The following is a 72,089-nucleotide window of genomic DNA, read 5'->3' as shown; positions in this document are numbered from 1 at the left end:
TCTTTTCTATTGTGGACTTGGCAATTATCAATAGACACAGATATTTTGTTGTATAGGAAGGAATATGAAAGAAGACTGGAAATCTGTAGGCTTTGGCCATGTACTATGTGGGAGTTTTATGGGAAACATATTAAATTAAAAAAAAAATGAATGAAATGACATCATGGATGTGAAATCACTTTTTAAGGTACCATACACATAAATATTATTATTAACAACAAAAAGAAAAATTAGTCCATCTGGGAAGAAAAGAATGAAAATTTTCAGCAAGATGGCATAGTCCAGGAATAAATACATATAGGAAATGAAAATATCAAGAAATAGAAAAACAAAGCTCAGAAAAGAGGAGTCTGGAGAGAAAAAGAAAGGAAATATAGGAAGCTAGGACATTATAGTTTCAGCAGAGGTATTTGTTCTTTTCATAGGAATACCTGATAGAAAACTGATTTGATGTATTTATCTACAGCTAATTTGCTCAAATCCATCATCTGAATAACGCTTCCCTTTACTTCACTTTCTCAGTCTTGCTTTGAGAACAGTAATTAAATCAATACTACCACTGCTTCTGGTAATGTTAAGGTAATTTGAAGATCTTCCCTGCCTCTTAATAGGCCCATGTGACTGCTTTGAGCTTTGGTGCAGCCCACACATTGAGTCACACAAAGCCCAGGGTGGGAGGAGCTTGTTGAACAGGTGGAGTAGTAAGGGAGAGTAAGGTGGAGCTGAGAGAGAGGCAGCAGGTAGAGCAGCTAGCCTGGATGAGAGAGGAGCATTTAGCCTGAGGGAGCTTGTTCGTGGGGAGGCTTGACAGAGAGAAGGCTTGGGGATGGCAGTCCTCCCTTATTGGTAATGTGTACAAACTTCCTTGTTACCATGGTAGAATTGGCTTTCTGGTACCTGAATAAATATTTTGGTTTTGTCTTTGAGGAAAACAGTTTATATTTTGCAAATTTACCCTGGAAATACGCCTGCATATGGTGGCTGCTGTGGGTATCGAATTGGCTCTACACTTCTGGAAAAAAAAAACAATGTTTAATTGACCAGCCCCGAGGGAGTGTCTAATCAACACCTTATGTTGGCTTCTTCTTTTGGCTTCTAGAATCAAATGAAGCTCCTTTAGGCCTGGACCGTTTTATTTTTTTTTATTTCCAGTACTTAGGATAGTACTTGATAAGCAGTATGCACTTAGTGCTTGGCACATAGTAATGTAAAATACTTTTAACTCATTCATTCATTCAGTTAATCATATCAAAGTAATTTTGTGTCTAAGTAAGATTTCTTATATAACTACAAGGCAAAAATCTGACCTGGGTTTAAAGATACAGAATAGCATAAAGATGAACTTCACAGACCATATCACAAACTATCTTTTTGCCTCAGAGACTTACCCAGTAGACTAAAGGTCCATGTACAGAATTTCTTATATTTTGATAAAGTAGTTACAGTCTGCCTTTTGCTGCCCTTTACAATTAAAAAAAAAAACTCACTAATTTTCTAAATTACTTTGTAGGCAACCCAGGAAGCATCTGAATTTCTCTGCCCCCAATTTTCCATGATTGTATCTTGGAGTGTTAATTAAAAATGTGATATCCTAGTTAAAAGGATTTTTCAGAATCTAAACCCAAGCCAAGCATTTTAGAAATGAGAAAACTGAGGTCCAAATAAGTTATGTTGTTACAAGTCACAGATAGCAAGTGGTGGGACCTAAATTTGAATCCAGGACCTCTAAAACATGAAATTTTAGATTCCAAGCAGTTTATGCTGTACCATGCTGCTCGTGTAAACCTATCTATAGAATGGAAATAACAATGGGGTTCAATCCTTTTTAGAGGGGGAATGTGATCAGCAAGATGGTGGAGTAATTGTTTTCTATGAATCTCTTTAACACATCAAGCAGAGAAAAAGGAATGATTATTTCTAATTTCTTCTGTATAGAGCTTGTTTGGACATAGATGTTTGCGTGTTGTCTCTCCCATTAGACTATGAACTCCTTGGGTTCGGGGACAGTCTTTTGACTTTTTTTGTATCCCCAGTGCTTAGCACAGTGTTTGGCACATAGTAGGTATTTATTAAATGCTTATTCACTGACTACATAAAAAGTGAATAAAGCTTGTGAACATATGAAAACAGAAACACCACACAAAAGGAAAGGGTTAAGGACAGATACTAGATCTAGAATTTATTTATGTGTCTGTGTTTGGGTATTTATTTGTGATTGCTTTTTAAAGTTTTTTTTTTTATTATAAAATGGACAATCTTTGAACTCAATAATCTAGTCATCAACAAACCCCAAAACATAAATTACTTAGGAAAAAAACCCCTTTTTGATAAAAAAAAATTTTGGGAAACTGGAAAGCAGTCTTGCAGAAATCAGGCTCAGATCATCTTATGCCTATATCCTACAACAGAGCCAAAATGGATACATGACCTTAATATTAAAAATCATACCATTTAAAATTAGAAAAGATGCAGATCACATACCTTTCCCAGCTATTGTTAGGAGTTGTCTGTCAATCTACACAATCATTTTGGAAAACAGTTATACAAATAAAGTGACTAATATGTCCATACTATTTGATCCACAGATTCTACTACTAGGCAACCCCAAGCAGGTAAGAAAGATAAGAAGAAAGGTTCCATACTCAGCAAAACATTTATGTCAACATTTTTGTTGTAGCAAAGAACTGGAAACAAAGTAGATGCCCATCAATTGGAGAATGGCTAAACAAATTGTGGTACATGAATGTAACGGAATGTTACTGTGCTTCAAGAAATTATGGAGGTGATTAATACAGAGAAGCATGGAAAGATTTACATAAACTGACATGCAGAATGAAGTAGAGCCAACATACCCCCCCCCCCCCCCCCCCCACAGACACAGTGCCTACTGCAAAGGAAATACAACTACTTCAAAATGATAAAAAAAAATGAACACTGCAAACTTACAAGGAACAGAACATGGTTCTGAAGTAGGAAGCTCAGCTATTTCAGGTTTTCCCCTGTATTGATTGGTTTTGCTAATTTTTCTTTTCTTCCTCTTTTTCTTAAAAAAGAGTATGTGTGCGTGCGTGCGTGCGTGCGTGCGTGCGTGTGTGTGTGTGTGTGATGGTCCTCTGATAGAAGGATAATGGGGGAAATGTGGATAGTACAAAATAAGAGATATCAATAAAAATTTTATATGACTACTTCTTTGTAAAGAAGAAGGAAAGGGTTTTATTTTTCTTTTCTGCAGGGGAATAAGGAAGAAGCATGGTTATATGAAAAACAAGGAAGAAAAATGAAATGCTTAGCCTATCCATAGACCTAACAGGTGATTTCTTCGATGTTCCACTAATTTGCTAATGATGTTACCCCTTACATCTAAATCATATGCCCATGTTGAGTTTATATTGAAATGCTGGTCTATGCATCATTTCTGCCAGACTACTTTCCTTCCAGTTTTCCCAGAAGTCTGTTGAATAGTGAGTTCTGGCCATAATAGCTGGAATCTTTGGGTTTATCAAACATCATGTTATTGTGCAGCAGTTCGGTAGTACAATGGCTAAAGTGCAGGAGCCTAGAGTCAGGAAGACTCATCTTCCTGAATTCAGATTTGGCCACAGACACTTACTAGCAGTGTGACCCTGGGCAAGTCACTTAATCTCTTTGCCTCGGTTTCCTCATCTGTAAAATGAGCTGAAGAAGGAAACAGTAAACCACAGCAATGTCTTTGCCAAAAAAACTCCAAATGGGGTCACAAAGAGTTGAACAGATTATTTAATAACAATAATAATAAAAGTAACAGATTATTTTGTTCACTTGCTTCTGTATATCATGTGCCTAATCTGTTCCATGATCAATTGCTCTATTTCTTCCCTATCAAATTGTTTTGGTGATTACAGTTTAGTAACATACTTTGATATTTGGTATTGCTAGTCACCCTTCCTTCTCACTTCTTTCCCCAGTGATATCTTTGATACTCTTGAACTTTTGTTTCTCCAGATGAATTTTATTTTTTTTCTAGCTCTATAAAATAATTCTTTGGTAGTGTGATTGGTATGGCCCTGAATAATCAAATTAATTTAGGTAATAATATCATTTTTATTATATTGACTCTGCCTACCTATAAGTAATTAATATTTCTCCAGTTATCTAGAGTTGTCTTTATTTGTGTGAGGAATGTTTTGCAATTGTGTTCGTATAGTTACTTTATGTGTCTTGGCATGTAGACTTTCAAATATTTTATGTTATCCATGATTTTAAATGTTATTTTAAAATTCTTGTTTATTTTTTTGTTCTGTTTATCTACCTTTGAGAGGGGTAAGTTGAGGTTCATCACTATTATAGTTTTACTGTCTAATTTTTCCTATAACACATTTAACTTTTCCTTTAAGAATTTAGATTATACGCCATTTGATGCATATGTTTATATTAATTGATTGTCTATGGCACCTTTTCACAAAATGAAGTTTACCTGCTTATCTCATTCAGTTAATTCTATTTTTGCTTTTGCTTTATCTAAGATAATGATTGTTACCACCGTCTTTTAAAATTTAGCAAAGTGTTTACTACAGCGTCTTATTTTAACTCTGTGTGTATCTGTTTCAAGTGTTATTTCTTGTTTTTTTTAAGCATATCATATTGTTGAGTTCTAGTTTTTAATCCATTCTGCTATCCTCTTTGTTTTATGGGTTAGTTCATCCCATTCACATTCACAGTTATTATAGCTAATTGTATATTTCCTTCCATCCTGTTCTCTTATGCTTATCCTTCTCATTTTTTCCCCTATCTCCTCTTAAATAGTCCATTTTCCTTCTGATTCATTCTTCCCTTATTCTACCATCCCTCTTAATCTTCTATTTTCTTATTACTCCTTTCTTTCCTACTTCTTCCTCGTTGGCTAAGATGTATTTCTGTACCCAGCTTTGTGTGTCCAGTTATCTCATCCACATTACAAAGGTTAAGGGTGCACCACCCTTATCCTGGAAAATGCACGTAAAATGTTTTGGCCCTCTCTTCATACCAGAGAAGAAATCTATATTATTATGGTATTAAAAGATAAAATGTTGATATTATACAATGCTGTACATATATATTTTTTGTATTTCTGAGTTTCTAAATCCTTTCTATGTCATCTACTAGCCTTTGCATGTTGTCTATCGCTTCCACAAAACTCCCCCCAAATTCCCATTTAATTTCTTATGCTAACCTGTGATATAGCAAAACTGTGATGGGAAAAGTTGCATTGTAGAAGGGATAATAATGTGCATTCTTCTCTTCTTTAACCATTACAAATGAGAGTGAGGTTCAAGTATCACCCCTCCCCTCACACATACGCTGTCCTCTCACTTGTTGTATAGACTCATTTTTTCACATCCCATTCATGAGAGATGATGTTCCCCATTTTCCCTCTTCTATCTTCTCTTTCCCAGTGCATTCTCTTTCTCCATCTATTCTTTTCATCTTTGGAGATCATCTAAACACAACAGAATTACACCTAGGCCCCCTATTTAATTAGATGTCCTCTGGTGATAACAAAGTTCTGAGGGGTTACATGTATCATCTCTCCATAATAAAATGCAAACAGTTTAATTGTGATTAGTCCCTTATGGTTTCTCATTCACGGTAACCTTTTTATGCTTCTCTTGAGTCCTATTTGTACGTCAAAATTTATACTCAAACTCTGTCTTTTCATCATGAATGCTTGGAAGTCTTCTATTTCATTAAAGATTCATTTTGTTCCTCTGTAGGATTATACTTGGTTTTACTGAGTAGATTATTCTTGGTGGTAGCCAAGATCCTTCTGGAATGCTTTCTGGAATGTCATATTACAAGTCCTTCACTCCTTTATAGTGCTACCTGCTCAATCTTACGTGAACTAGATCGCTGCTCCTTAGTATTTGAATTTTGTTTCTTTCCAGTTGCTTGCAGTATTTTTTTCCTTGACCTGGGAGCTCGGAATTTTGTCTGGGAGCTCAGGATTTTGGCTGGGAGTTTTTATCTTGGGTTTTCTTTCAGGAGATAATAGATGGATTCTTCCAATTTCTACTTTGCCCTCTGGTTTTAGGATATCTGGAGAGTTTTCTTTTATGGCTCTGAAATATCATATCTAGGTTCTTTTTTTATCCATGGTTTTCAGGTAGTCCAATGATTCTTTTTTAATGAGATGGATGTGCTTGTTTATTTTTACATAAAGAATTAAATCTTAGTGGAATATTTGACACTGAAAGATGCAGAACATCTTCAACATTTTTCAGACTTAATCAATATCTTGATTGTATAATTGTCAATGCTGAGAATGCTGCTTCACATAAATACATAGAACAAAATAGCAGGTGTGTTTAGGGCCATTTCAGAAGCTGTTGAAATTCTGTCCTAATCCCAAGACAAAATCCATTTAATGATTTTGTATGTACAGTAAAAACATTGCAATTCATAGTACACAGCAGTCTTGAATCTGAGCCAAGGTGTTTCTGGAAGCATTCATCGTCACTGCATGGCGTGACAGCATGAGCAGTGCAAAATATGCATGTTGTGTATTCAGAACCAAGGTTGCAGTGAAGTTGCACAATGCAACATGGGCAAATGCTTCCAGAAACACCTCGGATTCAATATGCATTTGTTTTTAAATTAATTTTAGATCATTTTGCATTCAGAAATCTTTTACTGTTGCCAAATTATTTGAGACTCCCACATTCAGTTATTTCACCCATTTGGGGTGGCAACCCACAGTTTAAGAAACACTGCTCTAAATGAGGTTTGACATGGGCAGAACCAAATACATAGGTCCTTACAATTCCCTAATTTTGACTGTCAACAGGTACGTATCAGTAATGCAATGGAAAGAGCACTGGATTTATAACCAAAGGACGTGAGTTCAAATATAACCTCTGTCACCTACTGGGTGACTTTGATTAACTCTCTGGACCTCAGCTTTCTCATTAGTAAAATGAAATGCTTACTATTAGATGGTCTCTAAAGTTTATTCTAGCTCTAAATCTACAATCCTTTGAATGTTTTTCACTACCACATCATAAGGCTAAATTAAAAGCAAATTTTCAATTCACTGAAGTCTAGAGGTTTTACAAATATGAAATGTCATTTAACTATGTTTATTGATTTTCTCCTTTGATTACTTTTACCTAAATATTTCACTGTATTTTACTGAATTCAGCCTGTCCTTTTGGCCTGATGGACTCCAGTTCTGCATCTGAACAGAATACAGAATAATAGTAATAATACAGAGTACAGCATAAAATGTGTCACATTTATAAGGAACAGATAATATATTTTATAATACATACCTTTCAGCATTATATACTAACAATTCTTGTCAAGATACAGAATATAGAGTAAAGTTGCTCGTAAAGTAAAAATTTGTACATAAAATGCTGTTTTTCCAGTGTACTTTCATTCTGTAATTGAAAATAAGGGCACTTTGTTTGATTTCCTAAGCATTCTTGGTACTGTGCCCCATTTCTTATCTTCAGTTGTATTTTTGCCCAAACCTTTGTGCTTTATTGATGATTACACTGTAGAAGGATCATAGTATCTGGAATCCAGAAGTCTGGGTTCTAATGCCAGGTCCTTGTCAAAGCAAGCACCCTGACATACACAGGACGGCCTGCTGTACAGGCTTTCAGATCTGTTTTTCTAAAAGGAAAGCAACTTTTGAGGGATCAACTGTCACTTTAATAAGCACATATATATCATTCACTTAATTCAGGGGAAAAAATCAGCACTCTGAACTTCAGAGAAAATACAGAGAAATAAAGATCAATAGACAAGGTTTCCAGCTGCCTGATCATACATCACAGATCAATAGACAGATCCAACTGCCTGACCATACATACATAGTTATAAATGAAGATATATAGAGAAGCACCAACATATGGGTTTTCAAAGCCAGGGGGCTTCTTAACAGCTTCCCAGAGTCTCTTCTGGTCAAACAACTTACAATGAGTTAGCCACCTCCAATGATTCTTTAACTGCCTCTCCTCAATCCATTTTGTAGGTCAGTTCCTATTTTCTTCTATTTTGGGGGGAAGAGGTGTTTTGGCTTTGGTTTTGTTTTTCTTGATATCTCATGAAGTCACTAGCTTCCAGAAGGCCAATTCTAATTTCCAAGGAGTTATTTTCTTTGGAAGGGCTTTTTATTGTTTTAAAAAGTGATTCTCTTCATATTTTTCTTCCCCAGTCCTTCTTCTACTGCTCTCAATTGATTTTTAAAGTAATTTTTAACCCTTCTTTAACTCTTCTAGTAATTATTGTTGAACTTGTGTCCTAGCTGGATTTTTCCTTGAGGCTTTGCTTGTAGATATTTTCAAGTCATGCTCTTCTATGTTTGTTTCTTGAACTTCCTTGCTGCCCTAATATCTCTTTATGGTTGAGTTCTATTTTTGTTTCCTCATTCTTCTAGCCTACTTCGTAACCTTAGATTTTATGTTAATATTGGGCTCTGCACACTTCAGGGTGAAGAGAATGTCTGGTCTGAATTTTTGTCCTCATGTCTTTCTGTTGTTTTCACAGATCTGATTGGATCCCTGTAAGCTTTCAAAGCTCCCAAAGTGGTGTGATCCATGGGGAAAGGTCTGTTCACTGCCCTCTTGGTCCAAGGTGTGTAAGTTCCTGATTCGGTTCAGATCTAATCATCTTGTTTCTGGTTGGAGTTTCAGCAGATTGCTGCTTAACTCAATCACTATAGGCCTGCTGAAATGCTCTTTGGATTCAGAGTGTCTGAACTGCCAACTCCCCTTTGTTCTAGGACTTGAACTGTGGGGATCAAAGCCACACAACTACAGTGTGCTTCTTGGAAACTGTTCCTAGGGCCAAAAGTTGAGACCCCTCCTTTACACCCTGGATATATGACCCAGCTCTAGGTGGTAAGCAATACAGCTGCAAGTAGCCCCAATTCCTATGCTTGGAGTTTGCTCAGGGATCTCTTGGAATCTCTTTCTGATACCCTATCTTAGCCCTCTCTCAGTCCCTGTGTACTGGAATACTCCCTGCAGCCACCACTGCTGCAAGACATTCTTGGCCAGATCCTTACCCCAGTATATGCAGACTTCTCTGTTCCTCTCCCTAAGCTGCCCTGGGCTGGAAAAAATAATTAACTGCGTCTTCTTCTTGGCTTTCTTCATCAGAATTCATCTGGTACATTCTCTGAATCTTTGTCAAAGAGCTGTGGGGGGACAGTTAGATTTTATCGCTTCCTTTCATTCTACCATCTTGGCTCTGCCCTTTGCAGTGACCATCTTTCTTTTGGTATTTGTATCCCCAGTGCTTAGAAGAGCACCTGGCATATAGTAGGTACTTAAGAACTGTTTATTTACTGTTTGTGTATTCTTTCCCATTCCTCTCTGAATTGTTCAAATTCTTCTTTTCTTATGAATCAGTGGTGCAGCACAGTTTCTTTAGCCTTTCTCCAATAGATGGGAATCTACTTTATTTCCAATTCCTTATTACCACAAACATTATTATTATTAATACTTTGGTGTATATTGGACCTTTCTGGTCTTTGAAAGATAGAGGATTGAGTCAGGCAGATCTGGTTTTAAATTTTGCTTTAGTTTACTAGTGCTATGACCATTTGCAAATCACTTAACCTCTTTTGGCCTCAGTTTCTTATTTGTAAAATAAGAATGTTGTACTAGATTTCTTCTAATGAAACTTCCAGCTACAAATCTATAATCTTATGGTCATTGGGGCTTTTCAAAATTGTTGGACCACTTCTATCAAGTGTGTGTTAGTGAGCTAACTATTTCTGAAAACCCTTTGACAATAACTAGTCCCATCTTTTGCCATATTTACCAGATTGCTGAGTAAAATCTCAGAGTTGTTTTCATTTGCATTTCTCTTTTCAACGATTAAGAGCAATCTTTAGTATTGTTGTTAATAGTTTGTAATTTCCCTTTTGAAAACTGTTCTTTTGGCCATTTATCCTTTTGGGGAAGGCTTTTGTTCTTCACTATTTATTACTTCCTTATATATCTTGGATCTCAGACCCTTATGAAAGGTATTTAGTACAAAGATTTTTTTTTTCATGTTCAACAGTTTATTTTTTTATTCTAGTGGAATTAGTTTCCTGGACTATTGCAATAACCTTCTAGTCAGTGTCCTGCCTCAAATCTCTTTCCACTTCTCACAAAGTGATTTTCCTAAAGTACAAGCCTGACTATGTCATTTCCATACTCAATAAATTCCAGTGGAGTCCTATTACTTTTAGAATCAGATATAAGCTCTTTTATTTGTCACTTGAAGCTTTTTGCAGCTTACCTTTCTAGTCTTTTTACTCATTTACTCCCATCTATCACATAGTTCAGCCAAACATGTTTCTCAAACATGACATTCCATTGCCTGCCTATTTACTGTTTGCTGCCATACCTAGAATACCTTTTATTTCAGCCTCTCAGAATTTCTAGTTTCCTGCAAAGATTCAGCTTGGGTGCTACCTTCTACATGAAGCCTTTCCTGGTTCCCCCAGCTGCTATTTCCTTCCCCTGTGACCTTATATTTATTTTGCACGTATTTAGATATATACAGGTTGATTCCCTCATCTAGTTGGTAAACTCCTCAAGGATAGAAACTCTTTCAATTTTGTCTTTGTATTTCTAGCACCAAGGACAGCGCCTGCCCCATAGTAGGTGCTTAATGGTTGTTGATTGATGGTATTGCCATCAACAGAAATAGGGATTTTAGAAGGAGGGACAGGTTTTTTTTAAAAGTACTTTATAAATGTAAGTCATCATTATTAATCTGAATTGTAGGTAAATAGTTCCAGACATAGGGTAAAGATTTCCAAAGATAACATTTTCACATATTTTTAAAGTATAATGTAAAAATAGCTGCCAGTTTGCCACTGTATTGTCTAAAGTATTCTGCCTGGCTTTCATTGTCCTCCATAATCATTCCCTACTTTCCCTAGACAAACCATATTTCTCACTACTCTTCAAAATGTATTCTCTCCCGGTTGGGCAGGGGGCTTCTTTGATTCACCCTTTTCCTTAGCTTTGTGCCAGAGCTATGCTTTACGCCCAGTGTGCCTTTAAGTGAGGTGGTTGGCTCTGCTTGTCTCACCCAGAGTCACCTGGTTTCCACTTCCTGATGTTAGCATCCTCCCCACTCCCCCAGCTCTAGATCTTAAGGGTCCTCTCTGGTATCTCAGAACAGAGTGCAAAGGGTCTTAGAGTTCCTGGATGCCCAAGATATCCTGTTCTATGTGTTACTGCTTTACTTGTTCATTGTTTGGATTTTGATGTCTGAGAGTGAGTGTAAATAGCAATTATTTCTGTTCTGACCAGAAACTCTGAGGGTCTTCCCCTCCCAGATTGATTCTTCTGTGAAGGCACACTAGGCCATCTTTTGCTTCAGTTTTGCTTCAGTTTGCTTCAGTTCAGCCTTTAACTACTGAATGTGAAAGACCTTAAAAAGGCCAAAGTCCCCCACTGCATCCAGGGCTGTCACCAGTCCTCTTGATCTACGTTTTGCCACTGGACTCCAGTGACGTCACCTTGCTAATGTCATAGGTCCTCTTTGAGAATGAAATATGAACCACAACAAGCTTCCCAGCACTTCCAAGTTTCCCACATTGGAGATTTCTGACTACCCTAAGGGCTTTCCTGGGGAGTTTTCCACTCTCCCTGCCTCAGGACAAAAAAGTCTTGGAGGTTCCACGTATCCTTGGAAGTCTCTGGTTGTGCTATGAGATTATCTTGCCCTGGTGTTGTCGAGTCCTCTTTCCTACTGACCTTGAGCAGAAATGACTGACTGCTTGCGCAGTTTTAGGGAGGAAAAAGTTATTTCCTCTAGTTTCTCGTTTGGTTTCTTGATCATTATTTAGTCTGTTGCAAACTATACTTTTGCTGGAGTGGTTGAGTGAGAACTTGTGGTTTATGTCTCATCTAGCCATCTTGGCTGGAAGTCCTTGAGAGGAATCTTGAAGGATCATACCAGAAGTATGCATTTTAAAAGAAACAATTTAATCAGGTTTTAAACAATTATCAAAGGAACAGAATAAACACTTTCTATGCCCAGGAAACTCAGGGGATTCAGGGCTTCTCCATGAGCAAATACTAAGGGAAACTCTAGAGACATAATTCCCCTCTACCCCCAAGTCTCATTTGGAGATGGAAAAATCTGTCTATTTTGCTAATGCACAGCGGGGAGAAAAATAAGTTATGCAATGCTTTTCATCTCTTTCTTAACCTGCTGGCAACTCAGTCAGCTTGGTAATAGGAAAAGGTCACCTCTGTCTCTGTTTATTCTCAGTAGCAGGGAAGCAGCCTCTGTGGCTGACTATTCCCTAGTTTCTGTTTGGACAATGTCATAAATGTTTCATCTGGGAGACTTTCTCCTTTTTTAATGTCCCTTGATCAAAAATCTACATCTTAAGATACACAGTTCCCTGGGGAAAATGAAGTTTTGGGTGCAGAGGGACGAGTTCTTAATAAACAATAGTGTTCTAGGCTTGAGCATTATGGGGAATACTTAGAAGGAACCTTAGAGGTCATCTAGTCCAACCCTGTAATTTCATAGATGAGGAAACTGAGGCTTAGGGGGATGCAATTACTTGTCCAAGGCCATATAGTTACAGTCAGGATCTGAACTCCGGAACTATAACTTCATCCAAAGCCAGCAATTTTCCCACTGAACCACACATTTGTAATTCTTTTCCTACTACAAAGTAATTATTTTTCCTAGTCACTGAGTCAACTGTCTTGTAATTTCTTATAAATACAACAAAATAGAATGGGGGTGGGGAGGGTTCTTGTTTTTCCTTCTTTTTTCTCCACAGAGCATTTTCCCTGCCTGCCTTGTTCATCAGCTGACTCTTCTGCACCGTTTTTGCTTAAGGATTTCTAGTGACTCCAAGTCTTTTCCCCTCAGATAATGATTCTTGGTTCTTCCTTTTTCCATTTTTTAATAAGTTCCTAAACACTTTCTTTGTAGACTAACTTCCCCTCCCCTTTACCACCCATAATCTTTTAACATCTCTAAAGATACATTTTTTAAAGGATGGTAAGTATATTGGTAAATATTTGACAACTAGCTCTTTAGTGGGGGGAGGGGAATGTGTATAAGACACATTTTAAAATTGAGTCTATATTATTAACATTTATTTTCTCCATCACTTTCTTAAGTCAGCCATCAACTTTTAAAACAATGACTCAAGCCCTAATTTGTGGCATTTGCTTATTTCCACAGTGTAAATTTAAGTCACCTGAGTGTGGGAAAAAAGGAAAAGAACATATATGTTCTAAAATGTTTCAGTTCTTTGTGGTGGCAAAGAACTGAAAATTTCAGGGATGCTCATCAATGGGGGATAAGTAAAGTAAATAAGGTCAAAAAGTTGTGGTATATAATTGTGATGGAACACTACTGTGCTATAAGAAGTGATGAGCTCGATGGTTACAAGCGATGGGAAGACTTGCATGAAATAATGAAAAAGAGAATGCTGTATGCAGTAACTGCAATATTACTTTAAGAACAACCTGGAGTGACCAGGTAGTTTGGACTATTGTAAATACCCAAACTGACTTCAAAGGACCTATGAAGGAAGACGCTATCTACATCCAGAGAAAAAACTGATAAATAGAAGTAGGTTCAGAATGGTTTTACATATATACATATATATATATATATACACATACACAGATATATGTATACATAGTATGTGCATATTTGTGTCTACTGCTAGCCATCTTTAAGGCAGGGGAGGGGGAAAGGAGAGAAATTATATAACTTTATTAAAATTTTAAAAGAAAGATGTACATAATAGATTTACAGTTTCATGTGCAATCCTCTTTTTTTTTCTATCCTACTTTGTTATGGAAATGCCTGTCTTATTTCTTAAGTTCAGAATCTAATTGATTATTTTTTTAAAAAAGACAAGATACCAGGTGATCCACACTGAAATTTGACAATTGACTCTCCAACAGGTATGAGCTGACTCCAATATATTCCTGTATTTATACCCTCATGAAATATTATGCATTAAGAAATAATTCCGTATTAAGAAATATGTAGTAAGAAGTTTATTAAACTCAGGAAAAGTGGATTCTAGTCCTATGCTCCACTAGATGATCTCCAAAATTCTTTAGTTAATCATTAACAAGTGACCAAGGTTCATATTTATTATTTTTGAAGTAGGTGTTGAGTTGTATCACAGAGTAAATATAAAGCTTGCGGAATATACACACAAGCCTGGAGGTTAAGTCAAGAGGAGAGAAAAAGGCAAACCTCCCTCAAGAATTAACTGGGTCAGTTGCCAGCAGTCACCTCTGGGCTTAGAAGAATCTAGGAACAAGCTTGATGCAGTGTTTCTTAAATAACAATGCGCCCAGAATGTTAAGTCTAACATGGTTATGTCTAACACTCATGCTATATACTTCTAATAAGAATGTATATATGTGCATGTGTGTGTGCGTGTGTTTTGTTGTTCAGTTGTTTTAGTCATGCCTGACTCTTCATGGCCCCATTTGGAGTTTTCTTAGCAAAGATACTGGAGTGGTTTGGCAATTCTTCTTCCATCTCATTTTACAGATAAGAACATAAGGCAAACAGGGTAAAGTGACTTGTCCAGGATCACAAAGCTAGTAAGTGTCTGAGGCTAGATTTGAATTCAGGAAGATGATTCTTTCTGACTCTAAGCCCAGCACTCTATCCATTGTGCCACCTAGTTCCCTTAATAATAATAATAATATATATACATACATTGATATGTGTGTATATTTGGCCTAGACCTGTGATTGATAGATATATGGAGCTCCCAGTGAGGAAACTCCTTCCACCAAGGTAACTGTAACAACTCTAACAGGATCATTAAAAAAAGCCCATTTTCTTTTAGATTTCTTAGAACATTCGAGTATGAAATGTATGGTGAATAGTCACAAGAAGGATGTAACATAATGTTAACCGTTGAGCAATAGCACTTTGCGGAGGAAGAAAAATGCCCGAGACATAACCTTAGAAGTTCTATCTCCTGTCATCCCTTGGATACCCATGCTTACACATTAGAAATATGCAGAAACTCCATTGGCAAAGCAATAAATATAATTCTAAACCTTACTTTCTGCAAATGATTTTTAAAGATTTCTAATAGTTTCTAAGAACATTCCTTGTAGAACCTGAAGTGTCTATTGAATTGAATATTGTATTCAATCAAGGTTTGGTACACATTTCCATAAAAAAGAATAAAATGAGAAGTTTTCACTTTTTCATTAAGTCAAGGTGAGCATATTGTATAGCTGAGAGACTTGTACTGTATCACCTGAAATTTACTAATCACAAATGGTCTTAGAAACCATTTCTATTTACTCAAGATAAAATCCAATCACAGGTGTACCAGTTAACTATTGAGAGCTAAGAAGTGTTGTTGTAGGATCCTAAATGGATTCAATTATCAAGCAAAAATCTGTGTATGTATATTTACATGTCCAGTGCTTTAAAGCTTTAGTTTCTAGATATTAGAATATGTGTGTAGAGGTATACACACACACACACACACACACACACACATACACACACACACTTATTTATTTGGGACTGGATTTCCCTATTTCACCCATGCTGGAAGAAGAGTAGCCATTTGTAGGTCCAGCCCCAGTAGTGAATAGCATAGAAGCTTTGACTTGCTGCATCTTTTGAACTTGGAGTAGTTAGCCCCTCCTTTGGCAGGTTGGTGGCCTTCCACTTCCATAAGCTTACCATATTTGTGCTAGATTTAGTACAGATGAATTACCTTCTTTAGCTTTACTGTAGCTCAGCTTTCCTTAGCTCAAGTAATCCACTATCTCAGCCTCTCTGAACAGCAGGGATCACAGGACTGATGCTACTACCCCCAGCCTTCTCTATATCTATTAGCAGTTAAGCCCTTGCTCTTTAGGGTTGTGGGACAATCATACTTAATTACAGCTTAAAACCCACTTTACATTTTCTAACATAGAAACTGAAATCTAAAATAAATATATGGCATAGTCAAAACAGGGCTGAACCTAGAGTAAAGAGAGAACTAAGTTCAAGTCAGGCCTTAGATCCTTACTAGCTGTGTGACTCTGGGCAAGTTACTTAACTGCTGTCTGCCTCAGTTTCCTTACCTATAAAATGGGAATACTAACAGCACCTGTCTCTCAGAGTTGTTGTGAAGATCAAATGAGATATTTGTAAATCATTTTACAAATCTTAGAGCATCATATAAATGCGAGTTAGTAATAATATTATCATGTTATTTTAAAGGACCAGTGATCTCATTGGTGTGTTCTTGTCCTTCTTATCTTGCACAGTTCTTGTCTGTGCCCTTTCATAAGTTCTCCTAAGTGATGGAGACTTCCTTCTTTTGGGTCTTTTATTGTTTGGAGAATATGAGAGTAATATTTAGGCTGTTTATTGTCCCTTGTTCTCCAATACATGACTAGGTCACTTCCTTTTCCAGTCATACCTATCTTCAATGATGTATTTTGCAATTTCCACATTCAAAATCACCTTGGTAATGTGTACTCAATACTTAGAAAAATGTGCTATCTCCTTAATAACTTACTAGTTTTAATGTAGATTTTTTAAAACTAGGTATCTGCAATGTACTAGGCACTATATAATGAGCCTCTTCAACTTGAGTAATTGCTTTTAAATTATAAATCATTTCTATGCTCATAAATCAATAATTTACCCTGTCTATAGAATAAAATAAAAAACTGTCCTGGTATTCTTCCGACAATAAAGTCCCAACCTATCTTTTCAGTCTTCTCTTTCACCACCTCTAACTAAACTACCATGTATACTAATCAGAGTGAAAGAAGTAGAGAGAGAGCTCCCAGAATTTCAGAGCCTGAATACTAGGTTAAATGTTTGAAGTTTACCATGTAAAAAAGTTCACAGTATTTCAGACTAGCTGGAAGCTTAGACACCATCTGGTGCAGGTCTTCATATTATAGATGAGGAAATTGAGGTCCAGATAAGGGAAATTATTTGTCCAAGGTCACACTGGTGGTAAATAGCAAAGCTGAGGTTTGAACTTCTGTCTTCTGACTCCAAATCCAGAGGGCTCCCTTTCTGCTCTATCAGAAGCCATGTGAGTGATTATGCATAATAAATATTAGTTGGCAGCAGCTTTATGGGGGATGTATCAGAGGTGGCATAGAGTGGAAGCAAGAAGACTTTTTAGAGGGCCACTGCAAGTCGTGGAGGTGGAAGAAGAAGAAAATAGGTGACAGATGCCAAGAGACACCACAGAAATAGAACAGATAGGATGTGGTAATTGATCATTTGTGAAGGAGAGAGGAGTCAAAGAATATGCCAAGGCTTCAAATATGAGTGTTTGAGAGAATATTGGTGCCACTGACAGTAAAAAGGAAGTCAGAAAGAAAAGCAGGTGTAATGGAAAAGATAGTAAGTTTGATTTTGGATATGTTTGAGTTTGAAGGATCAAAACAACATGCAAGCAGACAGGAATGAATAAATGAAAAAAGTACCTAGGAAGCATTTACTGTATTCTATGTGTTGTACAAGTCCTATAGGCAACTGGAGCTGCAGAACTTTCTCCTGGAACCCAGAAAAAAGAACATTAGATCAGTTTTAAATCTGTAAGTCACCTTAAAAATTATTTTATCTTTATTCTACAGATGAGAAAACCCTTTAACTCCATCCTCTTCTATAGGATGAAAGGGTTGAATTAGATGCCCTTTGAGGCCCCTTCCAACTCTGAAAAGGAATGGTTAAAGAGTACAACAAGGACTGTGGTGGGAAGGCAAGGAAAGAAAGATATTTGAAGGAATGAGTAGTCCATAATGTCAAATTGGTCAAAGGCTTAATAACATGGGAAGTTATTAGTGGCCTTTGAGAAAGCAATCTCAATTAAGTAGTGGATCTGGAAATCAGATTGCAAGGGGCAGAAGCAGTAGATGGCAAAGCAGAGAAAGGTTAGGCACAGACAATTTTTTCAAGTTTAAGAGTGAAAGAGAGATGGGACAGCAACTTAAAAAAGTTAGAAGGATGGAAGGCTTTTTTTTTTTTTTTTTTAGTATTGGGAGATCTGGACATTTTTTTGTAGTTAAATGGAAAGGAACCAGTAAGGAGGGATCCAATGGGACCTATTTTGAATTCTTAAGAAATTCAAGATTCTCAAGTTATGGAGGAAACTATCCATAATGTTAGAGCTTTCTTATACCCTCCTTATTTCACCCATCTCCACTGATAAAGAACAGAATAAGTATTAGTCTTAAGAAATTTTATTTTATGACTCATTAAAACATGCTGCCAAATATCAGATTTTAAAATCTGGAAAAATAGGAAACAAAAATGTTAACTGATAAACATTTCTAAAAGCACTGTGTCATCTCTTCTATAATTAAAGATATTTATCCATTAGTTTGTGTAGAAAAAATGAAATTATATAAAATGTTCACATATATGTATAACATATACAGTTTTTACATTAAATGTTTTTGAAACATTTTCCATTTTTGAATGATGGAATACTTGTATACAAAAAACTACATTTTGAAATGATCTATGTATTCTTTTTTAAATGTATATCTGAAAGAACACACTCTTCTTCATGGCTTGCATTTCTGGCAATAAATGGCAAGTCTAGGAAAAACATCCAAAACTCAAACAAGTATCCAGTTCAGTGAAACTCAAACAAGTATCCAGTTCAACAAGTCCTTTTGTCCAGATTCCAGATGAAGGAATTCCAGAAAGAATTACAGATGAAGGTATTTTTCATCCTGAGACTAATGTTTTCGTTTTGTTTTTATTATCATCAACAGATTCAGTAGTAACATCATTAAGCCCTGGGGGAAGAAATGCAATGTTATTTTTTTTTTTACTGGAATTTGTATTTATAGATATAACCTATTCAGAAATACACCAAGAAAATGGAACATTTACGATTTAAGAATAGCTCACATTTATGTAGAACTTTATGGCTCACAAAGTAGTTTTCTCACAATAACCTTATCAGGAAGAGAATGCAAATATTATTACTCTTATTTTACAGATGAAAAAACTGGGAGCAGACCATTATTCGGAAATGTAAAAACAATCTCTCTCTCTCTCTGTCTCTCAACACACACACACACACACACCCTTTTTCTAGAGCTATACAGGGGTTCCAAATGTCCTAGTGTAGTTTTAAAATGTAGTAGCTTAAACTTGGCAGCAATTACACTTTTGGAACACTGTGTATTTGCTATTATTATGAGGTCAGAAAGGCTGGAGGTCTGTCTGGCAGGGTAAGGATTAAAGAAAGGAGAGAAATAGGTCTGGTGTGTGTATGTGTGTCTGTGTGTCTGTGTGTGTGTGTGTGTGTGATCAACAAGTACTTTTAAAGCACCTACCATGTGCCAGGCACTGTGCTAATTATGCAAGGGGATAGAAAGAAGTAAAAACAGTTCCTATCCCCAAGGAGTAGATATTTTACATTTACATACATGGTGTCTCCAAAATCTTAGTGTCATTTTAAGCTGTTTTAAGCTATTTCAGCTTAAGGGAATTTAGAAACAGAATTACAGTTAGAATTAAGTGTAAAATTAAATAGTTTAAAACAACACTAAGACCTTTGGGAGACCCTTCTCTTTTCTCTCTCTTTTTTTCTTACTCTCTCTCTCTCCCTTTCACACACACACACACACACACACACACACACACACACACACAGAGAAACACAAAGTTTATGAGAAACGAGGACTTCTCATAAGGAAGAGGAATTAGATTTGTTCTGCCTGACCCCTGAGGACAGATCGAGGAACGTGGAAGGAGGCAGATTTGGAGCAAAGGCAAGGTCGAATGGGAGGAATTTTTGAATCCACCCTCCACCACTTAAAGGTTGTGCACTCAAGGGAGGGCACTTAATTTCTTTGAACTATATTTTCCTCCTTTCTAGAAGGGGATGATAAGAATTGTAGGACCTTCCTCATAGGGTTTCTATGAGAAAAATGAGATTGCATTATAAACATTTAAAGGGTTATATAAATGTCAGCTGTTACTAGTGCTGTTGTCGAGGGAGGAAAAGCTGCTTCCTAACAATCATGCCTGTCTAGGAATAGAATGGGTCACCACGGGAAGTGTTGGGTTCTCTCATCATGGAAGATGTTTGAGTGGAGAGCATATCAAGGATATCACTGAGGGGGTTTCTATTTAGACTCTGGGCTGATTAGATGATTATAGTTCCTTCCAACTCTGATATTCTGTGATCCTGCCTGAAGTTAATCCTTCCTCTGATCTCTCACAGCACTTTGCTTGTATCTCTCTTATGGTTTTTTCATCAGCATAGAGAGACCCCAGAAGGGAAATTCCTGTACGAAGGAGCATTAGCACCTTCTCTGTAATTTATAATCTCAAGAGAGTCACCTGGGGCATTGAGAGGTTGGGATTTGCACAGTTACACAGTGTGAGTAACACAGTATGTCTGCAGATGATCTCTGAGTCCATATATCTAGCTCCCTCTTTCCTGAGCTCTCGTCCTACATCTTTACATATGTGCGTATACACGTCTGTATGTACATTACTCTCCTTACTGTATACTACAGTTTAGCCAAATTAGCCATCTTCCTTTTCCTCACTCCCAGCTGTACCCACTCTGATGCTTTATACTGGCTGTCCCCCAAGTCTAGAATGCATTCCTCCTTACCTCTACCCCCTACAATTCCTGACTTCAAGACTCAGCTCACAAAAACACATTTTACATGAAGTCATGCTTGACCCACCTAGTTACCCATACCCTTGCTCCCTAAACTATCTTGCATTTGGTTTGTATTTATTCCGCATGTTTTATATTATATTCCCAGTCTTTAGCACAGTTCCTGGCACATTTATACTAAGTGCTTAATAAATTATCTGTCTATCTATATGCTTTTACATGTATATGTCTCCCCTAAAAGAATGTATCCTTAATGTTCCTTAAGTGCAGAGACTTTTTCATTTTTGTCTTTGGATTCCTGGCATCTAATATTCTGCTTGGTCCATAGAAGGAAGGAAGTTAATAAGTTCCTGTTAATGGATTGATTGATTTTTTCCTCTAAAGTCTCCCTTTCCTCCTAACTTCCCTATTTTTGTTGATAGCACAACCATTCTTTCAGTTACCCAGTCTCCAACATCAGTCATCCTTTACTTTTTTCATTTCCTTCATCCCAAATATTTTACACCTAAAGTAAAAGTCACTTTCCAACCTTATTTCTTGTCATCACCTATTACCTGATCTCATCCTTTCCTCATCTAACTATGACATTGTGTTTGCCATTCAGCATTCCTAGAATGGATTTTACCCCCCTTCTCCACCTATTAAAATACTTTTCTCCCTGGAAAGCCTGGATTAGTTACTACCTCCTCCCTGAGGTGTGAATGATTCCCCAAAGCTCAAATGGTTGCTATTATCCTCCCTAATTACTATGGCAGGCTGCCCTGGCCTCTCTTTTGCACCTGATCATTTTCTCTCTTGCATTCTAGTTATCCATGACCACGCTTCACTTTACTTCATTCTGCCAGAAAGATTCTAAGCTCCCTGAGGACAGAACACTGTTGTTTTGCAACTTTATGTCCCCATAACCTATCACAGTGCTTACACATAGGAGCTATGTGACACAAATTTGCTTTTAATTAATTTATTTTAAACTTAAATGCTAAAACCTAAATACAAAGTAAGAAAAGAAAAGAAAGCATTGCCATGTGCACAGCAGAACATGAGAGGATTCAAAATATGTATCAATAAATTTCCATTTCAAGAAAGCCTATATAATAAATAAATATATGCATTGTGTTCAGAGCTGGCCATCTTTTCTTTGTTTCCTTATAAGTTTTCTTTTGTTTTCTGCTGTGTCCTTTTTAACTTTGTTCTTTTTTTCCTCCTTCCTCCCCACCTTCCCCAAGAAGGCTATAATTAAGCAGGGATATATATATCTATATAGAGATATACAGTTATATACACCTGTATATACTTAGTCTATAATCATATTGATACATAGACATTTGTATGCATCTATTTAAGACTATGCTATATTTGTCCTGTGTTTTTCAGAGGGTGATAACATTTTCCTTCATAAGTCCAAGTCTTTCCATATTTTTCTAAATCTACCAACTTATTATTTCCTATACTACAACAATATTCCAACCTTATGTTATCTACTTACTTTAAACAGTCTAAAACAATATTAATATGGCTGACATATAGTGTAGTTTCCCTATTTTTCTCTTTTGATTCAATCTATTTTAGCTTTAAATTTGTCTGCAATCATGATTACTACCCATTTTTTCCTAATAAAATCTGCTGATCTTTATGTTTGCATGTATCTCTTATTTCCTGTCTTTCCTGAGTCCTCTATTTTATTTCCACCTGCTACCTTTCCCTCCTATTACTTAATCTACCCCCTCCAAAGATCCCTCCTTTATTCTCTCTCCCCTCCCCCTTTTCCCCTTACCTTCTTGTTTCTATCTGAATTTAGGAGACTTGTAGAGTCTTCCAAATATATATGTAATTCTCCCATTCCTGTTAATCCAGATACCCTTCTATACTCCTCTTATCCTATTCCCTTCCCCTATTTCTTTATAAATTTAGAAGACTTTTATTCCCTTCTAAGTATATATGTTGTTCTCTCTTTAATCTGATGTGAGTAGGGTTCCCTCTAAAAATCCCTCTCTTACCCTCCCCTCTTCCCTATCCCCTTAGTCTTTTATTTCTTTCTGAATTTAGACTATTATATCTTTCCAGATATACATGCGTTGTTATCTTTTACATATTCCTGATGAGAGTAGGGTTCCAGAACTACCAGCCCTCCTCCCCCATCTAATTCTTCTGCATCAGTTCTTGTATAAGACAATTACACTTTTCCTAAATGGTTTTACTTTTTAGAATCACGTCATACTTAGTTCTACCCCAATCTTTCTTTTGAACTACCCAAGTACTAATAATAACCTTAGACATAAGTTTTAGATTTCCTCATATAAAAAGTAAACAATCTGTCTTTATTGAGTCCCTTGTAATTAGTTTTTGATGTGTACCTTATATTTCTCTTGGATCTTGTATGTTAAATTTTCTATTAAGTTCAAGTTTTTGTGCAACAAAATCCTGAAAGTCTGACAATTCACTGAATATCCATTTTTTTTTCATTCAGGATTATTTTTATCTGTGCTAGGTATGATATTTTCAGCTGCAAATCCAGGTCTTTTGCTGTTCAATTAGTGTTTTGAGACCTGTAGCTGTTAGTGTCACTACAACTAGTTCTTATGTAATTCTAATTGTGGCTCTGCCATATTTGAATTTTTTTTCTTGTTGTTTGTAATCTTTTCTCCTTGAGCTAGGGATTTTAGAATTTGACTATGATATTCCTGTAGGTTTTCTTCATAGGATTTTTTTCAGGTGATGATCAGTGGATGTTTTCTGTTTTTATTTCCTCCTCTAGTTCTAACACTTCAGGAGAATTATCTTTACTTATTTCTTGGATTATTGTATCTAGATTATTTTTTTGATCACAGCTTTCTGGTAGTCCAATTATTTTTATGTTTTCTCTTCTTGACCTCTTCTCCAGATCAGTTGTTTTTCTTATGAGATGTTTCATATTCTCCTCTATTTTTTCATTTTTTATTTTGTTTTATTATTTCTTTATCTCATAACTTCACTGACTTCTCATTGCCCAATTCTAATTTTCAAGGAGTCATTTTCTTTCTTAAGATCCTGGATCTCCTTTTCCAGCTGGTTGACTTTCTTTTCATAATCTTGCTTTTCTTGAATTGCTCTTATTTTTTTAAAAACCAATTTTCCTCAATCACTTTCATTTGATTTTTAAAGTATTTTTTTTAAAGTTATTCTATGAATTCTTTCTGGGCAGGTTACTCTTGGGGGTAAGAGAAACTTTTTTTGCTTCACCACCCTCCTCTGAAGATGAACCCTGGTCTTCTCTATTCCCATAGTATGGCTGAGTTTTTTTCCTTTGCTCATTTACAAAAAAATTTGTAGCAGCTTATTATTGTAATCACCTCTAGTCCTGGGGCATGGGGGATGGTGCCTCTGGCCTCAGATTCTCCTTCAGTTCTCTGCTCTGGCCTCGAACTGAAACCAAGAACTCCACCCTCCTATAAGTGCCTACCACTAGCAGCATCCCTGCCCCATTACTTCTGCATTCACCAGGCATATGCTGGCTCCTTCTCACCTTGGCAGCGCAGCCAGGCCTGATATCTTTTATCAGCAGAGATTCCCTCAATCTTCCCCTGCTCAGATGCCCAGCTTTTCACTTTGTCTAAGATATGAAAATTCCTGTGGCTAGAGCCAAGACTACCTCTTTGGTAGCAAGCCTCAGCTGCTTGCTGTTCCAGTGGAACTAGTCTGGAATGGTTGTCACTTCACAGGGACCAAAACTCAGTCCTGGGATTCTTCTTTGGATCTTCTCTGGTTGTCCCAAGAGGACCACTCTTCTGCCCCAACTCTTGTTTATTTTTACTGCTTTACTTTTCACCCTGAGGCACTATTTTGTCTTGTTTACGGAGGAAATCTAGATAACTTGGAATTTCCTGACCTACTCTACCATCTTCCCTCTACAAATTTGCTTTTAAAAAATAATTTAAATAACATTTAATGGGCATGAAAAGGGGCTTGTTTGTTCTTACTTGGAAAAATATCAGTTAGTATATGTAATCATTAAAATATGATTATTTGTATAGTAGTTCTAATTTTAAAAAGCATACAATGTTATACTTTGTCTCCAGTGATGCTGCATGTATGTGATGGCACAGCTTTCAGTTCTTAATATATGTGGCACCTTCCTTTAGTTGGGAGCTATGGCTATCATTTTATACAACCTATTTTGGTTGTAATTAAAAATCTAGCAACCTATCCTTCATAGAATCAAATAATTTTAGAACTGGAAGTAACCTTAGAGTTGCATTTCTAATGGTTGTTCTATTACCATTATTGTCTATCTGGATTGACCGTACCAGTTCAATAGGAAGCCATCTAAAAGAAAGGACCCAAAAACCTTGATGTGTCCAAAAATATAATTTCCATTGACCTGCCATTGCAGTGCCTTTCTCTCTTTCATTATCTAAAATCCCTATCCCATTAGGAACATTCATTTTAATTTTTTATATAAATGCCAAACCATTTCATCCAGGGGAAGTGATGTCACTATTTCTTGCAGGAGGAAAGTAGAAGTTCAGTTCTTCCACTAGCATACCAAATGAAATTAGTTTATCAAATTTTCTGTTCCTTCAAAGCCATAGAACATGGAGGAGGTGGTAACCTTAAAGTCATTGAGTAGAGTTTATTTATTGTTCATCCTTCTTTTCAAAGAGCGGGGTGATGTCTTGACTTGTGTGTAGATTGTATTGAAGTGAGACAGAATTGCACAAGGTCAGGGAACACTAAGCACAAAAAGGATGCATTAAAATCCCTAGAACTGTTCAAAGACAAACTGTTCCAAAGCTGTGTAGGGTCAGTGGGGTGGCTTCTTAGCGACTGACCTACAGTAACATCTTAATTAGTACAAATCATGAGTCTTGTGAAGTGGTGTCATTCTCTAAATTCCCATCAGGCTGTATTCAGTGACCTGGTTTTGTACACTTACAAATTCAAAGAATGAAAATGTAAATACATGTGACTGCTTCAGAGAGCTCCTTATTCCCTCAAGTGAGGACCCAGCTGAAGGTGCTGCTCTTACGATCATGTTCGGCAAAACAAACTCACAACTTTAAAGTTCAAAGCCAAGGTATTGCTGTCATCAAAACTATCGCCATTTAAAAAGACATATAATCTTAGTAGTTCTTAAAACTTTAATTGTGACTCAAGCTTTTATTTTTCTTTTCTTCTTTTCCCTGGCTTTTCTTACAGGCTAAGTGGAAGTAGTTAGTGAAATTTCTTTATACACTAAATATTGCACAAATTTAAACTTCAACTCCTAAGTGTCCTATTAGTTGGCTTAATCTTTTATCTCTTTCATGAATTCCGTAAAGATTATTATGATAGAATAAAGAGCTCCTTAAAGAAAAGGTAAGAGCAGTTGAAAAATTAGCCACCAGGTTTGATCCCTTGCAGTCAGCATATCTGTGTTATAGCCCTTTACTCCTGGGATTTTTGTTTGTTTGTTGGCCTTCAATGGCCTTCCTTCCTCACTATCTTTTGTTTTCAAATCAGTATCCACATTGCAAAAATAACTACAATCCTTTATTGCCTATAGATCATTTCAGTGGGTAGGGGCAGATGATGTTTTCTTGAAGTAGATTGTGGTGAAAACAAGAAATGCTATGAGAGAAATCAAGTTTTTAGATTTTGTCCAATATTCAACTGCATTCCTTGCTTTAAAGTCGAATAACTCAAAGTGCAGAATGGGACATGATTTCAGACTGTAGGGATTTGTTCTGCACATTTGTTACATGAGATCTGGGTGTCCCTTCCTTCCCCTAGTGGACAAGGTAGAGTTGCTTCTACCCTAACAAAAAAAAAAAATGGAAAAAGAAAAGAAAGAAAAGAGGGTCATTAAGTTTTTTTTTTAATGCACAGAAATTTTTCTATCTTTTTTTAAACATTTATTTATTTATTTTTAGTTTTCAACATTAATTTCCACAAGATTTTGAGTTCCAAATTTTCTCCCCATCTCTCTCCTCCCCCCATCCCAAGATACCATGCATTCTGATTACCCCTTCCCTCAGTCTGACCTCCCTTCTATCAACACCCCTCCTTTCCCCATCCCCATCTTCACTCTTTTCTTGTAGGGCAAGATAGATTTCTATACCCCATTACCTGTATTTCTTACTTCCCAGTTGCATGCAAAAACAGTTCTCAACATTCGTTCCTAAAACCTTGAGTTCCAATTTCTCTCCCTCCCTCCCTCTCCACCCATCCTCATTGAGAAGGCAAGCAATTCAATATAGGCTATACATGTGTAGTTATGAAAAAGACTTCCATAATAGTCATGTTGTGAATGACTGACTGTATTTTCCTCCATCCTATCCTGCCCCCCATTTATTCTTTTCTCTCTTTTGACTTTGTCCCTCCCCAAAAGTGTTTCTAATTACTTCCTCCTCCCATTTGCCCTCCCTTCTATCATCCCCACCCTATACCCCTTATCCCCTTATCCCCTACTTTCCTGTAGTGTAAGATAGATTTTCATACCAAATTGAGTGAATGCACTCAATATAGTGCATATAGACCAGAAGAAAACAAACAGGGCAGCTTTGAACAATTACAATTGGAATTATTTACTTAAAAGGAAAAGCAAGCTGTATATAATAGAAATTTGCGCTTTCATGTAAAATCCTCTTTTCCTGTTCGACTATTCATATGGCAATGAGAATTTATACTGTTGTTGGTTAAGTTCAGAATTGTTTTAACCCCCAATCTTAAATCACTATAAGAGAAATTAATTAGGATTTTTTGATAAGGATATAGGATGAATTCAAAACAAGTGGAACTTCACAAAAGGTCATCTCACAATTACTTTTGCCCCTAAAGTAACCCGATTTGGGTCAGATGGGAAACAGAATCTCAGCTAACACAGATATTTAAATGACACACAAGGAAGCCCCACATGAAGGTGAGAAAATATTTTTGCTGTGAACAAATACTGGTTCCGACCTTCTTGTATTTCCTCTTACCTTTTCTAATAGCCATGACAAGAAGTAGGATTAAATGGGACACTAAATCCTTGCTAAAAGTCTCACTCATGTCATTGGTGTAGTGACTACCTCCCTCTGATGAAGACGGAAACCTTCAGTGATTTAGTGTTATATAGCTGCCATGGTCAAAAAAATTCATCAGTCCAAATTAATAGGTTTCTTCAAACTAGGTTCAGCTATATAACATTTATATAGCACTTACTATGCGCCAGGCATTACAGTAAGGACTTCACATTGATTATCTCACTAGCTCCCTCACAACAACCCTGGAACATAAGTGCAATTATCCCCATTTTACAGAAAAGAAAACTGAGATTAAGGGACACAGCTAGTAAGTATCTGAGGTCAGATTTGAACTGATGAAGGCCCACTCCTGGTCCAGCACTTTATCCACTGAACCGTCTAGCTGCTCTGATGAAACACAATATATTCTAATCACCTTAGAAGGTCAGCCAGTCAGGAAGACTGACACATACTGGCTGTGTGATGCTGGGTCACTTGACCAACAAGAAAAATTTCAGAAGAGTTGCCAATCTACTTTGACAGGAAATTCCCTGTTCCCTACACAGTAAAACCACAGGTTTGGAATCCCTTCGACGAAATCAATGGCACTAGGATTACACACAAACTCTCTGCTGGGTATTCAAAGTCCTTTACAATCTGGTTCCTACCAGGTTTATTATATATTACTGATTTTCACTTACTCCAAAGTAACCTGCTTGCTTTTTCCCTTACATGACCTCACATCTTCCATCTACAGATGCAGTTTGAGAATGGCTCCCTAATTTTCTTCAAAAATCAGCTTCTTCCTACAAAAGACCCTTTCCTCCCCTCTCTCCTGATCTGGTAGTTTTTCCACTCTTCAAATTCGTTTCAATTTATTTATATGTGAATGCTGTTTTCCTCACAGAAAGTAAGTTGCTGGAGGTCAAGGACTTTCGTTTTTGTCTTTTTATCTCCAAGGCCTAATGTTATGGATACTTAGTGATTAACATCTTGCTTTCTTAAGGGTATGGATTCAATCCCAAACTTGGGAAAAGTGCATGAACAGACTGGGAAATTCAGATTAGTACAGTTAATATTGTCTTTGTATGATAACTTAAAGAGATTAGTTTCATGATTTAGTGGACTGGGTGGAAAAACTTAAATAAATCTATCCGCTGGATTAAAAAAGAAAAACAGTGTCACGATGGGCTATATACCTGTTGAATTAACTCAGTCAGTATCAAAATCCTTTAGCCAAGAACAGTTTTCTGTTTCCTTAACAAAAGAACGGGTTTCATTAACAAAGCCTAACATTTCTGAGTTCTCAGATCACAATTTTTGAAATTAAGTTAAGAAATAATATACTTTAATATTCTTCGAAAAAAGTACTCACTTGGAGAAGACGGAGAAATAGTTCAGATGGAAGCAGCAGGGGGACTGTAGGAGGCACTTGTAGGTTTTTCCCCCCTTTTCTTATTGAGAGGATCCGTGGCTGCCATGGTAGTTGGTAGGGTGGTGGCATGGAGTGGAGAAGGGGCAACTCCTTGGCTTGGGTTAATATTAGAGCTCACACTGATAGGGTTTAATTAAATCATATGGTTGGTCTTGAGTGTCCTGCTAAAGGATAAAGAAAGTAGCAAGGGACCTTTGCAAAGAGTTCAGGCTTAGGGTTTGGGATAGGACTGCAAAGTTTCAGAATTTTGCAGCATTTCCGTGGGGAGCTCCTCCAAGTTGGGTAAGGAGGATTCCTTGGTAAAGAGCACAGACTCGTACTTCATACTCAGGCAACTTTCTGACTGGACGGTTTCTGGCTGGGAGCTTTCTGGCAGAAGGCTTTGTGGCTGGAGGTCTTCTGGCTGGAGGCTTTGTGGCTGGAGGTCTTCTCCCTTGGGGCTTTGTGGCTGGAGGTCTTCTCCCTGGGGGCTTTGTGGCTGGAGGTCTTCTCCCTGGGGGCTTTGTGGCTGGAGGTCTTCTCCCTGGGGGCTTTGTGGCTGGAGGTCTTCTCCCTGGGGGCTTTGTGGCTGGAGGTCTTCTCCCTGGGAGCTTTGTGGCTGGAGGTCTTCTCCCTGGGGGCTTTGTGGCTGGAGGTCTTCTGACTGGGGCCTTTCTGGCTGAGTGCTTTCTGACTGGACGTCTTCTAGCTTGAGGCTTCCAGTTTGGGAGATTGCTGTCTGGGGGGTTTCTTGCTGGGAAGTATCGGCTATGTTCGGGGTCAGCGGCAGGGGGTTTTTTCGTGTCCTTCTGGGGCGCCTCGGCATAGAAAAGGTTAAATGGCGGCTAAGGCTGTTCCGAAGGGACTGGAAGTAGAAGGAAGACCTCAACTGGAGCCGCTTACTGGGCAGGAGGATATGGTCGGGGGGCGCCTCGACATTGCCAGTGTACCACAAGACCCACCAGAAGAGGCTAAAGAAGAGGATGATGGAACCCGCGTACAGCAGCAAGTCGTAAAAAAAGACCTCGGAGAAGACTCCCGCCAGCAGCACCCCCAAGCCCACCACGTTAAAGCTCACAGCCAGCCAGAAAGCCAAGGTGCAGTGGCCCGGCCCCAGGTGCCAGGCGCTACAGTGCTTGGCTACGACGTTGGGTCTGGGGCGTATGCTGTCTCGGATCTCGTAATCCCGGCCGATCATGGGGCCCGTAGTCGCCAAGATATTTCAGCCTTCAAGGTCTCCGCAGCCTCCACGGCCTCCGAAGCTTCGGCAGCTGCCACAGCCTCGGAGCTGGAGCTCGCGGCCGAGACTCGCCTGCCCTAGGGCTGGTGGCTTCGCCTACCTGGGATCAGGTGAGGCCTCCGCGTTCCCATGGCAACGCCCTGAAGGCGTGCTTCGGCCAAGGGGGAGGGGAGAGCTAGACCGAGGGGCCGGAGGAGCGGCCAGTTTCTTGGGCTCCAACCCGCGCCAAGGTAAAGAGTCGAGCCCAGGTACTAGGTGATCGTCCCCGCCGTGTCTCTCTCGTATGCCCTCAGAGCAGGTCTGGAGCACAGGGTTCGGTGACCAAGGGCATTGGCAAGCAGATCAGAGTCCTGATCCAGGGGAGGGGGACAAAACGGGTGACTGTCGTGGGACGATTTTGAAAGGAATTAAAAAGAGAGTAGGACCAGGAGGAAGAGGAAGAAGGATCGATTGCTGTCTTCAAGTATTTTGAAGAGCTGTGCAATGGAAAAGCAATGAGAGCTGTTCGGTCGCGATCCTCAGAGGGAGGAACTCTTGGGAATAGGGGGGAGTTGGGTTTCAGACAGGCAAATTTTGGTTGTGAAAACTTGATAATGATTTACAAGACAACGGCCTGTAAAAGAATTCCTGCTGTGGTACATAGAACTGTTTTTCCAAGAGTCGGATAAGTAACTTTCCCCCCATAAACTCTGAAGAACGTCAGAAGTTTGGAGGTGGGAGGAGAGAAGAGGGGTAGGGGTAATCTTGGTGGAAGCCCTAGCAACTCAGGAGGGGGTTGAGGAAGGAGTCGCTTGTAGGAGGAAGCTGGAATTTGAGCAGTTTTCAGGGAAACCGAGGAGTCTTAAGAAGTAGCGCTTACCGTCTCACACCTATCAGATTGACTAAAGTGATAAAAGGGGAAAATGACAAATGTTGGAGGAGATGTGGAAAAATTGGGACACTAATACACTGCTGGTTGAATTGTGAACGGATCTAACCATTTTGGAATTATGCCCAAAGAGTTATAAAACTGTGTATATATACCCTTTGACCCAGCAATACCACTATTTGGTTTGTTTCTCAAGATTATCGGGGGAAAAGGAAAAGAACCTGTATGTTTTAAAATATTTATAGCAGCTCTCTGTGGTGACAAAGAACTGGAAAGTGGGAGGGGGGGAGGGGATGCCCATCAACTGGGGAATGGTTAAATAAATTGTGGTATATTGATTGTGATGGAATACTACTGTGCTTTAAGAAATGATTGAGTGGCTTAGTTTTAGAAAAACAAAGTCTTTGGTGAAATAATGCCGAATGAAACGAGCAGAGCCAAGAGAACTGAAATTGAGCAAGGGCAGTTCTGTTCCTAGTACAACTGTGAATGACTAAGCTATTCTGAGTGAGCAAAGCTGATCTTGTCCCCTGTCCTGAGCCTGGCCGGACTTTATCACTACCAGTCAGGGGTCATTCTATAAATATCCCAAATTCTCCCCTCCTCATTCCCCTATTTTCTATCAGGACTTTCACTTGTTAGGCAAAACAACTTCCTTTGCGAAACTACTTTCACTCTGCTGGAATACTTTATAGAACCCTGTGTCCATCCCCATCTTGGGGCTCTCCCTCCTGGGTTGCTGAGTCGAACCCCAGTTGCAACTTCTTTGCCTCTACTAGAGATCCTAAGTTTTGATATATTGGGTGACCTCTTAAATTCAGGTGGCACAATCAAGGATTTAGGAAGGAAAATCCTCTCTACCTCCAGAGGAAGAACTGATATATACCTGATGTATGGAAGTATAGTTATATACATACATATATATACATAAATACATACACATATGTATGTATGTATAAAATGCTGGCATTCTCTAGTGTTAGGTTGGGAGGGAAGGAGACAACTTGGAACTCAAAATGTAACCAAAAAATTTTAAATTAATTAATTAAATTAACATTTTGTTATTTATTTCATTTGTTAAGTACTAAATTCACTCATTGATTTATTAAAAATATATATATACACACATATGTATATATGTGTATATATAGTTATCCTTTTCACACTGTGACTTTCCCCACTTCAGATTCTCTATATTGTGAGTTGAAATAAAAAATGGGAATTTGGGAGGAGCTTTGTGGAAGCTGCAGACAATGCACAAAGGCCAGCAGACTGTGCAGAAAAATTTTAGAAACTCAGAAATGCATAAAAATAGATTATAGTATTGCATAATATCATATTTATCTTTTAATACCAAAATAATTCAGACTTTTTCTCCAGTACAAAGGGAGGCCAAAAAGTTTACTCAGATTTTTCCAGATTGGAGGAGAGTGCTCCACCCCAATCCCCTCAAGGTGGAAGGGATAACTGTAAATAGAAGTACAGTTGATAAAGGAATACTTTTCCCAACATCTATAGATGGAAAATGTGATATGCAATGGGAACAGCAAATAGGTGAGTTTGACTGGAATCATGAAGTGAAAGTTAATAATGTATAATAAACCTGGTAGGATCCAGATTGTAAAGGGCTTTAAATGCCAAGCAGAGAAGTTTGCACTTAATCCTAGGCAATAAGATTTAATCCAGTGGTGAAAGGGAGCCACCGATTAGAACAAGTTGAAATAAATGACTGTTTGTCCAGCCAAGCTTCTCCACACAGCTGTGCTAAACTTGAAGGGACTGTGTTTAGGGGAAGGAGTAGTAAATACTGTATGCCTTGGAGGTAAAAAGGTGGGAAAAGAATACCAAAATGTCTTCTCCAATTCAAGCCCACTCTGTGTAGCCAAACCCTCAACTAAAGGAGGGTGACCAATGTAGTTGTTTAAATTGGGTATAAGCTTCCTCCTCCTTGAGAGCAGCTCCTCAAACCCTTAGCACTCCCATCCCTATCCTCTCAACTTGGTCCAATTTTTTTACAGAAAAAACTGATGCCATTTGCCATGAGCTCCCTCTTTATCCCTCTTCCTCATCTTATATCATTCATATGCTTTCTGCCACTATCATCTCCTTTACCCCTGTCTCATGTGCCTTATTCCTCACCAAGTGGCCTTATTCCTTACCAAGGCTAATCCCTTACCTATTCAAGCAAACACATTTCATTCTGTCTCCTCCAACAGATTGATCCCTCCCTATCACTTATTTTCAGTCTCTCCTTGCTACTGTATGTGGATACAGAGGTGCCTTAAAGGTTGAGCTGCCCTTTCCCTGGTTCTTCCTCTAAAGGAACCCTAAAGTTTCTTGATACAAAGACACCCTAAGGGTTGAGTTGCTCTTTCCCCAGTGCCTTAAATTCTCCCCTTATTGTCAAATGCCATAAAACTTTACCTTTATCATAGACCAAAGAATTCCTTATCCCCACCCCATCCTGGGGAATGGGATTTTCTTATTTCCCTTATCTTGTGTCCTTCATCGTCCTCATCCTGTGTCTTTATCTTGCAAGACTTACCCTAGATCTCCAACCCACGTGTGTGTTCGTCCTTTGTTGCCAAAGAAGACCATGCCAATAATGACAATACTTGCACTTGACTTTGTTTTGAGTGAGGGAGGGCTGTGCAGGTCACCAGCCTCACTTCTCCTCTAAAGCCATCTGAATCCAGTGACCAGATATTCATCAGGATGACTGGAAATGACCCAGGATGAGGCAATTGGGGTTAAGTGACTTGCCCAAGGTCACACAGCTAGTGAGTGTCAAGTGTCTGAGGTGAGATTTGAACTCAGGTCCTCCTGACTCTTGCACTGGTTCTGCTCCACTCACTCAGCATCAGTTCATGTAAGTCCAGGCTTTTCTGAAATCTGCCTATTCGTTATTTCTTATGGAACAATAGTATTGAATTCCATTCACACACCACAACTTGTTCAACCATTACCCTATTGATGGGCATCCTCTCAATTTTCAATGCTTACCACCTCAAAAAGAGGTGCTATAAATATTTTTTGTACATGTGGGTCCTTTTCCTATTTTTGTGATCTCTTTGGGACACAGACCTAGAAGTGGTATTGCTGGATCAAAAGGTACACACATAGCCCTTTGGATAGTTACAAATTGCTCTCTAGAATGGTTGGATCAATTCACAGTTCCACCAACAATGCATTAGTGTTCCAATTTTCCCATATCTCCAGCATTTATAATTTTCCTGTTTCGTCATGTTAGCCAATCTGATAGGTATAATGTGGTACCTCAGAGTTGTTTTGATTTGCATCTCTCTAATCAATAGTGATTTACAGCATTTTTTCATATGACTATAAATATCTTTAATTTCTTCTTCTGAAAACTGCCTGTTCATATCCTTTGACCACTTATTAATTGGGGAATGACTTATATTTTTATAAATTTGACTCAGTTCTCTATATATTTTAGAAATGAGGGCTTTATCAGAGACACTGATTAGAACAGTTTTCTGCTTCCCTCCTAATTTTTGTTACATTGGGTTTGTTTGTACCAATCTTTCTTAATTCAATTTTAACATATATTCACAAGTACTCTGTGCATCCTAGTCTTGCATCAAAGATAATTTAGTAATAAATGATTTCTAAAATAATACTAGCACAACTTTTTAAAGCTTCACATAATGGTTGCACCCCACATTTTTGAAAAATCTTTGGCATGAAATCTGTGTTTATGTGCTGAAATGGGGTATGTTGACTCAGTTACCCATTGTTCCCAGCCATGCTTATCTGGTGGAGAAGGAGACACCAAGTTAGCAGCTTTTTGTATCACCTGCTTTTTGTCTTGTAACCCTACCTGCAAATTATCATATTCTTGCTGCCTTGGGGAAGAACTGAGATGCAATGGACCAGTCTCTTTTGCTGAGGTGGACCTATCTGGATTTGTCTAAAAGTTACCGATAAAAGCTGTCCCCACCTTGAAGCCATTGCTGATCTCCAGTGATCAACCCATCAAAATATTGTTACCTTCATGTTGTGATGTTTAATAAGTTCAAAAGACATAGTTTCTGGATAATTAATCATTTTATTCATAAAAGGAATGGCCATCTCTCTTGGACCAAAGCTGAGTCATGTGGTAGGCTCACTGTTTATATGTCCTTGGAAGAGTTGGGTATCCCTGACGTTGGCAATCAACTCTGATTGGTTAGCAACTAATGAAAAGAATGAATATTACAGTGAATTGTAATTGTATTGTATCTATTGTAAGGAGGGGCCAAGGGACTATGACTTTGATTATGTCTGTTACTTCTAAATTGCCCAGCCTTGGCCAATCTAATCAATTTATCCCAACCTAAACCTGCGTAGAGCACTATGGACTTCCACACTTGGATAAGGTCTAAACAAGATAGAGGAGAAATTAATTCAATCTCATTTTCAGCAATGACCCTCAGAGACTGAATAACCTACAGGCTTCTGAAAAAATCCTCATCGGAATTCAATAATTGATTTTTAATATGAGGGAGAAATAATATACTCTTTTAACATAACTTATAATAAGATCCTTTCATTTCTCTCTGTCCTGAGTTTTTCCTTATTAATCATGGTTAAAGCCCAAAGAAGAATTTTCCTTTCAACCCCCACATTTCTGGTATAAATCCTGCTTGGTCATAATGTATAATCTTTGTTATATATTGTTGTAATATTTTACTTAGCATTGTATTTAGAATTTTTGCATTCCTATTTATTAATGAAATTGGTCTATAAATTTCTTTCTCTGTTTTTACTCATCCTGTTTTAGGTATTAGTTTCATATTTGCTTCATAAAACAAAGTTGGATAGTATCTCTTCTTTGCCTAATATTCCAAATAATTTATTTAATATTGGAATCAGTTAGTCTTTAAATGTTTGATAGAATTCCCTCGTGAATCCATCAAATCCTGCTGCTTTTTTCATAGGAGACACATTTATAAGCTGCTCAATTTTCTTTTTAAAAATAGGTCTATTTAGATATTCAAGTTCCTCTTCTGCTAATTTCGCCAGTTTATATTTTTATAAATATTCTTCCATTTAGCTTAAATCGCTAAATTTATTAGCATATAATTGGACAAAATAACTCTTTACAATTATTTTAATATCATCTTTCTCAGTGTTATATTTACTCTTTTCATTTTTAACCCCGGTGATTTGGTTTTCTTAATTATATTAATTAATGGTGTATTATTTTATTGGTTTTGTTATATGATCTAAGTTCTTGAAAGGAAAGACTAGATAACAATTTAAAACTGTTCTTTTGGGAAGCTGAATAACTACCTGATTTCTGAGGTTCATCTCAATCTTATGTACAAAAATCCCCACATCTACACAATTTGAGCTCACTTCTATTCTACCTATTGCGTAACAATTGCAGAAATAACATGGCACCCAACTACAATGGGAGAAAGTTAGAAACCTTAGAGCTTAGACATGAAAGCCTTAAAAGTTCTAAAAATGTAGAATTTAGAGAAATCATGTTTAGGTAGAAGAACATGACACTTTCCAAGTAATGATACATGACAAAAAGCAGGTGATGCAAAAAGCTGCAAACCTGGTGTCTCCTTCACCAGAGTTTCCTCCAACACTATCTGATAAGCAGGGCTGGGAACAGACAAAAAATGATTCAGTTTTTCCTATTTGTGCTGCATTTAGCTTATTTGTATATATTTATTTGCTGGTTGTCTCTTCCATTATATTGTGAACTCCTAGAGGTCAGGGACTTTCTTTTGCCTCTTTTGGAAACTCCAGCACTTATCCCAGTGCCCAAAACATAGTAGGCACTTAAGAAATGTTTATTGACTTGTTAAAAGAAATACATTTTATAATTTATGATTAATCAAGGTGGAATATTTGTGAGTGCTGGCAATATTAAGAGTAGACTCATCTCTGCACAGATAAAAAGGAGTGGAAGAGGTGATCATGGGGAATGAATAGATTGAGAAATTAGGAAATGAGGACATTCAAGGGAACACTGGTATCTATGTGGAAGTCCTCTAGTATAAAGGAATTATAGTGGAAAGACCATGAGCTAGACATTGAACTCATTGAAGAAGGAGGGAGAAAGTCCTCAGGGTCAGTAGATAATGACTACCAGGACCTTGACTTGGTGATAAATTTGCATATTATGACCCTGAAAGAGAAGTAAAGGCAGAGTCTGGATTTGGCAATGGGGAGCAAGGAGTATTCTGACTCCCCCACCACTGATAGGGAGTGGAAGGTATAGAGAAAGTGGATGCAGTACTGGAAAGGGTACCTAGGGAAATAATATCTTCAGGAGGAATCCGTATCTCAGAGAGTATCAGAAAAAAATGAAAGGAGGAAAAAAAAGAAAGATTTCACATGCAATGAAAGATGTTCATTATGTTGCAGGCATCCCAGAGGACATTGTGAAAGGGGCAGGCAGGTCTGGAGTGGAACCTTGTGTGGTAGAGCTGAAGTGGACTGGAATAAGGGAGAGGACAACTATGATTGGGGAGCAGGATTTGCTCATTGATAGTCAGGGATTCAGTATCAAGGGGATGAGGAAAGTAAAAGGGCCACCAATATGTGATTCATTAAGAAATAAGTATAATATACATTGTTGTTGTGTTTGTCCTTCCTTCTTGAAGAGGACGATGACATCAAGATGATGACATGACTTGCAGTTGACTTTGATTTGAGGGAGGGAAGGCTGTGCAAAGTCACCAACCTCACCTTCTTCTCCTGAGCCATCTGGGTCCAGTGGCCTGATATTCATCAGGATGACTGGAGATGGTCCAGGATGCAATGTGAGGCGCTTACCCTTTCAGGCTAAGGTCTTATAGCTTTCTCACTTTGAGTGAGATACAGCCATTCAATGAATAGGCTTCTTTAAGTAGTTGCTCAAGGGATGGTCCCTTTAATAAAAAAAAAAAAAATCAAACTGGGAAGAGAAGATCCTCAGGGTTCCTGGATAAAAGAGAAACAATTACTATTTAATATTTAGGAGGCATAACAAAAGATAGAGAGAAGTCTTTTAAGGGAGGCAGGTGATTGCATGTTCAAGTGCCTCCTTTAAGTCTCATAGTTGAGGCAGGAGATGGTGTATCCTGGGAAGTCACAGAAACCAGACTCACATGGACAAGGGCAGGAAAGGGTATGGCACAGGGAGTTTGGGAGCCAAATCAGGAGGCAGGAGGATTGGCACAGGGGTTGGGAGTTAGTCAGAATGGGGGACACCTAGAAACTGTATCCTATAGGTGGGAAGTGGTGGCACTATGACAGCAAGCTACCAGATCCTTGAATGGCTTGGGTTACTGCCGGAAGAGTCTCTGAGGAGCAGGTGGGAGATGGTAGTGTCTGTGCTTCCTGTGGGAGTCACCACAAACATATCAGAGTTCTTTTTCTAGAAAACAATGGCTGGGCTGTTGGAGCCAACCCTGAAATTTTGACTGTATTTTTTTTCCTTAACAGAATTTTCTCCCATTCGTTATTTTACTCCCCTCCTGGAATAGGGATTCCTGGCTGTCTGACTTCAGAGCCATGCCTCTGAGTGGCACAGTTCTTCTCAAGTTCCCTTTCCCACTTTTTAGCTCCTCTGCGTTTTCATTCCCTATTAGGATATAACCTTCTTGAGGTCAGAGATTGTCTTTCTGCTTTCTCATATTTTTATCCCCATTATTTAGGTCAGTGCCTGGCACATAGTAGGCACTTAAAATTTATTAAATGGAAAATGAATAATGATATCAGAGAGTAATTGTGACACCACTTCCCATTCTCATTTTATGCTCACCATAATCCCAGGAAGTGCTTTTATTTCCAGTGAAGCACTAGGAAACTGATTCAGGCAGAGGTTTTGTGGCCTCCCAGGTGCTAGGAGTCTGAGGCTGCTTTTGAGCTTGTCTTCCTGACTCCAGGTCCAACATTTTCCACTGGGCCAACAGGTTACCTCCATTATTTTACTGACACCTCCTTTTGCCCAAGTGACATGACACTTTCCCTAAAATTATCACTACAAAAGAGGATTACATTTTTTCAGCTTGGTCCTAGAAAGCAGAGGAACAGTGGGTGAAAGTTTAACAGGGACAGGTCTAAGGTTCTTGTCAGGAAAGACTAGGTAAGGATGTGAAATAGTTGCTGAGGAAGTCTCAATTAGTATCTGACTTCTAAAATTTTCCCTAATCCTATATACAAAGGACCCCACCCACACAACCTGAGTTCACCTCTGTTTTGCCCTTTGTGTAACAATTGCAGAAATGCTCTGGGGTCTGACTACCAGGGAAGAGGAGCAGAAATCTTAGAGCTTAGAAAGACATTCAAGTCCTAAAAGCTCTTCCTGGCCCCCAAAAATGTAGAATTTAGGGAAATCATGTTTAGGTAGAAGGAAAACACCACAGATGCTAAAGATTATAATATTTATTATAAATAGACAACTTTAATGGTCAAACTTCATGTAAAAGTTCTCTTTAAAAATTAGATGAAAAGCTCGAATGTGATATCACCAGGTCATGCCAAACAGGAAATGCCCACCTCTCCTGCACTCAGTGCTGCTTCTCCTCAGTCTATGGGCAGGCACCTGCTGGGGTGGGGCTGTGTGTGTCTTAATTCAAAGGAATGATGAAAAGGGTTCTTGCAAAGTGAAAACTTTAGATGAAATGCTCCAGGAAAGGAAGGGAAAGAATAAACAAGAAGAGAAGGCAGAGGTGAAACACATTAAAAATTTTGATGAGAAATCCAAGTGGGGATTTCCTTGAAGAGGGGAAGCTGAGAGGTCACCCCATGGAGATAACAATCAGGAACTCACCTTATAGGAAGGCACATTCTATGGGAGAGAGAGGTGAAGAATGTGACTCCTTGACCATCAGACCACCCCAGAAAATGCCACAGAAGGGAAAAAGCTCATCAAGAGACTGATGAGAAAAGGAAAGAGAAAGGCAGGCATCACAGCCATTCAGCACAATGAACCATGCCAGGGTGAAAGGAGTGAGAACCTGATCTGTGAAAAAGGCATTGGGAGGAGCAAGAAAAAGCTTGGTGGGAATGGGAAAGGCAGAAGAGGAGGAGATGGCTTGAGAACATTCCAGGAGGAACAGGGATCATCTTGAGCAGCTGGTGCTAAGGAGAGAATGAGAAAGAAAGATGAGGGAGGAGGAGGAAGGGAACAGAAGGAATGGGAGAAACTCTAAGGAGAGGCACAGAGAGTGAAGGCCAGAAGAGAAGTTTGTGCTCATCACAGAAATGTGTGAGAAGATCATGGAGACAACACAGACATTAAAGCCCCTCATGCCAGCAGCCATGGATTTGAGCAGGGGCATGGCAGGAAACTAATCAAAGAGGAGAAACCAGAACTCCTGAACCTTTCTGACTTACAAGACAGCCACAGCAAGAGGAAGCCGAGCCCAGCTGAGTCCTCATCAGCAGAGTCAGCATTGAGCTCAGGAGGAAGAAGAAAGCAGCAGAGAGGAAGCAGAGAGGAACCAGAAGAGGAGGATAAAGGCAGTAATTGTGAGGAAGGATCTAATCCATCTGCTGAAGAAGAATGAAGAGGAAGAGCAAGATAATGGAAATATCTTAGTTGTTACAGAGTCAAATTCAGTTGAGATTTGGGAGAGAGGGAAGAAATGGGAGAGGGGATGGTGCAACCCAGCACCATGGGGGAAGGAGATTGCATCCCAGCTCTCCAGCCTTATCTCCCATTGAGCTGAAGCAGGAGAGTCTGAACAGGGATGAGGAAGGCACAGAGGCTGTGGTATACAGTTGCATCAGTCTTTATATTCTTTGGTTTGTATCTCTTAAATGGTTGAAAATGAAAAAGGAGAAAGAAGCCTTCCTGATTTTCTCCATCACAGAAATCAGTATCATCCTGAAAGCTCAGCAACCAAACATTGTCACTGTGTGAGAGATCCTGTTGGTCACCAACATGACCAAGATCTCCATCATGATGAATTATGTGGAGCATGACCTCAGGAGCCTCATGGAGACAATGAAGCAGCCCTTTCTGCTAGGGAAAGTGAAGATACTGATGATTCAGCTTCTGTGAAAGGTAAAGTATTTTCATGACAACTGGATCCTTTTCCAGGACCTGAAGACCTCTAACCTCCTCCTCAGCTGGCATTTTCAAAGTTGGTGATTTGGGCTTGGCTAGAGAATATAGCTCCCTATTAAAAGCTTTTAGGCTGGTATTGGTGACACTGTGGTACCAGGCCTCAGAGTTGTTATAAGGGTCCAAGGAACATTCCACTGCAATAGATGTGTGATTAGTAGGCTGTATGTTTGCAGATCTGTTAATTTAGAGGCCCATTGTCAAGGAAATCAGATCAACAAAGTTTGTGAGGACCAGGGAACTCCAAGTGAGAAGATTTGGCCTGGTTACATTGACATTCTAGTAATGACAAATATGAGTTTTATATGTTTTACAGTTTTACTGACAAATATGAGTTTTACAGACCATTCCCATGATAATTGGAGGCCCATCACTGACCAAGGCTTCATTCTGAAAAACAAGTTCTTGATATACTTCCTGGCTGGAGGAACCATGCAGAAGGTGGTCTGAAATATGAGTCCTTCTGAGAAACCCCTCTTCCTTTTGTCCCTTCCATGTTTCCCATGTGTCCAGCCAAGAGTGAATAGCAGAGGGTTAAGAAAATACCAATACTAGCTCCTCCTGTAGCCTCCCAACATGACCCCCAGCAAGAAGACTTGGTTACAAAAATCTGGGTGATAATGACATCAGAGACACCTGCTTCCATCTCACCAGCACCAACAGGGGGCCCAGAGTTTACCCTCAGATTCTAAAGTCCATACCAGGGCACAGAACAAAGCAAATCCTGAGTGAGCTGCAGCCCAGCCATGGCTGTGAACACATATGGAGGGGCTGGAGGACCTAAAATGTACATAATACCTATTGGGGTTCCCACCCTCTCATCAACTCTTTGGTTCCCCACCTCCCCCATCTCAGGGCAGCACCTTCTGTAGTGTGGTTCCTATCTCCTGCCCCAGCTTAGGCATCAGCAGGAATCTTCTTCATGTTTTATAGCCTCTCTAGCCTTGGTTTTCTAAGGGAACAACTAGACCCCCTCCCTGGGAGCAGGGCAAAGAGTTTGGGTTCAATTCAGATTCTGTATGAAGCTGGAGATTCCTACAAACAACCATAGTGAAATTTCTGTATGTTTAGATTGTCCTGAATGTCAAAAGGTAAAAATGTTTACAACTCAGTAGTGGTTTCAGTTGTATCGTCTGTTGTGGGAGGGGTTGGGGTTGTACTGGACGTCATGATAGGGTCTCGGGTTGTGTTCTGTCTTCTGGTAGAGCTTCGTCTTCTACTTTGTCTCATGGTAGGGGATTGGGTTGTATTTAGCTCCACAATTCTTATAGATCTCAATGACTCAAGCTGATCTATGAAAATCAGCAGCAGAAATCCAACAGCAATAGGCGAGAGGCCAATGCAAAAAAAAGTTGATCCCAAAGAAATGTATTGAGGAATGGAGCGAGTGCCAGCAACTATTGAAATAATGATTCCAGTTAAACCTATTATTCCTCCAACTGAGATCATGATGAGAGGTTTTTTGCATTTGGTCCAGCAAGTGCTTTGTTGTGACTGCTGTTGAAAAGTGACCATTGGAGAACCTGTGGCTTCCATGTCTTTCTTTGGACCTTGTCTTCCTAAGAAGAGGATGAACTTTATGCCTGGGGAAAGAAAGTTCAAGAAGTTGTGACTTGGGAGAGCTAAGTGGACAGAGCTCCAGTTCTGGAGTCAGGAGAACCTGTGTTCAAATCTGGTCTCAGATACTTCACACTTAACTTGCTGTGTGACCCTGGTCAAATCACTTAATCCCAGTTGCCTAGAGAAAAACAGTCAAGACTTTTTTGTCTTGGACGGGATTACCAATTACTAGACTATAATTGGTAATCATTATGCTTTCCACTGGGACATTTAATTTTACTATCATCCAACTTGAATGTAATTAGTCAGATTGTTACATCCTATCTGGGACTTTTCTGAACTGGGTCACTGAGAGGTTGTTTTCATGTTGGCAGTAAGAATAGGCAGGAAGTTGCACACTCATCAATACCTACCTCACTCATTTTGCTTTTCACTGTACTTTCTTTTAAACTACTTTTAAAAAAATACTCTCAATGAAGTCATAATCAGAAAGTCAAGAGCTTTTTGTACATGGTGACCATTAAATTATTGTATAATAATAAAGTTGTAAGAGAAAGGAGGATTTGATCCCTCTATGCTACTTAATGTAATTATAAAATATAATCCACTGATTAAGTAGGTTTTAACACCTAGTCATCATTTATATATGCCCCTCTCTGGCGGAGAGAGAGAAGGAAAGCAACATCATGGAACAGAAAAATGACTGACTATATTCCAAGAATTACCCTTAAAAGACACAGTCCAGTCAGTCTCCTGAGGAGCTGGGTTCTACTTCAAGTGAGGTCCATTCTTGATTGTTTAAACTGCTCTTTCTAATTTTCAGAAGGGATTTCGTCTTATATCCTAAAAGGTTCACTATACATGGCTATATTTTTTTTTTTTTTGCAGCTTAACATATCCTCATCCATCCCATCAATGTTTTATTCTAGGGTTTTCAAATCACTTTAAGATGAATAAATGTCATTTCTTGACTTTTGGGACAAGATGGTTGGTACATATGGAATGTAGATAAATTTGTGGACAGTGTATAACCTAGCTAATAGTTTCTTCTAATACAGTTCTTTTCTGAAGTTTGTCAGTTTAGTTACTTAACATCTTGGGAATTAGACATCTAACCATAAAAAATGGGTACAGAGTGGAGGGGGAAGGACATAGAAGTCTTGTAATATCTTCCCAAGGGATGATCTCCATAGTGTCAGATTCTGTTAAAAAACTAGTGGTGATCCAATTCCAGGACCATGGCTAAGGCTCCCTACTCCTGAAGAATTCCTAAATTCATAAATCTCAAATATTGTTGGAAAGGCATTTAAAGGAAAGTGTAGTAAAGTATTTCATTTGAGTAGAATGAAGATTATCAATGCATTAAAGGTAAAACAATTGGTGGTAAAACTTAAAAACAAAAAATGAGATCTAGGAAATTAATTAGAAGATGGAAGCAACCTGGGCAAGAAAGCAAGTCAAATATTTCTCCCTCGGTTTGAGCTTTGTTAGGGGAAAAGATTGCTTTTAATGCCTTGAAGTTTGTTTTCTATTCACTTGGGACAGAGCTGGCCTCAGCTTATTATAGAAGTACAAAAATAAGCTTACAAAAATATTCTTGGCTACTGACAAGGGAAAAAGCTTTAGATTTTCCCCTGCCTTTATATATCTTGAAATCCACTTAAAGTCAGGACTTTAAGCTTCTCCACCAAAAAGCAAGGCTGGGGAGTAGAACCTTGGCTGGAGCAGAGATGATCAAATGGTTTCCTTTAGTGATGATAAAGCAATCTGTTCTCCAAACTGAAACAGTTCACAAGTTAATCTGTCCTAAAGATCTATTAGACGTGTGTCCTTGGAGTGAGCAAAAAAAAAGATATTTAGAACCCTAGAATTCTAACAGACTCTCCAAGGTCAAAGTTTACCAGTCCTGGAGGCATGTTTCCAGTTTTGTCTATATGAGAAGGAAGGATTGGGTCAGAAAAGTCACAGAACAAAATCTTAGGAATTACTCAGAAGCAGCTGTATTTTCTGTAGCCAACAGTTCTAAATAAGAGAACAAACCTAGTTCTTTCTAATTTCTAGCATCTAGCATCTTACTGTGAAGACACAGTGAAGAAGTAGGAAAGGCACTAGCATTTTATCCATTGTTTTTTTCCCTTAGAAGTTTTAGGTTCTTCTGAGAATTCATTTAGATTTGAATTTGACACATTAGCTTTTTCCAGTACCTCATCCCAGAGCACCTCCCAATCCACAGTTGTCCTATAACAGAGAGCCTTAAGTCAGACTTACTACTTAGGCCCCTAGGGGACTCAGTACCAAGTGCTGGTCCTGGAATCACCAGACTCAAGTTCCAAGGTGGCCTAAGGCTTGTCACTTAACCTTAAGAAACTGAAACCTCAGTTTCTTCATCTACAAAATGGCCCTCATAATAGCACCTACCTCCAGTGGTTGATGTGAACATACATATTGTTGAATCATTTTTCAGGCATGTCTGACACTGTGAACCCATATAGTGTTTTGCTTGGCAAAGTTACTGGAGTGGTTTACTGTTTTTTTTTCTCCTGCTCCTTTTACACATGAAAAAACTGAGGCAAACAGGACTAAGTGACTTGTCCAGGATCAAAGAGATTGGAAATGTCTGAAGCCAGATTTGAATTCAGGAAAAGAGTCTTCCTGACTCCAGTCTGGGCACTCTATCCTCTTTGTCACCTGTATGTACATGAGAATGTGTAAAGTGTCTTGCAAATTTTCAGTTATAACATGTACCAAGTATTATTTTTAGGATTTTCATAGACTACTGAGGTTGTTTGGTTTAAGGACTTTGTTTTTTTAAGTATCAGTTAGAGTTCTTTCTTGATACCAACTGCATCTGTAATGTAATTACATTATTTCCAGATATCATGACAAATAAAAAGTGTATGTATATGTGTGTATATGTGTGTGTGTGTTCATCCTTCATTACCAAAGAAGACCATGCCATCAGAGAAATAATGACATGACTTGCACTTGACTTTGTTTTGAGTGAAGGAGGGCTGTGCAGGTCACCAGCCTTACTTCTCCTCCAGAGCCATTAGTCATTAGGATGACTAGAGAAGACCCAAGATGAGGCAATTGGGGTTAAGTAACTTGCCCAGGGCCACACAGCTGGTGAATGTCAAGTGTCTGAGGTGAGATCTGAACTCAGGTCCATCCTGACTCCTGTATTGGTGCTCTATCCACTGCACCACCTAGCTGCCCCATGTTCTCTCTCTTAGTAACTGATTGAAGTACTGCTATAGAGTCTCTTAACCATTGCCTGTTCCCTCCTTCTACAGTACCCCACCCCATTTCTCTTCTCTTCTAGAGAAGTGATGTTGATCTGAAACTGAAACAGGGCATTAAAGCACATACAAGGATCCCTGGGATGGGGGACACACATTGACTTCATTACATTTCAATGTAATTCACATCACACTGGAGACCTCTGTTCTAAAAATAATTGTAATGCTGCCTAAATGGCCATCTCACCGTCACTCTCTCTGTCCTCCCAACCTTTCTTCAAACCACTGCCCATTGCACTGCTTTAATCATGGCATTCCTCCACTCAGAAAGCACAAGAAACTTCCTCTTCTACTTTCTTATACTGGCTGGCTAATTTGTGATCCTGGCACTCAAGGCCTTCCACAATCTGCTTCCTCATATTCTTCCACAATTAACTTTTCTCATCGTTTTTGGGCATTCTACATTTTAGTTAATGCATCTACCTGTCTGTGCCTTGGCTCATTGTCCCCAAGCCGAGAATGAATTCTTCTCTCTCATTCTCAATATAATGAAGTTTCTTTCCTTCTTCAAAGTGGAAACTTAGTTATTTTTTTCCTTGAAGCTTTCCATGAGTCAAAGTACTTATACCCCAAGTATATCATGCTATTTTGCCTGACCCCTGTCTTTTGCATTTTTCCTGCCCATCCTTCTGTCTGGGGGAATTGTGTTTACTGTGCAGGCTACCAAAGACCAGGGTTGTTTTATTTATCACTTCCTTCTCACAGACTTGTATATAGTAGGTGCCTAATGTTTGTTGAATTGATTCAGCACCGCTCAGAGAAGCCAAACTGAAAGCCAAGTCAGCTACAAGAAAAAAATTCACTTTGTCTTTAAGTACCATTTCTAGGTAATGGCTGCAATGACAGAAATAAATTAAGCATCTGAATCTTAAACCACCCAAGTACTTGAATGAATACACTGTCATACAGTGAAAAGACTGTGATCCCTCATCTGGTGCCCAGCTCCTAGAAGGAAACAGAAAGCTTCCTTTGGAAAGCATTCATGCTAAAAGAACTCTGGATTCTGTTAGAAGCTGTGAAATAGTTTCTCACGTCATAGTATCCTGAAGATTTTGCTAGTTACTCTAAAGCTTTTGAACATCATAGTGCCTGGAAGATAACTAAAGCAGCTATTCCCAGCAAATTTAAAGTGAGTTAGGGAGCAATTAATTTTTGTCTGAATCATTGACAAAAATGGAGAAATTCCCATTCAGGCGGAAAACAAAACATTGTTGCCATAACCCATTTTGTGCCAGATAGATTTAGTGAAGGGTGAGAAAGAACATGAGGACTCAGGGAGGAAGAAGAGAAGAAAACAGGTTGGAAACTGACTTCTTTTTAAATATCAGCAGGGAACTGCTGGCCTGTAGAAGTGTGATTTCAGAGAAAGAGCAAACGTCATCATTCAGGATATGCAAGAAGTTGCAAATAAGTTCAAATTAAAAGCAGCAACATTTTAAGAGTTCTATTGAGGCAGAGGAGAGACGATAGGAAAAAACAGGTGATCATTTATGAAAGAATGTCAAATTTCACTTACCTGTTTTATTTTCTGGACGTGATTGGTGACAAAAAATCCCAGGACCTGAGAGAACAACCAGGAGTCTTGTGAAACAACCAGACTTTCCAACCCAAGGGAAGATCCTGTCTTTAGCAGATCTTGCATTTTCCATCTTCATTTATAGGAGGCAGAATCCTGATTAGATAATTAGAATATCATGAATTCTCAGGTGTAACTATGTATTTCTGGAAAGAAGAAGGGAATATTTTCCTGAATTAAGCCAATGGTTTAATTCTTCAACTGGCAACTCATGAAAGAACTCTTCTCAAGGACATTTGTAAGCAAAAAATCTGTGAATTTTCTAGCTGGCAACTAATTGTGAAAGAATTTGTACATAAAATGACCAAATGATAAACTCCTTTTTGTAGTTGCATTGGCTTTCAGTTAAGAACTAAAGCTGTTTTTTCCATTCAAAGATAGGGGTAGGGCTGAGAGAAAGAAGCTGGCAAATGAAATTGCTAGGATGGTCTCCTAACTCCTTATGGTACCTTTCTTTTTCACTTATCATGCATCACTTTCTACTGTGGTTATTTTTTTCATTCAATTATATTTTATTCTCTATCTGAATTCTCTCCCCCACCCATTGGTGGAGTGAGGAGGAAGAAAATAAACTTGTTGGGAAACCTGTCCTATATTTATGCAAAATCAAATTTTTGCATTAGCCCTGTCAAGAAAGAGGAAATAAATAAAAGGAGGAAGGAACAAAGGAAGGCAGGAAGAAAGAAAAGAAAGGAATATAGGAAGGAAGAAGGGAAGGATTGAAAGAATTAAGGGAGGGAAGAGGAAGGAAAGAAGGAAGAAAGCTTCAGTGTGTACTCTGAGTTCATCATTTCTCTATCTGCATGTGGATAGCATGCTTCATAATGAATCTTTTGTAACTGTGGTTGATCACCGTGTTGGTCAAAGTTCTTCAGTCTTCCAAAGTTCATTATCTTTACAGTATTGTGTTTACTGTATAAATTGTTCTCCTGGTTCTGCTCATTTCACTTTACATTGGTTTATAGAAATCTTCCCCAGTTGTTCTGAAATCATTCTTTTCATCATTTCTTAAAGCACAATACTGTTATATCACTTTCATATACCTTAACTTGTTCAGCCTTTCTTCCAGTCTATAGCCACATCAGTTTCCAATTCTTTGCCACCAAAAAAAAAGAGCTACTATATTTTTGTACATTTGGGTCCTTTTCTCTTTCTTTGATCTCTTTGGAGTACAGATCTCATAGCAGTATCACTGGGTCGAAGGATATCCACAGCTTAAATGCTTTGGGGTCATATACCTAAATTCTTTTCAGAGTGGCTAAATGAATTCACAACTCTGCCAACTGTATATATTAGTGTACCTCTCTTCCCATAGCATCTCTAACAGCTGTATTTTCCCTTTTGTCAGCTTAGCTAATCTCATGGGTTTGAGGCACTACCTCAAAGTTGTTTCGATTTAAGCTTATGTAGTTATTAGATTTGAGCATTTTTTTCATAGGGCTATTGAAAGCTTGAATTTCTTCCACTGAAAATTGCCTAGTCATATACTTTGACCACTTATCATAGGGGAAATGGCTCTCATTCCTATGAATTTTATTTAGTTCTCATATATCTTAGAAATGAGACTTTTATTTTTTTTTTAAAAAAAAACTTGTTGCAAAGACTTCCCTGCAATTTTATGCTTCATTTCTAATTTTAGCTGTATTACTTTTGTTTCTGCAAGAACCTTTTAATTTTATATCATCAAAATTGTCTATTTTATCACCTATGAACCTCTATTTCTCATGTAGTCATAGTTTTTTCCACTGTCCATGTTATGCTTCTCTATGTGTGTGTTCTATTTGCTTCATGTATTCTTAGCTCTCTGAGGTCAAGGACATAGTTGTGTTGACATGTTCAGTCTTTCCCAGTGCCTAGGACCATACCAATCTGGAAGATGAAACTACATACATTAAGCTTCCTTCACATGCATGAAGAACTTAATTGTATAGTAAGAATATATATGGTTTCTGTAGGTCTTCAGCCTCAGTTCACAACATTTAAGATATCTATTGAAATTTTTTCCCCATTTCAAACATTGAGGATCTAATTGACAAGTGTTTCTGATAGATTTGTGAAATGATAAGTTTTAGGGCAGACCTGGGAGAACAATTTATATAATGATAGTCATCGGTCAATCTAGTGATTCCTTGACGTTCCACTAAGAAGACACTCCATTTCTGAGCTCTGGGCTTTTTCTCTGGCTGCCTCCAATGCCTGAGATGTCCTCCCTCCTCATCTACACTTCCTGGTTTCCTTGATTTTCTTAACTTCCAACTAAAATCCCATCTTTTACAAGAAGCCTTTCCCAACCCTTTTTAATGCTAGTACTTACCAATCAATTATTTCCTGTTTATCATGAAAATAACTTTATACATATATATATAATATGTATGTATGTATTTGTCTTGCCCATCATATTGTGAACTTCCTGAGGTCAAGGACTTTCTTTTGCCTCTTTTGGAAACTCCAGCACTGATTTCCCATAGAGCCTGGAACATAGTAGGCACTTCATAAATGTTGATTGCTAAAGAGAAATAAATTTTAGAATTTGTGAACATTGAAGTGGAATATGTGTAAGTGTTGGCAAAATTAAGAGTAGGCTTATCTCTGTGTGTAGATAAAAAGGAGTGGAAGAGGTGGTCGTGGGGATGAATTGATTGAAGAATTAGGAAATTAGGATATTCAAGGGAACATGAGTATTGATGTGGAAATCCCATAGTATAAAGGAATTAGGGTGGAAAGAACGTGAACCAGACACTGAATTCATTGAAGAACAGAGAAAGCCCTTGGGGTCAGTAGATAACATAAGGAGTTTGACTTGGTGATAAAATTTGGATATCATGAACCTGAAGAAAAAGTAAAGGCAGAGTCTAAATTTGACAATAGGGAACAAGGAATATTCTGACTTTCCTACCTCTACCTCTGAAAGGGGAGTGGGAGGTATAGAGAAAATGGATGCAGTACTGGAAAGGGTACCTGGGGAAACTGTGTCTTCAAGAGGAATCCATGTCTCTGTGAGTATCAGAAAAAATGAAAAGAGCGAAAAAAAAAAAAAGATTTCACATGCAATAAAAGGTGTTCATTATGTTGCAAGCATTCCAGAGGGCACTGTGAAAGGGGCAGGCAGGTCTGGAGTGGACCCTTGTATGGTAGAGCTAAAGTGGATTGGAATAAAGGAGAGGGCAGCTAAGGTTGGGGAGTGGGGTTTGTTCATTAGTAGCCAAGGATTCAGTGTCAGAGGGTGAGGAAAGTAAAAAGGCCAGCAATATGTGACTCATTGAGAAATGAGTATAGGAGGCATAACAAAAGAGAAAAGTCTGTTAAGGGAGGCAGATGATTGCACTGTTCAAGTTCCTCCTTTAAGTCTCAACATTGTGGCAGGAGTTGGTGTTGTGTCCTGGTTGGTCAGAGAAACCAAACTCACAAGGGACCAGGACGGGAAGAGGTATAACACAGGGAGTTTGGGAACCAGATCAGGGGGCAGGCAGATCTGGCACAGGAGGTGGGGGTTAGTCAGAATGGAGGGCACCTAGAAATTCTGTTCTGTAGGTGGGCAGTGGTGGGACTATGGCAGCAGACTACCAGGTGCTTGATTGGCCTGGGTTACTGCCAGAAGAGGTCTTTGAGGAGCATGTGGGAGATGGTAGTGTCTGTTCTTCCTGTTGGAATCACCACAAACACATTAGAGTTCTTTTTCTAGAACATTGTAGTGTGACTGTTGGAGCCAAACCTGAAATTTTGGCTAATCTTTTTTTTCTCTTAATAGAAATTTCTCATTCATTATTTTATTTCATTGCCCTCCTGGAATAGGGATTCCTGGCTGTCTGACTTCAAAAGTATGCCTCTGATTGAGTGGCCCCTTTTACACTCCTTAGTTCCAGTTTTGTGCTGTTTTTCCCTACTAGAATGCAACCATTTTGATTTCAGGGATTATCTTTCTCATTGCTTTTGTTTTTATCCCCATTACTTAGTTCAGTGCCTGGCCTATAGAAGGCACTTAAAAATGTTTATTAAATTGAAAAGGAATAATCATATCAGCTAGCAATTATAGGACCACTTTACATTCTCATTTTATCATTGGGGCCAATTTGCTTCCACTTGGCAGGGTCAACAATATATTTTTACACATCTGCCACAAGAATATCTGCATAGCCCCACTATTTGTCATAGAATTGTGGTTGAATTAGAGTTACCTGATGTACAGTTTACCCATTAACATAATATAACAGATAATAATACCCATTAACAGATGCAGAGGGAAAAATGTAAAAGAAGTGGAGAAGAGTTTGTTGCTTTTAATTGAGCTTATGAAAAGCAAAGGATGGGAAATTAACCCTGCAAAGATTCAAAGGCCAGCTCAAATCGTACAATTTTGGAGTATACAATGGAATAAGGAGCTGCGAAAGATTCTTCCACAAGCCCAACAAAAGACTTAGGATTTTCCTATCCCTGTTAATAAGAAAGAGACCCAAAAGTTTATAGGCTTATTTGGATATTAGTGACATCACATACCACATCTAGGACAAATTTTGAAACTCATATAAAATTGCTATGAAAAAAATATGAATTTGATTGGGGACTTGAGCAGAGTAAAGCTATTGGAGAACCAAAGACCATTATACAATTGACCCTAGATTTATGGCCTATGCAAAGTGACCTGATGGAATTACAAGTGACTGTACAGGATGAATATGCAAACTGGAGTTTATAGCAAAAACAACAAAGATGAAATGTACCTTTAGGATTGGACTAGGAAACTCCCTTCATCTGGAGTTCAATATGCTCCTTTTGAAAAGCAGTTGTTAGCTGCATATTGAGCTTTGGTAGAGACTGAACAACTGACTTTGGGCCATGAGGTAATATTAAAGTCTGGAATCCCGATTACGACCTGGGTAATGAGAACCCCAGCTTCTCATGGAATTGGATATGCTTAAGAAGTTAGCATAATTAAATGGAAATGGTGTATTCAAAATAGATCTAAAGCAGGCAAAAGCAGAGTTTCTGCTTTACGTGAATCTACAGCAAACATAGATATTAAGGAAATGATATGCCCCGTGAACCAAAGCAAACAGCTAGTACAGTCCTTGATAAAATGGAATGAGGGATATGATGGATTAAATGAAGAACAAAAGAGACATACATAGTTTACTGATGGGACAGCAAAATATTTGGACTACAGAAGACATTGGAAAGCGGTAGCCTATGACCCATGTACTAGGTTGATTTTGGAAAGTAGTGGGATAGGTGGAAGTAATCAATATGCTGAACTTATGGCAGTACATCAAGCTCTCCAAACAGAACATGGAGGATAGTGTCATATATTCTGATTCATGGGTGGTAGCTAATGGCTTAGCAACATGGATGCCCATGTGGAAAAATCAAAATTGGGAAATTCATGGAAAACAGGTCTGGGGCAAAGAATTATGGGAAGACATGGAACAGGATTTTGGTTACTAATTTATCAGTTTTTCATGTAGATGTTCCCTTGACCCTCATCATGCCAGAATGTGAGTACAATGCACATGCTGATCGACTAGCAAAGATTGCTACTCAACATATTGTCCCTACTCTGACACCAACTGATGATCTGTTCTAACAAAATGGGTCCATTGAACGGCCAGCCATTTAGGGAGTCCAGGCCAAACAGCAGTGGGCACAAGACTGAGGTATTAGTATCTCTCATTCATTGATAAAAGAAGTAGCAGAGGAATGTTATATATGTCAGTTGGAAAAGGAATGAATGAACTGTTCCTCAGGTAGCAATGGGAGAGGTAGCAGGAGGAAAAGAACCAGTTCAAATTTGGCAAATAGGTTATATTGGACCTCTACCCCAAGATAAAGGATTCAAATTTATATGTACTTGTATTAACACTTATTCAGGTGTACTAGTGACTTGTCCCTATAAGAATGAAACCCAGAAAAACACCTGTAAAACTCTAGATATCATAAGTCTATATTATAGATCCCAATGCAGATCCAAAGTGATAATGGGTCACGTTTCAAAGGTAATGATGTGAAAAGATATTGTGTATTAAATAACATAAAATGTATATATCATATTCCATATTATCCACAAGCTTCTGGGATAATTGAAAGAATGAATGGATTATTGAAAGAACAGTTAAGGAAGTTAAATTCTAATAATTCTTATCAACATTGGAAAGATAATTTGTTCGCTGCTTTGCGTAATTTGAATAATAGACCATTAGGAGGAAGTATACCTCTAGCCAGAATGAGGACCCCAAATCTGCAAATTAGAAAACAACAGACACATAAATATTGTGTATTGGACTGTCAAGCCAGATGTGCTAGCACTGTATCCAGGAACACCTGGTTCAGCAGAATATGATTTACATTGTTGGATAGGAAAAAAATAAGGAAAATCTCTACTGGAATATGTGTGAGAGTCCCCCAAAATCATTTTGGATATATGTTACCTAAATCAAGATTAGCAGCACAAGGAATACATGTATTGGCTGGAGTGATAGATTCTAATTATCAAGGAGAAATTATTGTGACATTCCAAAATTTAGGTGAAGAACACATACAGTTTTGTAAAAATGAAAAAATAGTTCAAGTGATTATTATTCCTTGTGAAACAATACCCCTTGTGAAAACTGATCCTCCTTCCAAAATAACTAGGAGAGGAACTAAAGGGATTAGGTTCTACTGATAGAATAAAATTGGGAGCTACAATATGGATAAAATGGAAAACAGATGATGTTCTAAAGGCTGCAGATACAATAACTGTTGTTTATTCAGGAGATGATTACCAAATTATACCCTTAACTCATATATTCTATCATGAATGAGACTATGATAGTAGGTTCATGGAATCTAGAAGCATGGCTGACCCTGTATCTACCCTGCTTCTGGTTATTATCTCCTTGTTTCTTTTTGGTTTTTTTGTCTGTTAAACTTGTTTGCTACATTTGTTTTCTGCAGGCTTAGTACCCTCCACCTGCAGGTCCCTGATTGCTTAAGCCAGATGTCACCCCTTGTCCACAACTGTTATGTGGATCTGGACCTGGCATCAACCAAGTTTTGGATACCAGCTAAAAAAGAGACCTCTTGAATGGGGCCTCTTGAAGTAGGGACTGCTCTACATCAGATTTCAGTTGCAAGTAGCTACAAAAGAGATCTTCACCCCTTACCCCAAGATTTTAGGCCCCATTCATTTGAGGGGGGAATGATAGGTTGCTTGTACTCAAGCCCTACCTTAAGATATTGTTTTACGTACTTATTTTGCGTGATTGTTGTTATATTGTTGTAAAGTTCTGTTGACACCAGTTGCCTAAGATATATTTTATATGCTTATTTTCTGTTATACCTGTTACAATTTTGTTGATACCAGTTGTCCCACTGACCTATTTAATGAATACCAAAGATCTTGGGGCCAATTGTTATCATAATATTAGTGGAAAGACCTTTCCCATTCATTAATAGGCCCATGTGACCTGTTTAAATCACATGGAAGCCTAAGGTACATGTGGTGAGAAGAGGTTGCTGAATGGGTGGAACAGAAAGGGTGGAGCAGAATTGAGAGGAAGCTATTGAGAACAGTTAGGGCAGAGAGAGAGAGGACACAGGCAAGCAGGCACAGCTAGGCTCATGAGTTTGTGGGAATACCCCAGCAGCAGGGGAGGCTTGGGAATGGCTTTATCCCCTACAGTGATAATGTATATTGACTTCTTGGCTACTGTGATGAATTTGGCTTTCTGATTTGGGGATTTGGCTTTCTGGTGTCTCAATAAAAGTTTTTCTTCTGCCTTCCTTATGAAGAGTCTGTTATCCTTTGCAATTGAGAACTACAGTGGCATATTCATAGTTGCCCTTGGTGCTATGAATATTGCCTGGGCAATACACCAAGTAGTCTGGGAGGAGGGGTCTAAGGAGGATCTTGATGGGACTGGGGTAACTAGTGATGTAATCAAGGGTGGGAAGCAGTTAGAGGCAATGGAGGAGGGAAGTATCAGACAATGGAGAGCTTGGGTGGGAAAGAATCAAGTATGGGAATCAGCCAGAGGCAATTAGAAGATGGTTATTGGTTGATTGTTGTCCTCAGTCTTCAAAGAGAACCTAAATGACAACACCATGATAAAGTGAAATTTCAGTGTGTCCAGCTGTGGCTCATCTGACCAATATGAGCTCAGAATGCTATACCACAGGTTGGGCACAGATAGTCTGTGTGAATATTGAGGTGGATATCACAGATTTGCACCTCCTGCATTTGCTTTGGGCTGTCTCAATTCTGCTTTGCTCAAAGAGCACAGCACCCTTTCTGATGCAGGTATGCCATCCTGAGCGGTCCTGTGCCCGTGTCTCCCATGTCACACAGTCAAATCCAAAGTTCTTGAGAGAGACCTTGAGAGTATCCTTGTATCTTTTCTTCTGGCCACCATGTGATTACCTGCCCCATGTGAGTTCTCCATAAAATAGTCTTTTCGGCAAGCGTACATTTTGCATTCAAACAACGTGGCCAGCCCATCGAAGTTATGCTCTTTGAGGCATAGTTTAAATACTTGGCAGCTCAGCTGCCATGATCTAGTACCTTATTCTGCCAGGTAATCCTCAGAATTTTCCTAAGACACTTCAAATGGAAATGATTCAGTTTCCTGGCATGGCTCTGGTAGACTATCGATGTTTCACAAGCATATAACAGTGAGGTCAGTACAATGGCTCTGGAGACCTTCAGTTTGGTAGTCAGTCCAATACCTCTTCTCTCCCAAACCTTTCTCAGAGCCTCCCAAACACTCAGTTAGCTCTGGCAATGTGTGCATCAACCTCATTGTCAATGTGTACATCTCTGGAAAGTATACCACCAAGGTAAGTGAACTTATCCACAGCATTCAAAACTTCTCCATTTCTTGTAACCAATGGTTCCACATATGGATGGTGTGGTGGTGGCTAATGGAGCACCCATTTTTTTTAGTGTTAATTATTAAACAAAAATTAGCATAGGCAGCAGAGAATTGATTCATACTTTGTTGCCTCTCAGCTTCAGAGGCTGCATTGAGTGCATAGTCATCTGCAAACAGAAAATCATGCGCCAACACTCTCTCCACTTTGATCTTAGCTTGTTGCCTTTTCAAATTGAAGAACTGACCATCAGCATGGTAGTTGACCTTGATGCCATATTCATACTCATAGAAAGCATTTGTCAACATGGCTGAAAACATCATGGTAAAAAGCATGGGAGCAAATACACAGCCCTGTTTCACTCCATTGATGACTGGGAAGGCAAGAGAGCATTGTCCATTATCCAGAACCTGGCAAATATGCCATCATGAAATTGATGTACAATATTGATAAACTTCTCTGGGCAACCAAATTTTGACATAATTTTCCATAAGCCTTCACGACTAACAGTGTCAAAGGCCTTGATTATATCTACAAACGTTGTGTGCAGACCTCTGTTCTGTTCCTGGCATTTCTCCTGGAATTCTCAGGCAACAAACACCATATCAACTGTTCCTCAACCCCTTCTGAAGTCACACTGGCTCTCAGGTATATGACCATCTTCCAGGTGAAGGATCAGCCTATTAAGGAGGACTCTAGTAAGAATTTTGCCAGCAATGACTAAGAGAGAGATCCCCCTGTGATTGTCATAGGACAATCTGTTCCCTTTACCTTTATAGAGATGGACAATGGAGGCATCCTTGAACTCCTGGGGGATAACCTCCTCTTGCCATATAACCTGGAAAATTTCAGTCAGCTTTGGTATGAGCAATGGTCCCCCTACCTTGTGTATATGTGTGTGTGTGTGTGTGTGTGTGTGTGTGTGTGTGTGTGTGTTCATTCATCCTTCATTGCCAAAGAAGACCATGCCATCAGAGAAATGATGACATGACTTGCACTTGACTTTGTTTTGAGTGAGGGAGGGCTGTGGAGGTCACCAGCCTCACCTCTCCTCCAGAGCCATCTGAATCCAATGACCAGATATTCATCAAGATAACTAGTGATGACCCAGGATGAGGCAATTGGGGTTAAGTGACTTGCCCAAGGTCACACAGCTAGTGAGTGTCAAGTATCTGAGGTGAGATTTGAATTCAGGTCCTCCTGACTCCTGCACTGATGCTCTATCCATCACCTAGCTGCCCCTCCCCTACCTTGTAAATCTCAGCTAGAATAAAATCAGTACCAGGTGCTTTGCCACATGAAAGGAGCCTAATGGCCCTCAAAACCTCTTCTTCAGTTGGAAGTTCAGTAAGGAGGGATTGACTTCAACCTGAGGCAAATGGTCAGTGGCCTCAGCATTGATTGATGATGGTCTGTTGAGAACACTATGGAAGTGTTCAGCCCATCTCTCTAGGATCATGTCCTTATTACTAATCAATGTGACTCCATCAGCACTGAGTAGTTGTGATGCACCATAGGTTTTTGGTCCATAAATGGCTTTCAGGGAATCATAAAAGTGCTTTGGATTGTTACTATCAGCATAAAACTGAATTTCATCTGCCTTTTTACTGAGCCAAGAATCCTGCATCTCTCTAAGCTTTACTTGTACTTTGCTTTTGATGGAATTAAATGCTGCCTTCTTAAAGGTGGATGAACTATGCTGCTGGTAGATCCTGTGGAGTTCTCATTTTTCATTTAGCAGCTTCTAAATTGAGGTGAATCTAAGGTGAGTAGTGTGATCTTTAAAAGGCTGCTCAGACACCTAGGAATCTGCCAAGTCCCACTGCTGCTTCTGGTGAAAAATGACCCTATGGCATATGGCCCTGTGTAAAGGGTTGTCATTACAGTTCCCAGTGTATCCATACCTGCTGCTTCATCACTTGCCTGTCGCCACAAGACTTTGAGGCATAATAGTGAAATGGTATGGGTGATGTCTTTTGATTTGTGCGTAAACTGGATTTAAGTGAGGCAGAGTTGAATAAAATCCTCAACCTCACTCTCTCCTCCAGAGTCATCATAGTCCAGTGGCAGGACAGAGTCAAGATGGCTGGCGATGACTCAGGATGCAGTGCATGACCCTGGAGTCTTCCGTGTCTAAGTTCTAAGCACTCCATATTGCCTGTTTCATCTGTCTTCATGGCCGCTGGAACAAGTCGTTATCATCTGCCCATTCCACCAGAGGAAGTCTTCACATGCTTGGGGTAAACACCCCCCAATAACTTACCAATGAGTTTGAGAACGCTTGGTTACCCTCTACCTGATTTGGCTGTCTGCCAAAATGGTTTACCAGGGTGTGGCCACTGCGCATGCTGCAGCTTCTTGGAGCCACAGGTGAGAGTTAGATGGAATAGGTGGACACCAAAGGTGGAGAGATCCCTGAAAAGGGCATGGCAGCCATCTCACCAAAGGTACTGGTCCTCCCTGTACATACCCTACACCCCCAGTGGGGAGATAATAGACAATAGAGAGCCAGGCTAGGTCAAGAGTAACAGATTTGGGTATGAAAAACCAGATTAAGTGGAAAGATTCAAGGAGAGTTCAAGGAGGTTCCCATAATCTGTATCCCATCATTCCCCTCTCAGGGAGATGGCACCCAAATTCTTTTGGGGTAAGGGGTGAAGGTCTCAGTTTCTGAAACTGCTTCCTGATGGTAAGGGGTATAGACCTAGGTTGCTGCCTCAATGGGTCTGTTCAAGGGAAAGGATTCTTTTGTGAGCATAACTCCAGAGCATCCATTAGGGAAAATGTTAAAAATACTGGAAGACTACACCAGAGACCAAAGCACAGAAAGTTAGCTCTAAGGCCTTTGAGGTAGAGCAGACTAAGGAAGGCATATCCATTCAAGGGATACATAGCCTGAGGAGTCATCTGGAAGTTGATGGCTTGCACTCTGGAAAAGACAAACTGGCAAGGAGATTAAGCAAACACAAACTAAACAGGCACTTTTATTTATAGTATAGTATAGAGAAAAGACAATTTCCCTGGCATAAAAGACAATTTCTCTGTAGGGAAGTAAAGATGACTATGGCAAGACCAAAAAATAAAAGAACATGTTTGATAGGGGAGGTTTTGGCTGTTAGACATCCCCTTTCTTTCCAAATTGCTCCATGGGCATGTAGAACATGGAAAGTGTATTTTGAATCAGTAAAAATTTTCCTCATTTATTTTCCCTTAACTCTAGGGTTCTGGTAGGTGCTATAATGGCTGTAGCAGCCACAGAGCCTAGTTGTTTTGAAAAATAGGCTACTGGCCTTCAATCAGGTCCTAAGGAATGGGTCAGGGCTCCCAAACCTTTTCCTCTCCTTTTATCAACATACAGAGTAAAAGTTTTTTCTAGATTAGGTAGAGCTCATGCTGTAATGGTGGTCAATCTAGTTTTCAAAGTCTCCAAATGTTTAGCCAGGTTGGGACCCTGCTCTAGAGGGAGTGAGTCAGAACCTTGAGTAGGAATTAATGGTTGCAGTCCCTCCCAGGCCTTGAGGTTAATTAGATATTGACTTCCATGGGGTAATACTTTAGGGTCTGGGAGGCAAACAATGGCTGGAGTGGCAGAAGTAGCTTACCCAGGAGTTCCCTGATCTGAAACCATTGGCTCATCTGTCTCCCACACTTTCAAGTGAATGTGGGGAGATCTGGTAAACAGAGGAAAAAAGGAGATGGGAGGCTTAACTAGAGAAAACTGACTCCTCAATTTCACCATCAGGGCCCTTCCCACCAAGGGATAAGGGCAAGAAAAGAGCTTAAGGAAAGAGTGTTTAAACAATAGGTATTCAAATGGACTGGGAAGGAGGTATGTCTGGAGATATTCCTTAACTTCCCCTTTGATGCCCATGACCTGACAGGTCAAGGTGCAGGTAATTGGTTAAAACAGAGAACATAGCCATGTTAAAGTTGGTAACCTTACTTTTGGCCTCAATTTTTGCCCAGAGAGAAAGTGGTAGCGCTGCGAGGACCCAAGCTTTCCCATAGTTCTGACTCTTGAGAAGACTGAAGGATAGGATTTTAGAAGGTGGCTCTTTCCAACCTTCCTGCAGTGTCCCCTCTGGTCACATGAGCACAGTTCCACAGACGTTAGTTCCTAAGGCTCCTTCTGGGTGGAGTGCCCTGGAGGGACACTCCTTGGACCAGTGACCCTCCTTGTGGCATCTATATCAGGTTTCCCCATTGACCAAGTAGCCAGGCTTCCTCTAAGTGGGTGCCCTGGAGGGATACTTCTTGGGTCTTTTCCTGACCCTGGCAACAGCCAAAAATTGAGCATGTTCTCTGTCTCTAACCCTTTCTCTTCGTTCTCTTTCCTCTGCTGCAACTAAGTCTTATAGGTTAGGTGTTAAAGACTCTAAAGGCTGTCTCCAGTAATTGGGCCTGAGGTGTTTGGGGTGCCATTGTCAATTTCTGAAGTTTCCTCCTAATATCTGGGGCAGATTGATTAATAAAATACGTGCTAAAGATTGGTGCCCCTTCTATAGAGTCAGGATCCAAATTCATATACTTTTTAATAGCTTCTACCAGCCAGTCTTGAAAAAGGGGAGAGTTGAGGGGAGCAGAGCCAAGATGGTGAAGTAGAAGCAGAGACTTGTTAGAATTCTCCCCCTAAACTCAGCCAAATACCTGCAAAAAATGACTCTAAACAAATTCTGAAGCTGCAGAAGCCACAGAATGATGGAGTGAAGCAAATCTCTAGTCCAAGACAGCCTGGAAGGTTAGTGGAAGGTGTCTATCACACTGCATGGAGACCAGAGCACAGTCCAGCAGGGGCCACACAGGCACAGATGGGACCTGAGCAGGCCTTGGGGGGGACTGAATCTCTGGCACCTGTGGCAGTTTGTGACTTCACAGCCCTAAAACACCTAGAACAAATTAAAAGGTCAATGGAAAAAACCTGTGGGACCTGTGTGAGAGAGGAGAGTGGTCCAGCCCTAGCACCAGGGCATCCGAGGGGGTGGAGGAGCCCACGGCAGCAGGGGCAGAGGCAGCGGCTATTTCTGGAATTCTAGGTCCATAGATTGTGGGGGAATCTAGTGAGTGACAGTACATCCCCACACTCCCACTAAAAGCAGAGAACTACCTTGACAAAGAACTCAAAAGTCAAGTAAATGACTGGGGAAATGAGCAAAAACCAGAAAAAGAATCAGACTATAGAATCTTACTTTTGGTGAAAAAGAAGACCAAAATACACAAACAGAAGACAACAAAGTCAAAGCTCCTGTATCCAAAGCCTCCAAGAAAAATATGAATTGGTCTCAGGCCATGGAAGAGCTCAAGATTTTAAAAATCAAGTAAGAGAAGTAGAGGAATAATTGGGAAGAGAAATGAGAGTGATGCAAGAAAATCATGGAAAATGAGTCAACAGTTTTCTAAAGGGGACCCAAAAATGCTGAAGACAACAGCACCTTAAAAAATAGACTAACCCAAATGGCAAACAAGATCCAAAAAGTCTTAAAGGAAAAGGATGTCTTTAAAAAGCAGAATTGGCCAGATGGTAAAGGAGGACCAAAGGCTCACTGAAGAAAATAATTCCTTAAAGATTACAATGGAGCAGATAGAAGCTAATGACTTTTTGAAAAATCAAGAAATTATAATACAAAACAAAAAAATAGAAGACAATGTGAAATATCTTATTGGAAAAACAACTGAGTTAGAAAATAGATCCAGGAGAGATGATTTAAAAATTTTTGGACTACCTGAAAGCCATGATAAAAAAAAAAGCCTAGATATCATCTTTCAAGAAATTATCAAGGAAAACTACCCTGATATTTTAGACCCAGAGGGTAAAATAGATATTGAAAGAATCCACTGATTACCTCCTGAAAGGGATCCCAAAAGGAAAACTCCTAGGAATATTGTAGTCAAATTCCAGAGCTCCGAGGTCAAGGAGAAAATATTGCAAGCAGCCATAAAGAAACAATTCGAGTATTGTGAAAACACAATCAGGGTAACACAAGATCTAGTAGCTTCTACATTAAGGGATAAGAGGCTCTGGAATATGATATTCTAGAGGTCTAAGGAGCTAGGATTAAATTCAAGAATCACCTACCCAGCAAAACTGGGTATAATACTTCAGGGGAAAAAATGGTCATTCACTGAAAAAGAGGACTTTCAAGCATTCTCAAGGAAAAGATCAGAACTGAATAGAAAATATGACTTTCAAATACAAGAATCAAGAGAAGCATGAAAAGGTAAACAGGAAAGAGAAATCACAAGGGACCTACTAAAGTTGAACTGTTTACATTCCTATATGGAAAGACAATATTTATAACTCTTGAGGTGTTTTTCAGTATTAGAGTAGTTGGAGGGATTATATACATATAGACATAGGACAAAGGGTGAGTTGAATATGAATGGATGAAATCTAAAAATATAAAATTAAAGGGTGAAAGAGGAATATATTGGAAGGAGAAAGGGAGAATTAGAATGGGGCAAATTATCTCTCACATAAAAGAGGCAAGAAAAAGCTTTTTCAATTGAGAGAAAGTAGGGGAGGTGAGAGGGAAAGAGTGAACTTTACTCTCATCTCATTTAGCTTAAGGAGGGAATAGCATGCACACTCAAATTGGTATAAAAATCTATCTTACACTGCAGGAAAGTAGGGGAAAGGGGATAAGCAGGGGGAGGGGAGGATGATGGAAGGAAGGACAAATTGGAGGAGGGGGTAATTAGAAGTAAATACTTTTGAGGAAGGACAGGGTCAAAAGAGAGAATAGAATAAATGGGGGGGCAGAATAGGATGGAGGGAAATATAGTTAGTCTTTCACATCATGACTGTTATGGAAGTATTTTGCATGACTACACACATATAATTAATATGGAATTGCTTGCCTTCTCAGTGGGGATGGTTGGAGAGGGAAGAAGAGAAAGAAGTTGGAACTCAACCTTCAGATGGAGGAAAAAGATTTAAAAATGAATGTTAAACACTGTTTTTAAATGCAACTGGGAAATAAAACATACAGGCAATGGGATAGAAATCCATCTTGTCCTACAAGAAAATAGAGGGGAAGGAGATGAGAGAAGGGAGAGGTTTGATAAAAGAAAAGGTAGTTTGGGGGAAGGAGTAATGGGAATGCACAATGTCTTGGGGTGGGATGGGTGGAGGGGAGAGATGGGGTGAAAATTTGCAACTCAAAATCTTGTGGAAGTGAATGTTGAAAACAAAAAATAAATAAATTAAATAAAAATAAATACATTTTAAAAAGAGGAAGGAAAGGGGAAGGGTTTCTGTTTTCTCCCTGAGTAATTTCCATAACTTTTTGAAAATTTATTTGCTTTTGAAATGCAGTTCTTAGGCCTTTTAACAGGCAAATTGCTATATGCTCTCTCTTTCCTCTATCCTCACTCTTTTGATAATCCCATCCTGGGTCACTAGTGAGAACAGCAGCTGTTCCAGGGGGATATTTTGTGGGGTCATTTCTAGCCAAATAACTCCCAAACTTTTGGGTTTGTTCCCGAATTCTCCTCTTCTCCTCAGTGGTACAAGTGGAGAAGAGGATAAGCAAATCACCCCAAGAGAGCTTGCATTGTAGGGATATGTTCCTAAAGCCCTCAGTAAACTTAGTGGGGTCTTCTCCCCGGTTTCTCCTTTACCTGAATAGGGTCTGCAATGGAGAATAGGACATGCACTCTAACTGTTCCACCAGGTGAAGCAGGCACTTCCCTAAGGGGAAAAAGCCTTGAAGGCTTTGTGAAGTCGGAGGTTGGGAAGGGAGGTAGGAAGTCCAACTTCTTGTGAGGGAGGGGCTGAGGAATGCTGGGCAAACTGGATTAGGCTGCAAGGCTGGGGGATCATCTGACAAGGGGGAAGATCACTTGGCACCTGAGGAGGCAAAGGGGTCAGAGGAAGAGATACCACAGAGCCTGCCTTGGGGTTGGGGCTAAGGCCTGAGTGGGTGTTGCCTCAGGGGGAGGAGCCACAGAGGGAGGGATCTCAGCAACACCCATATCTAGGTCTTGGGGAGATTGGGGTAGGGATAGGAACGGGCTAGGTGGTAGGAATAGAGGCTGAAGGGGGGGAAGAGGGGGGGAGGGTGAAGCCCTGGAGGGCATAAGAAGGGGGTCATCCAAAACATCCAATTGACTCTCATTGCCCCTTTTTGGGGTGGTTCTAGCTACAAGCATATTTCCTGAGAACAGGGTTCTGAAAGAGCTTGACAAAGGATATCATGTAGGAAACTTCTATCCATTTTCTGTCTTGGGGGCAGTATAATTCTAACTCTAAGAGAGTATTAACTTTTAAAGTCCCCAAAATGGGTGATAGAACTTCCTGCCCTCTATGATAGGGTATAGACTCTGGGAACCTCCCTGGATCTTTTCATTTAATCTGGTTTTTCATAACCAAATACATTTGGGTACTCTTAATCTAACCTGGCCCTCCATTGTCTGTTGCCTCTAGATTACCTCTGGTTGATTCCCATACTTGATCACTTACCACAGGAACCCTCCATTATATGATATCTCCCAATTGCCTCCAACTGTTTCCCACCCTTGATTACATCACTAGTTATCCCAGTCTCTGAATTCAATCCAGCTCTGATTGTGTCTAGCTGAGATTCTGGAATTGTTTCTTTCTAGCTGCTTGCAATATTTTCTCCTTGACCTGGGAACTCTGGAATTTGGCCACAATGTTCCTAGGAGTTTCTCTTTTTGGATCTCTTTCCTGCGGTGTTCTGTGGATTCCTTGAATATTTATTTTGCCCTCTGGTTTTAGAATCTCAGGGCAGTTTTCCTTGATAATTTCATGAAAGATGATGTCTAGGCTCTTTTTTTGATCATGGCTTTCAGGTAGTCCCATAATTTTTAAATTGTCTCTCCTGGATCTATTTTCCAGGTCAGTTGTTTTTCCAATGAGATATTTCACATTATCTTCCATTTTTTCATTCTTTTGGTTTTGTTTTGTGATTTCTTGGTTTCTCATAAAGTCATTAGCCTCCATCTGTTCCATTCTAATTTTGAAAGAACTATTTTCTTCAGTGAGCTTTTGAATCTCCTTTTCCATTTGGCTAATTCTGCTTTTGAAAGCATTCTTCTCCTCGTTGGCTTTTTGAACCTCTTCTGCCAATTGAGTCAGCCTGTTTTTAAAGCTGTTATTTTCTTCAGCATTTTTTTGGGTCTCCTTTAGCAGGGTGCTGACCTGCTGTTCATGCTTTGACTGCATATCTCTCATTTCTCTTTCCAGCTTTTCCTCCACCTCTCTAAGTTGATTTTCAAAATCCTTTTTGAGCTCTTCCATGGCCTGAGTCCACAGAATATTTAGTCTGGATGTTTGGGATACAAAGGCCTTGACTTCTATGTCTTTGCCTGATGGTAAGCATTGTTCTTCCTCATCAGAAGGGAAGGGAGGAGATGCCTGTTCACCAAGAAAGTAACCTTCTATAGTCTTATTTCTTTTCCCTTTTCTGGGCATTTTCCCAGCCAGTGACTTGACCTCTGAATATTCTCCTCACACCCACCTCACCTCTTCATCCTCCCAGCCAGCGCTTGGGGTCTGAGATTCAAATGCTGCTCCCCAGCCTCGGGGCTTTGGCAGGGGCAGGGCTGCTATTCAGTGTGAGATTAAGTTCAGGTGCTCAGGTAGGGGCAGGGCCGCCTCTCAGGCTCAGTACCCTCAGGGGGTTTATGCACAGACCTTCAACAATGGATCCAGGCTCCTGCCTGCTTGGGGAGCCCTGGTCTGCTGCTGCCTCAGCTACTGCCTCCCGAGGGGGCCTGAGTTATGGGGGCACCCCACTCCCTTCTCGACCTGCCAAGAAGACCCTCTCACTGACCCCCGTCACCTGTGGGTGGAGGGACCCGCACGGCCGCTGGAGATCCCATCCCTGAAGCCCACTCAGATCCGCTCCTCTCTGTGCCGCGGCCGCGGCAGGGCTGGGCTGGGCTTCACGTCCACAGCGTGATGGACCTTTTGCGAGAGGTTTGCAGGTCCCTCTGGAACAGAAATCTCCTTTGCTCCACTGTGCTGTGGCCTCTACTACTCCAGAATTCGCCATGAGTTCCTTTTTACTGATGTTCTATGGGTTGTGGGTTCAGAGCTATGTGTATATGTGTCTTTCTACTCCGCCATCTTGGCTCCGCCCCCCCTCTAGCTGAGATTCTATCTGACCCACTTGTCAATACAAGCATCACAAATGGTTAGGCTTCTTAAGAGTTAACTCAATATGGTGAATCTTTAATAAACTTTGTTTTACTTTGGCTGAAAGAAGACTTGAGTCAAATTCATTCGACGGGACCTGGCCTTCAGTATTTTGGGGTCCTGAGCACCCCTAACCTCAACATTGTGGTTCCCTGACCTCACGATCTAGGCACTACTGAGGCCAAACAGTGTTGCAAAAGAACACGAGCTTTTTCTTTTTAAGTTCTTTAGAGAAACTGATTTTTTTCTCAATTTTATAAAAGACAACCCAAAAAATTTTGGGAATTGAAAAGGATTGACTCATTATTGGTGTGGGGGCTGGAAATTCTTACCTCAGTAAAGGAGGATCTGGGAGTAAACCTTGAAAAATAAACAAAACAAGAGACAAAAAAAAAAACCCCACAAAAAGGTACCTGAAGTTTTCCCAGTTCTCTAATGCTCAGAGAATTGAAAGAAACTGGCATCCACTTCCAAAAAGGGCATCTGTCCCTCTCCTCCATGTTTCAGAAAGTGTGCCCAGGTCCATAAACTCCAACATAACCACTGGACCAAGAACCTGTACAAGACAGCCTCTTAGCTATCTGACCTACTGGGATCTATGAGGTCAAGCCCAAAAAGCTCCTCCAAAGGTACTTGGAGAGTAAGAAGGGCATAAAGAGAGGGGGAGGTTTCCAGTCTTGGCTAGAGAAGAACTTGAGATTGACAGTGTTTCCTGGTCAGAGAACCATATTTGGGGTTTTTGGCACCCCAAAATATTGAAGCCCCAGGTCCTGCCCAAACGAATTCAACCCTAACCTTCTTTCAGTCAAAGTAAAACAAAGTTTATTAAAGATTCACCATATTGAGTTGACTCTTAAGAAGCCTAACCATTTGTGAAGCTTGTACTGAGAAGCAGGCCAGATAGAATCTCAGCTAGACTTAGTCAGAGCGTCTTCATGGAGGCAAGAGTGATTTTACATACAGAAAAGCTGTGGGAATGACCTAGGAGTGGCCAAGCAGTCTGGGAGGAGGGATCTAAAGAGATCTTGATGGGATTGAGGCAACTAGTGATGTAATCAAGGGTGGGAAACAACTGGAGGCAACAGACAATGGAGGACTAGACTAGGTTAAAGGTAACAGATTTGGGTATAAAAAGCCAGATTAACTGGAAAGATTCAAGGAGATTCTCAAAGTCTGCACCCCATCATCTTTGTAAACTCTGATCAGATTCTGGTTCCTCCCAGTTCCCCCTTTTGGACCTCTCTTTTCTTCCATTTGAACAGTTCACAAATGTTTTCATTTTAACAAAGGAAAAGTATAAAGAGGAGCAATAGCTGAAAGCTTCAAAAGGACAGATCTAAGCTTCTTGTAAAGGAAAGTTTAGATAATTTAAAACTGTTCCTCTGAGAGGCTGAGTAACTGACTTCTAAAGTTCTTCTCAGCCCTAGGGACAAAATTCTCCACCCACACAACTTGAGTTCCCCTCTCTTCTGCCAGATATAACACTTACACAAATGACCTGGGGGGGGTCTGACTACCAAGGAATAAAATCAGACGGAGTTTAAATCTCCTTTATAAAAGGATTTTTTCCCTGAAGTTTGGATTCAAAGGGATGCACCTGAGGACCTAGAGGGCCACATGTGGTTTCAAGGCCACAGATTTCCCACCCCTGATTTAGACCGATATTCAAATCCTAAAAGTTCTTCCCAACCCCTCAAAAATGTAGAATTTAGGGAAATCCTGTTTTGATAGAAGGAAAGCACTGCAGACGCTAAAGACTAACATTTATTAAAAATGGACAATTTTAAAGTTCAAAACTTCATGAGAGAAAGTTATTAAAAACTTATATGAAAAGCTTAAATGTGACATCACTAGATCACACCAAACTGAGCTGCAGCCCAGCCATGACTGTGAACATATGTGGACACTTGAATTTGGAGGAGCTGAGGGGCATAAAAGTGTATGTAGTATCTACTGGGGCTCCTACTCAATTCTGTTTGTTTCCCCACCTTCCTCTCCTCAGGGCAGCACCTTCTGTAGTGTTGTTCCCATCTGTTGCCTAGACATCATCAAAAATCCTCTGTGTTTCATGTTCTCTGAAGCCTTGGTTTTCTAAGTGAACCACTTCCTGGGAGCAGGGCAAAGTGCTTTGGTTTGATTCAGATTCTGTACCGATTTAGACTTTCCTGCAAACTGAGCCACAGTGAAGTTTTTGCATATTGAGACTGTCATGAATTTTAAGAGGTAAAAAAGTTTAAACTTTGATAGCGGCTTCAAGTTGTATCTTCTGTTGTGGTAGAAGTTTGGGTTTCACTAGACGACAGGATAGGGGCTTGGGTTGTATTTAATTCCAAAAGGCTTAAATGTCTCAACAACTCCATTTGATACATGACACTTAAAAGTATAATTCCAACAACTATAGCAGAGAGGCCAACGCAAAAGCAAATTATTCCTAAGACAAAGTACTGAGGAATATAGTCAAAGGAAGCAAGTGCTGAAATAACAGATCCAATTAAAGACAGTATTGCTCCCACTTTGATTATGCCAAGGGGGCATTTGTATTTGGTCCAGCAAGTTTCTTCTTGTGATCTCGACCGAGAAGGGACCAGCTGAGCATCACTGATCTCCATATCTTCCTTTGAACTTTGTCTTCCTAAGAACAGGATGAACTTCTGGCCTGGGGAAAGAAAATTCCAGATGTCATGACTTTTTCTCTAGGACTAGAGGAAACTTTCCATGTAAATGGTAATCATCCTACTTTCAGCTAGAACACATTTAATTTCACTATCCAAAGTGAATGTAATTAGTCAGATCCTATTTGGGATTTTTTCTGAACTATGGCACTGAGAAATTGTTTTCAGAGTTTATATGGGGATGTTGGCAGTAAGAATAGACAGGAAGTTGCACACTGAGAATATCTACACTTCACTCATTCTGCTTTCACTGTACTTTTTTAAACTATATTTTTTGAAATATAATAAAGTCATTCTCAGAAATTTGGGTGCTTTTATAAACATAGTGACTATTTAATTATTGTGCACTAATATAGTAGTAAGAGATGGGAAGATTTGATCCCTCTATCTTTATCAATGTAGTTATAAAAAATAACCAGAGATTAGGAGTTTTTAAACACCTTACCATCCTTTTAAATATGGCCCTCTCTGAGAGAGAAGGAAAGCAACCTTATTGGACAGAAAAATGATTGACTATGCTCCCAGAATGACCCTCAAAAGATATAATCCTGTCAAATCTCCTTAGGAGCTAGGGTCTACTTCAAGTGAGGGTTCCTTCTTAACTGAATTAACTCCTCTTGATAATTCTCTCAAGGGACTTGGTGTCACATCCTAAAATGATCACCTTGGATGGCTGGAGTTTTTTATTTTTGCTTTTGGGGTTAAACATATCCTTATTTAGCCCATCTATGTTTAAATGTAGGAATTTCAAATCCCTTTATGATCAGTAAATGTTACTTTTTGGCTTTGGGACCAAGATGGCAGCATATGTAGTATGTAGGTAAATTTGAGGATAGTGTCTAACCTAATTCATAGTTTCTTCTATTACAGCTCTTTTGTGAAGTTTGTCAGAAGTCAGTTTAACTATTTAAGCTCCTGGAAATTCAGCAGCTTAGCACAAAGAAAAGGAGTGGAAGGGTGTGTGGGGGAAATCTTGTACTATCTTCTAATTGATTGTCTCCATAGGGTCAGGTTGTGCTAACACCACTGGTGGTTCAATTCCAGGACCAAAGCTAAGGCTCCTTGCACCCAAAGAATTACTAAGTTCATAAATCTCCAATAATGATGGAAATGCATTTAAAGGAGAGCATAGTAAACTATTTTAGTTTTCCAGAATGAAGATTGACAAAAAAAAAAGAAAAGAAAAGAAAAGACAAAACAATTGATGGGTGTAACATAAAGGACCCCGACATACACAGGAGGGCCTGCTGTACAGGTTCTTAGATCTGCTTTTCTAAAAGGAAAGCAACTTTTGAGCTGTCAACAATCTGCTTTAATCAAGCACATATATCATTCACTTAGTTCAGGGGGAAAAGTCTGAGCTTCAGAGAAAATACAAACAGAAATAAGATCAACAGACAAGGCTTCCAACTGTCTAACCATAAGCAATACATGGTTACCAGAAAGAGAAATGCCAACATCTGGGTTTTTAAAGGTGAGGAGGAGGTCCTTCGTGGCTACCCAGAGTCTCATCTAGCTGAACAAATATTTCTAACGAGTAAGCCCCAAAACAAAACCTCACCTCAGAGTATATATACACTTTTCAGATCCAGAAGGCATCACAATCCTTGACAACCAGTGCCTCATTAGAAATGAACAAAAGGTGGGGACCTTCCTACATAACACATCTCCCCTAATCAAACTTCCCTTAAAGAGTGGGGAAGATCTTTAACTCTTATTAACATAATTAACATTGCAAAGGGATAGCTCAAACAAAAATAGGATCTAGGAAATTAATTAGGAAGTGAAGGTAGTCCAGGTAGAAAAGAAATTCAAACAATCTTCCTTCAATTTGAACATAATCAGGAGAAAAAGATTGTTTTTAATACCCTGTTGGCTTTCTATTTAACTGGGACAGAGCTGACCTCAGCTTTATCACAGAAGTACAAAAATGAACAGATAAAAACAGTCTTGGCTACTAAGAAGGAAGGAAGCTTTAGATTTTCCCCTGCCTTTATGTATCTTGAAATTCTCTTGAAGTCAGGACTTTAAACTTCTTGACCCAAAATCAAGGTTGGGGAATAGATATTAAAGATACCTTGATTGCAGCAGAGGTGATCAAATGGTTTCATTTAGTGCTGATGAAGCCATCTGTTCTCCAAACCAAAACAGTTCACAAGCTAGTCTATCCTCAAGACTTATTAGAAGTGTGTTCCTTAAGACGTATCAACTGATGCTGAGTGAAGTGAGCAGAGCCAGAAAAGCATTATATATAGCAAGCGCCACAGTATTTGAAGACTTTTTTATAGACTGAGCCCTTCACAGCAATGCAAGGACCTAAAACATTCCCAAAGGACTCATGATGCAAAATGCCATCCACATCCAGAGAAAGAACTATGGAGCTGGAACACAGAGTGAAGCAGACTAATTTTCTCCTTTGTTATGATCTATTTTTCTCATGGTTTCTCCCATTCATTTTAATTCTTCTATGCAGTATGAGTAATGTGAAAATGTGTTTAATTGGAATGTATGTGTAAAACCCATAAATGATTGCATGCTGACTTGGGGAGATAAAGACAGAAATTTGGAACTTATGGAAATTATTGAAAAATGAAAAATAAATTATTAAATTTGAGGAAAAAAGTGTATTCCTTGAGTTGGCAGCAAAGGTTGCTTTGAACCCCAAAATTCTAATAGACTCCAAGGTCAAAGTGTAATAGTCCTGCAGCCAGTTTTCTAGCTTTGTAGATTTGATAAGAGAGGGTGGTTGATGAGGGGGAGAAAAGTTACTGAACAAAAAACTTGGGAGTTATTCAAAAGCAGCTGTACT

General features: G+C 39.3%; 1 protein-coding gene, 1 long non-coding RNA gene and 1 pseudogene across 3 annotated transcripts in view; 1 reads left to right on the top strand and 2 right to left on the bottom strand.

The window, feature by feature from the left end:
- Positions 1 to 18,184: 18,184 nt before the first annotated feature.
- On the bottom strand, positions 18,185 to 30,532 carry LOC140504875 (uncharacterized). Of its 2 annotated transcripts, none has more exons than XM_072610248.1 (2): positions 28,949 to 30,454; positions 18,185 to 18,764 (listed from the first exon to the last, which is right to left on the bottom strand). In XM_072610248.1, exon 1 carries the CDS (start codon positions 30,183 to 30,185, stop codon positions 29,220 to 29,222), a length of 966 nt encoding a protein of 321 aa, XP_072466349.1. In that variant the 5' UTR covers positions 30,186 to 30,454; the 3' UTR covers positions 18,185 to 18,764; positions 28,949 to 29,219. The 2 variants fall into 2 exon arrangements, with proteins under 2 accessions (XP_072466349.1, XP_072466347.1); XM_072610246.1 differs by lacking the exon at positions 18,185 to 18,764 and adding an exon at positions 25,718 to 26,384 and having other exon boundaries at positions 28,949 to 30,532.
- An 8,957-nt stretch (positions 30,533 to 39,489) lies between these two features.
- LOC140504809 (cyclin-dependent kinase 11B-like) lies at positions 39,490 to 42,534 on the top strand (annotated as a pseudogene).
- Positions 42,535 to 68,354: 25,820 nt separating this feature from the next.
- The window catches only part of LOC140504777 (uncharacterized), a 6,813-nt gene continuing 3,078 nt past the window's right edge, over positions 68,355 to 72,089 (bottom strand). Inside the window, exon 2 of the long non-coding RNA XR_011967241.1 lies at positions 68,355 to 69,264. This is a non-coding gene — a long non-coding RNA (uncharacterized lncRNA). The remainder of the gene's footprint in view (positions 69,265 to 72,089) is intronic.

This window comes from Notamacropus eugenii, chromosome 1 (assembly GCF_028372415.1).
Source record: "Notamacropus eugenii isolate mMacEug1 chromosome 1, mMacEug1.pri_v2, whole genome shotgun sequence".
Taxonomy (NCBI): Eukaryota; Metazoa; Chordata; class Mammalia; order Diprotodontia; family Macropodidae; genus Notamacropus; species Notamacropus eugenii.
Note: the sequence above shows the minus strand (reverse complement) of the source record. Positions and strands in the feature narration are given on the sequence as shown.

Bases quoted from the DNA above. Each gene is read 5' to 3' on its own strand.
- LOC140504875 (XM_072610246.1), bottom strand. From the start codon at position 30,185: ATGATCGGCCGGGATTACGAGATCCGAGACAGCATACGCCCCAGACCC.